This window comes from Hibiscus syriacus, unplaced genomic scaffold, assembly GCF_006381635.1.
Source record: "Hibiscus syriacus cultivar Baekdansim isolate YM2019G1 unplaced genomic scaffold, ASM638163v2 tig00116971_pilon, whole genome shotgun sequence".
Lineage (NCBI taxonomy): Eukaryota > Viridiplantae > Streptophyta > Magnoliopsida > Malvales > Malvaceae > Hibiscus > Hibiscus syriacus.
The window spans coordinates 2778234-2849691 of NW_024063495.1; the positions used below are offsets into that span (position 1 = coordinate 2778234).

The following is a 71458-nucleotide window of genomic DNA, read 5'->3' on the forward strand; positions in this document are numbered from 1 at the left end:
ACTATTAAAAGTTACAAAATTTTCCTCTAACTATAGGAGTTGCTTTATTGAGTCCATGACTATTAAAAGTTACAAATAGTCACTTGACTATTCATTATGTTCCAAACTCGTCATTTTCTATTAAAAATTTGACGGCAATTTGAGTTGAATATTAAATTGTTGATTGAGATATGATAAAATATGATCTCATAATCTCAAACGACTATCATATCTAAATTAGCAAGTCAACATTTCAGACGACCGTTAATTTTTAATGGAAAAGGATGAGTTTGGAACATAATGAATAGTCGAGTGAAAATTTTGTAACTTTTAATAGTCAGAGGATTCAACAAAGCAATTCCCTATAGTCGAAGATCATTTTGTACATTTTAATAGTTGAGGGACTCAACAAAGTAATATCTTATAGTCAATAGACCATTTGTGTACTTTACCCTTAATATTTTTTTTAATGAAAAAGAGGCAAAAGCCTTATCGGGTTATATCAATCTCGTATAAGGGGGATCAAGTGTATCCCTGGCAACTAAAGGGGAGATAGCATCCGGAGAAACTGAGAAAGAATAAAGCATGAACTCTTGAGGGAGGGCGAGTTTGGCCAAACCGTCAGCCATCATATTTCTCTTACGGGGAACCCACTGAAATTCTGTCGTCCGATTCCGGGGAAGCTATAGCACGAACCAATGGGAACATATCACAGTCTGCACATGGGTTGTTTACTTTAGTTATTATAAAATAATATTTAATATTATATGTAATAATTATGTATTTTATCTAATTATATATATTAATAAAAAAAGATAGAATGACATTTTTATCCCTTTATTTTATCAGTTTAGTTATTTAACCGTTAATCTTTAATTGTATTCTTGTTGACCCTGAAATCTTTATTTTTTTCATCAAATTAACTCAAATATTATGAAAAAGTAACATTTATTTAATCTTTATTAAAACGTTGACATCAATTTTTTTTCTTTCATATCATCAGAATATACAACAAAATAAACAACAATTGTTTAACAAAATTGATATCAGTATTTCAGTGAGAATGAATTAGTTTTTTTCATTTCTTCTATGATGTACCCGATTGAATTGAAAATCAAAACCGTCACTAATTTTTTCCATCTTTTATGTGCAATGATGGACCTAGAGGGGTGGGTGGGATGGTCTCCCCTTAAAAAACCAATATTCGTTAATCGTAATCTCAACTGGAACGCACCATGTAGAATTTCACACCACTTAATATTGGTTGTGCCATTCATATTGTCTAGGAAATATAATGATTTCAGTCTTTATCAAACCAAGTGGAAATCATCTATTAATTTTATTAAAAGAAAATAATTTTGGTGATTTTTATAAAATAATTCATCTATGATGAGCAAAAGAATCATTTATAATCTATATTTATCTATAATATATATAAAAGTGCAAAATTAAAATATTTTGAAATGAAAAAAAGTTATTAGAAAATATTTATTTAAGGCTAAAATAAAAATATTATGTATCTATGATAAATTACACTTCTAATGGGATTTTAATTGTATAAAATGAGTTATTCAGGGGTGTCGAAACGTTTTTTTTTTCGAAGAGGGGAAAAGGGGGGTCTCGTTTCGAAAGAAATTTTGTTGATTAGGTAATAAAAAAATATGGTTCGAGGAGTCGCCACCAATATTTGATTAGGGTGTGATTGTGTAACCCCCACAGACCGATAAGGGTAGCCCTATCCGATCCGGGGTGTCACATTAGGGCCACCAGACCGACCCACTGTAAAAATAGCGGAAAATTTAAAACTTTTTATCAGAACATGCAAACTTATAAAATCATTTGTCGCTATTTAAAAATAAAACATTTTCAGACTCATATAAATCAAAATACAATTACATGCCCCCTAATCACATGTACCATACTCTGCAACAATGCCGAAAGAACTCCCTTACTGAAGTCGATAGATGCACTGGTACAATTCTTTTAACCTGAAAATGTGAGTAATAGAATGAGCTTCGAAAAGCTCAGTAATACAGAACTACCAGATGATGCTGAAGAACGTGCAGATACAAATAAACATATATTTCCTTATTGTTTCCGAACATGTATAGATTTTTATGTTGAGCAAAGATCCTACTGATATTTCAGGTGGTAACGAACAATGAGCTTTCAGTTCAGAGAAATATTTAGGATGACTGAGTTCAGGAGATCAGAATAGGTTTTCTAGTGTGTTCCCAAAAACCATGTAACTTTTCAGATCTTTTTAAAACATATATATATATATATATATATATATATATATATATACCCCCATCCCATCACAACATAATGTGTAGGTTCCCCAGAACCATACACCCAACCCAACACAACATATAAGGCCCTGAGCACAAAACCGAGGTACCTGCGGAAATTCTTCCTTCAACAATACCCCCCAATTAAAACATTTTTCCGTCATTAACGAAGATATCAGAAATCAAAACAGAATTCAGAACAGATATCAGAACAGAATCCAGATCAGAAATCAGAACAGAATTCAGGTCATTTATCAACAGAATTCAAGTCGAAATCAGATAAAATATTTATATGATTAGGGAACACACCAGAGTTTACAGATATTATTCAGAGATGCTAAATAATCTTAGCAGGCAGAGAAACACGGATTTTCAGTATACCAATAAATACGGACGTTAGAAATACTATTGGAAAAGTTCAATAACTGACAGAATCATCAGTTATTTAGGATATGATTCATCGGGATCATCTAATTCGTACACTTTCTGAAGCTCTACGAAATTTGAAGGTATTCAGAATCTTTACAATCTATAACGATTAATCCGATTATCGAACAACACCAGATGAATAGCTTCTAGAACCAATACTTACCAACTTGTCAATTCATTAACCTTTCAGGGTATTTACTCTTTAATACCAAATATTCTTATCCACAATCATCATCTGAGTCATCACTGAATAGATCTTAAGGAGACAAGCAAATATTCTAATGGTCTTTATTTATTTCCATGTTTCAACTATACCATGAAATGCTGACGTACTGATTTGTGGTTCATAATCCTTAGGATGATACATCACATAAGTTCATCCGAGTTTCCAAACTTATTCCAATCTCTTACTTAATCCTCAGTCATTGAGGTTACTTAGTTCATTTAACATTCAAGTCCAATCCAGTTACTTCGGGATTTTCCAGAATATTTAAACGTTCCTGAATTTCAGATACATGTTGCACTTCCATTCCATTCAATTCGGTCTTCGTGGTTGATTTGTCGAACAAACGTCCATTCTTAGTACTGAATACGATCTAGATCTTAGCTGAACTGAATACTTCCAAAATTTGTCATCGAGCCAAACTTGAGAAGACGAACACATATTCCAGTAATATCTATGCCATTCAGGTATTGACATAGCTTTAGGGTTGATCTACTCACTTAAATTATTTTTCATTACCTTTAAAGGTAGTCCAATACCTATGCTTACTTGGATTCCTTAATTAATCCAAGACATTTACTAAATTTAGGCCATAAGGGTATTTTGGTAATTTGATGTTCATTTTATTCCATTCATTTCAGAGCTCGAGGATATTCAATCATTCCTGAGCTTGGTGATATTCTGGGTCATTTCCATTACAGGGGTATTTTGATCATTTAGATATATACAATATTTCAATCTTTTCCTTCCATCCGATCTTATTATTTAATTCAATCTTATCATTTACTTCAGTCCTTTCGAACAATTCTGACAGCAGAATACCCCGATAAATTACTCTTCAGTATTTACTCATTATTCGAATATTTTCAGGTCAAGTCTTCTCAGACTTTACAAACGGAATATCAGGAATTTTCCTGCACTAAGTCGGGATCTTAACAATTAAATCCGTACTTAATCGAGTTAAGTACGAATCCTCTAAGTATTTTCTCATTCAGAGTCTCAGACTATTCTACCTCTTAAGGGCATTTCTGTAATTTCTTAACCAGATAAGTTCGATATTAGCTCTTAACGAAAATAATATAATTTAGAGATCCTATGATTAATTGTTTTATTGAACACTCTCTGATCTTGAAATAATTCCCTTAACACCTTCTAGTATCTTGTATAAACCCTCTTGGGGTTAAAAACCGGTTATCCATAATTTCTAAGTATAACTATCATTTCTTATGCACATCAATATATTTATCGTATCAATATGTCTTTTCAGATTTATTAGTCCACTTCCAGGGACAATTCTTATCATTTTCCAATATAAGGGTAATTTCGTATTTTTACCATACCGAAGTATTCTCATATTTCCCATCCAAGTACCTTTAACATTTAATCCTTTGATGATATAAAATAATTTACAAATCCATGTCTGATTTCTTTATCACTATTCACAAAATTGTAATTTAATTTTAACAATCTTTCAATCTCATATATTAGTCATTCGATCCGTATTCAGTTACAGAATTTCTACCACATTCATATCGAGTGAATAAATTATTCAACTCCACAAAAGTGACCACATTATCTTATTCATGCATTTACCAATATCAACATGTTCCATAAAGCATAAAGAGGTAGTAAAGTATTACCTCGATTTTCGTGCAATACTGATCGACCATAAAATTCCATTCGAACGCCTTTGATCTTCAATTCAACTTCCAATAATACCTCAGATACATATCAACATAAATTATATCAGAAACGGAGCTTAATTGCGATAAACGGATCGAATCGGGTGATAAATCAGTGAAAGACGTCTTACCGGGATCGAATTTGGTGAAACGGACTTCGGATTCGGATTCAGGACGTCGAAAGCATAAAATATGACTTTTCAAAAATTTGGAATTTTCGGTCAAAATCAAAGTCAACGGGTTTGACTGACAATTTCGAGGCCTTCGGGGTTCGAATTTCGAAAAACGGACAGCGGAATCGGATTTGGAACATCGAAATGTCAGGATAGGTATACTCGATCGAAGTCAAAGGTCGTTTAATGCCCGATCAAAGCCGGTCAAAGTTTTGGTCAACAGTGGTCAACTCCGGTCAACGGTCAACGGGTCAACGGTCAACGGGTCGGGTCGGTTCAACGGGTCGGGTAAACGGGTCGGGTCGGGTCAACGGATCGGGTCGGGTTGTGACCGGTCAAACCGGTCAAAACAGTTCCAAAACCGGTCAAACCGGTCACTTTTCCCTTCCCCACGCGCAGTGGCGGCGCGTGGGGGCGCGTGAACAGTGATAAAATCCCGGAAAAACTTCTAAAAATTATTTTGAGCGATTTCGAGATACTTACAAAGCTCGGTTCACAATTTTGAACGGCGGAGTGCTCGATTTCAACAAATCGGAAGTTTGACCGTTCACCTCCCAACGCGCCACCCCGCCGGAGAAAAAGGAGACACCGGTGGACTCGGAATGGCACAAGGAACACGATGGTGCGGGAGGTGTCGTAAACGGATGACCCGATCGTCGTGAATCGATGAAAAACCAACTAAAATCGAGTTATTACCGACGATACTTCCGACTGAAATTCACGACGAACGGCGATGATTCACGACGAAAGGTTTAAGGGGTTTTGTTTCTCGGTTGACAACGAACACGATGGTTGTTTCGGCTTGTCGTTTGGAGGTCGGACAGCGAGTAGATCGGAGTTGGAAGTATGGAGAACGGGAGAGGAAAACTGGAAAATTTTCCAGAAACATACGAGAGTCTGGGGGTTTATAGCATCTCATAATTAAAAATGGCTAAACCAAGAGTTTAGCCACTGAACTTCCTGCACTTCTTAAAACGGTCTGTCAACTTTGAAATCTTACAATTTAATCCCTTATTTCTTTCAAAATACCAAATTAAATCCACCAATTTATATTTTCTTAAATTTAGCCCCTAAATTGGGGTGTTACAGATTGGGCATCCAAAAATGTATTTTTCATTTTAATAAAATATTAATTTTAATTAAAACGACAAACTTGCAGTCTGTGTTACCAAAATTTGAGTTCGAGAGTCGGTTACGTGTGGGGAATGATTAGACCCCCACAATGCCCTAAATTGATACCTAGTCGATTAATTAATTGTTTTTGCAATAAAATTTACAAGTTCGAGTCTAATTTAACTTAAGATCCCCTAAAATATCATTCTTTGAATTTTGGATGAAACATAATATATTAATTATTTTCTATTGAGAAGAATCGATCTCTCATACCTTGAAGCAATCGATTCTTATTCCAATCAAAATAAAAAAATATTAAAATTCCATTCTAAAGTTTATTACCAATTTCAAAATAATAACACCCAAAAATAATTTGAAGAGTGAAAACGATAATATCTAATTATTTCCAATCGAGAATAAATGACCTCTTGTGCATTAAAACATTCATTTATTAACCTAATTAAAATAAAGAGATATTACTATTTCGTCTTAAAGTTACAAGTGATTCGAATGAAAACAATAATATCTAATGATTTCCAATCGAGAATAATGACCTCTCGTACCTTAAAGCAGTCATTTATCAATCGGACGAAACGAAAATATTATTATTCTTAATGTCGATTCGAATGTTATGTTTTGAAAATCATCTGGAATCAAATGCAAAAATAAAACAAATAAAAGCATAACAAACAAGTAATTAATTATTTACTTACCGATATTTTAATGAGAATAAGGATGTTTAATTATTTAAATATCTCGAGACGAGACCTTAGATTCGATCTAACAATCTTTTGTCGATGAATTTAATTAAAATAGCATTGTTTTTTTCTCAATTCCCGAATTTTAAAAATGAAATCGATTTAATTCTTGTCACTAAATGAGATAGTTTTCCTTTAAAATATCGAAAGTAAATTTCTTATACGTTAAGACAATCACTTTATGACAATATTAAAATGATTGAATATTACCTTAGTCAATTTATTTCATATCAAGTCAAGTGATGCTCATGAGGTATCATACAAAATAAATTAGGATAAAAATGAATTCATATGCAAACAACATGCAAAAATTACAATAAAAATGAAAGTAGGACTAAAACATAAATAATCAAACTATCATGTCAAAATTAGAACAAAATAAAGAAGACAAAGGACTAAAATGAACATGTTCAATATTAAGTGTTAAAATTGCAAGGAATAAAAAATAAATAAACATGGGGATAAATTAAAATAAATTAAATTACATGGCCGAATTAAATAAAAAAAAACATACTTGAGGTTTGAAATATACACATGCAAAAACTTCAGGGACTATTTCCTAAATATTCCAAAATTTACCCTATAATATACATATTCGAACAATAAATGTAAACTCACTAAATCAATCCCTAAATATTTTTGAAAAATTTAAACAACCACTACACATGACCAACATGCAAAAACACGCTAAACATACAGAGACTATACTGAAAACAACCCTAAAAATATAACATGCAAAAAGATGGGTTAATTACACAACAGTCCCTACAGGTGACTAACATGCAAACACGACTAAATTAGAAGGCTAAACAATAATTTAACCAAATATTATATAGTAAAAATAAATGGGTAAATTATGAAATTGATCCCTATAGGTGACCATTTTTCAAAACACGCCGAACGTTGAGGGACCTAAGAGAAATTTTACCCAAAATTTGATTTATATATACTTATTCTATTTTTTTCATTTGAACCAAAAACAAGAAAAAAAGGAGAGAGATAAAGTCTCATCTCTCTCTCCTAAATTCGGTCGACCTACTACCGGTCGCCATGCATACCCTCCGGTCGCCCATCGGCCACCGCACACGGTTCCATAAACCTCAAATCAACCAAAACATCAAAAAAAACCAACTACCTCCTTAGACCACTACTAGGCTGAAAACCTCCTAAAACTCCCTAAAGGCCTCTCAAAACACTCGATCGTTTAGTTTCCACTAACTCCGTCGACGACGAACCGGACCCGGTTGACCCCTACTAGGGTAGATCTAACCCCTTTATTCTCTGTTTTTTCATGCAAAGCTTCGGTTTTTATTTATTTTATTCGAACTAAACGAGAATAAAAAGGAAAAAAAGAAACAAAATATACCTCAAAATTTTGGATATTATTGTTTTTTTCTTTGGAAAATCAAAAAGGGCTCATTTTTTGCATGTCTTGTTCGGGTTTATATAACCCCAAATTACTTAGGTATTAGTCCAATATTTTCTGACATTGCTTGATATTTTGGTGATGGAGTGATGGCTGTTGCAGGGGATGAGATGCTGACAGTGTTCGGTTGGTGGTATAGAAGTGAGGCAACAGCATGGTGTTAACAGTTGGCAGAATACAGGTTTGGGCCGGATTTGTTGGACCGGGTATGGGTACTTGAATTGAGTCGGTTCCTTGCTGGGCCTTCGAGTCTGGATCTGATGGGCTTTGGTTTTAGGTCAGATGACCCTTTGTAATTGTGGTCCGATTGGGCCTGTTGTATTGGATTTGCAAAAAAATGTAATAATAATATAATAATATAATAATAATAATAATAATAATAATATAATAATAATAATAATATAATAATAATAATAATAATTAAACTTTGGGACAAAAAACGAGTGTCGACAGCTGTCCCTCTTTGCTCATTCTTGTGTCAACAAGAATAGGGCAAAGACGAAGAGACAATGCATTTTTCGTCCGGTCAACTTCATGGTTTGAAATATGATAAGGGATCTGTTTCACTGTCACTTAGGGAATATCAGATCTGGGGATGTTGATCCATTCCGCTGACATTGAGGGAAGATTGAATCGGGGCAGACTTGTTCCGCTGTCACTCAGGGAATATCAAATCTTGAAAGAAAGATATATGTTCCTCTTCTTCTGAAGGGAATATCATATTGAGGGGAGTTGATCAATTCCGTTGTCACTCAAGGAAGATTGAATCGGGGTAGACTTGTTCCGCTGTCAATCAGGGAGTATCAAATCTTGAAAGAGATGGATTTGTTCCTCTTCTTCTGAAGGGAATATCATATCTGAGGGAGTTGATCCATTCCACTGTCACTCAGGGAAGATTGAATAGGGGCAGACTTGTTCCGTTGTCACTCAGGGAATATCAAATCTAGAAAAAGAGAGATATGTTCTACTTCTTCTGAAGGGAATATCATATCTGGAGGAGTTGATCCATTTTGTTGTCACTCAGGGAAGATTGAATCGGGACATACTTGTTCCGCTGTCACTCAAGGAATATCAAATCTAGAAAGAGAGGGATTTTTTCTGTTTCTTCTGAAGGGAATATCAGAGCTGGGGGGTTTATCCATTCCGCTGTCACTCAGGGAAGATTGAATCGGGGCATACTTGTTCCACTGTCACTCAGGGAATATTAAATCTTGAAAGAGAATGATATGTTCCGCTTCTTCTGAAGGGAATATCATATCTGGGGGAGTTGATCCATTTTGCTGTCACTCAGGGAAGATTAAATCGGGGTAGACTTGTTTCACTATTACTCAGGGAATATCAAATTCGCAAATTAAACATTACCAATTGTTAGTATATGTTCGAAAATTTGAAAGATCATACTTGAAGATTTGTATTTCAATATAATCTTCAAAAATCAATTTTTCTTGTGCAAATTTTTCTCGCAGCTATCGAATAAAAGAGTCTGCCTCCCTAAATATAATTCTCTTCATTTTGAGTTTTGAATTCTAGCTCCCACTTATTGGGATTTGGATATCATGAATATTCTCTTTTCATCGGAAGATCTGTAAAAACCATATGTTTATGTGTGAAATGCGAATGCAATGAATGTAATACATTTCTTTTATGCAAATGATGTTCTCGTGTATGCATAAATGTTGATTCAGTTTTCCTTTGACTTCAAAATGGAGAACCAAGTTTTCTTCCTCTTGATTACTTCTCTCTAGGGTTTACTCAAATATCGGTGTAGCAGCTTGCAACTTTTGGAGATCTGACCAATCATCTTGTGATCTTTTTTCTTCTTTACCTGTCATCTACATTAAAGTCTTAGAAGAAATGACTTACTTCTTGCTACAGTCAGTAATATGATCTTAATGCCCCTTTATGTACTTGGCTCAAATGTGCTATCACAATTGTTCTTCGGGACTCTACCCTTAGTTGATGCTTGACTGATTTTCTTTACAAGGTAATCTCTGCTCATATTCAAGGTTCACCCCTGATACTTCAAAATTTGAGACTCATTCTCAATGTCTTATTGGTCTGAATATTGTTATCTCAACATGATCTGGGTTTCTGGTCATGCCCCAAAGTGGGTATTTTCATGGCTCCTCCCTACTTGGGTGCCGAAATTCATCATTGACTTATCACATTCTTGCATTTTTGCTATACGCTGGTATATATGCCCTTTTCAAACAAGGCGATCATTTTTTGCTTTGATGGATCACTGCTTTAAAGACTTTTCGCATTTGAGACTGTCCTGTTTGAAAATGTTTTTCTCCTTTATTTTATTTTAAAAATCAAAGAATGAAAGAATTTTTTAAAGAATTACCCCTTAATTCAGGCTCACAATCAAATCACAAACATAAGTTCACAGAATATCAAAGAATCAACTTCTCTTTAATCTTTAATATTTTAAAGTTATAGCTATTTGACAAGCATCAAAATTGATGGGTTGGCTTTCTTATTTTCTAATGTTTCAGCCATTGAGACGTCTTCATTTTTTTATATGCCCATGTGCACCTTATTACATGTCTTTCTTTCTTAGCTTGGTATATTAAGTGGATACAGACAAAATGAGGCAACAAGCATATTCAATTGCTAGACTTTTTGGAACACTTTCATTTCAGTTCTCTGAAATCTTGTATTTGTTCAAGATTTGTAGACTCCTCTAACAAAGGCAATATATCAGTCTAAAAATGAAATTCCCGAGTGCTCGTGTGAAATTGACTATAACAGGTGTTCCTTAACTTCCTTAGTATATCTTTACCGGAACTCTTTATTTAGTAAATTTAATTTAATTTGCCATTGTTTGGCTAGCTGAATTCAACTTTATTGTATATATATATTATAATCGCCTTTAATGGGCTAGCTGAATCTTAATCATAAAGCCAGGGCGTTTAACCAATTGTTCTAGAGGGACAATTCAAGCTTTATTGTATACATATATAATTACATCCTTGGTATATAGATTCAATTTCTTAAGCTTGTCAATAAGAACTTGTTATAGTCCAGGTGTTGTTCAAAGTCAGAAAATCTCCTCCTTAGAGTTCAATTTCCAAGCAACTGACCTAAACTAGATTTACCTACTCGACTATTCCATCTGTGAAGATCATGATCATCATTGAACGTCATCAACAAAATTAGAAACCAATCAGCTTTGCAATCTCATGTGCAAGATGCCTCATTTTGTCCACATCCTTACATACCTGAATGAAAAGACTTGAATTATCTCTTCATGCAGAGAGAATGTTAGCTTGGTCCCTGCAAGAAAATGGTATGGTGTTCGAGTGTATCTTATGGGGTAAGGTTAAGGGACCTTGTTTTACCAGGTTTCAATCTTGTCACTTTGTCAAAGATTATAACTCTAATCATTTAAAAAAATTAATTCAGTTGATATTCAAAGAATTTCAAGATTGCAAATTTGATTCAATGCTCACCATCTTCAAAGTACCATAAATTCATTCAAGTATCCTTACAAAAAGAAAGATGAGAAAGTACAAAAAAAAAACAAGTTCAAACAAGATGCTACAAATGGAAAATGCGATTACGGTGGAGCACGACCTTCACTTGTTCAACCAGAATGCCCTATTTCTCCTAGAATGGTGGATGCCCAGTTGGATTAGGGTCTTTACCCTCATTTACCCCCATTTCTCGAACATTTCTCTTGTCAGGACTCCCTTGTCAACGAGCCTTTCTATCTCTTCCAACAATGGTATGCACTTGTCAGTGTGATGGCCCAATGCCCCTAGATGAAAATCGCAAGCACTATTTGGGTCATATCCATAAGCATATGGGCTAGTCTTCACCCTTAAATGCCTTGAAGTGAGGTACTAACTCTTGATTAAATGGGATAACAAGTTGGAAATGGGCATTTGAAAAACCTTGAGGGTCTTATTTTCCCAAGACATCTTTTACGGCCAGTATCGGATTACCTCTCTTTTAACTTCTTTATCGTCATTTCCTACTTTTATCTCTTTTTTTGGTGTCAGAGAGGTCTCGAGAGTTGGATCTTAAAGACCTTGTGATTGATCATTGAGGTGTTCATTTTGACAGTTTAACTTAAGCGAGGTATGTAAGGCATAAATAAAAGATCCAACTCTCGAGACCTCTCTGACACCAAAAAAAGAGATAAAAGTAGGAAATAATGATAAAGAAGTTAAAGAAGAGGTAATCCGATACTGGCCGTAAAAGATGTCTTGGGAAAATAAGACCCTCAAGGTTTTTCAAGTGCCCATTTCCAACTTGTTATCCCCTTTAATCAAGAGTTAGTACCTCACTTCAAGGCCTTTAAGGGTGAAGACTAGCCCATCTTCAAAGCATAACAACCCTTCCATGATGAGGTTTTGAACTTTTAATCTCAGGATCGTACAACTTTCCGTAGAGTGGCTAAACTCTCCAGAATGATAGCCGCATGAATTTTTGACATCTTGCCAATCTGGACGTAAATAAGTATTAGGCCTTGGAGGAATGGGCGTTAGGAGGCCACTTTCAAAGAGAAAGGGGAACAAGTTTGAATATAAGCTTGGAATCATAATGAGAGGTATATATATTTTTCTTTATGTTCTTGTTAGCATTCTTTAGTGGCATTTGAACTTCCTCTACGCCTCTTCTTTGAGTCAGGTTCAACTTTCATGTTAGAAGTTTCATCCTCAACTTTTGCTTTTAACAGTATGATCTCTGTCGCATTTTCTAGAATCATACCCAATTTTTGGAGTTAACTTGGATTACCATATTCCCTTACAGGTTCTTGATCCTTTATTGTCACTACATTGGCTGCACTACCAACATTCGGATTCTTACTCGAAATCTTCATTTTTTCTTGCATAATAGGGTCCTCTAACGATTTCTCCCCATATAGTATTATAATCATCATGCTCATCAACTTGAATATTTGTTCCCTGGATTCAACTTGGATATTTCTTGTTTCATCAATCATTTCTTGTTGGGTCTTTACGAGTTGCTCATGGATTCTTTCGATCCTACTAACACGTCCTATTATTTCATTTATTACTTTCGATCTTTCCAAAAACATGCCCCGAGAACTTTAATTGGCTCTCAGAAACTCTGCCACAATATCATTTTATTAATAATGGTATTTTGTTAATGAATGTGAAAAATATGACTATTAATGAATAACATGCAATGCGAAAAGGTAAATACAATGTGGATGCAATGCAAGGTGTTGATTCTAGAACGACTCCTTAGAACAACTTTTTATATTTGAAACGAAGCTCGGTTACAAGGCTTAAACATATCACAGATAAATCTGAGCTATCTCTCCTAATTGTTGTATGTGCCCTTGTAAATCTAAAATCCTCTGAGCTTCTTCAGTCTCGGGCTCCGATCCTTCTCTTATAGCATCAGCTTCATGTGATAGGTTAACAAAGCACTGAGCCACTCCTTGAGCATGTTGAAGGAGCTAGTGATTAGGTCATTTTGATGGTCATTGATGTGTGTGTACCCAATCAGATATGACCCATTCTGTAAACTGCCTACATTTGTTAGTTGGGACTGCTCGGACCATCTCAGAACATCTACATTATTTTCTACCTCTTTTTAAAACATTCGTTCCATATTACTAACCTTCTATATGGACATCGGCCAAGGATCAACACCATGGAATGAATAATGCAATGCAAAATGGTAAAAAAATAAGATAAAATGACAAGAGAAAATTGGTCAGTAATCATAAATGAATTAATCAAATATAATTTATCGATAAAACTTACCCCACATGCTGACTACCCAATCATGCTTTAGTAGATCCTACCCAAACAAGATTTCTACCCACATATTTTATTTATAGAAAATCTTAACCTCATGTCATCTAGTTCACATGCTTATTCGAAAAATTAAACCTAACCGCATGATCTCTAGTTCACATACATTTATTCGGAATTAAAACTACGCTACAAAAATTAAAAGGCTCAAATAGGCTTTTCCTTGTATACTCTCCTCACGGGATTCTTTTGATATGGGTAAGGCTCTATCTGAGTTCTAAGTTTACTACATGCTGGGTTCGTTTCTAAAGTAAGAGGTCCTCGAATTATCCTTGCTGATGCCCAATTGGGCTACCGAACCCTCAAACATAGCCCATCACAGGCTTTCGGATCGAGTTCAATTCGAGGGGACACACTTCCTTATGTCCATACAGAGGTGAAAACCATAACGAGGACCATAAGGCGTGAGCCCCATGAGCGATTCACTATCCCGTACGGAAGCGAAAACCACACGAGGGAATAACTTCTCACTCCTACTTAAATAGGACGAAGCAGGGTTTGTGCTCATGTTATGCAAATGTAGCTGTGCAGTGTGTGAGGAAAAGCGAAAAAAACAAACAACACCAAATAGAAAACTCAAAACCTTGAACAATTATTTACTCTGAAAATGTTAACAAACATATCAGTACAATTATTTAGTGGTTAATTAAATTATAAGTGAAAATTATTCAAAACACGTAAGGGATCAACAATCAAATTAGAGTGAACTTGTAATTTTCATTTGCAAAGACAAGTAATTAGTCGACTAATGGCATGACTCTCTAAAAAAATGTCCTCAGCGGATTCGCCAAGCTGCCGAAATGGTTTTTTTTTTGAAGATGGGAAAAGAGGGTTTCGTTTCGAAAAAATTGATGATCAGTTAATAAAAAAATATGGTTCGAGGAGTCATCACCAATATTTGATTAGGGTGTGATTGGATACCCAAAAATGTATTTTTCATTTTAATAAAATATTACTTTTAATTAAAACGAAAAACTTGCGGTTTGCATTACCAAAATTTGAGTTCGGGAGTCGGTTACGTGTGGGGAATGATTAGCACCCCACATCGCCCTAAATCGGTACCTAGTCGATTAATTAATTGTCTTTACAATAAAATTTACAAGTTCGAGTCTAATTTAATTTAAGATCCCCTAAAATAACATTCTTTGAATTTTTGGATGAAACATAATAATATTTACTTATTTCCTATAGAGAATAATCAATCTCTCATACCTTGAAGCAATCGATTCTTATTCCAATCGAAATAAAGAAATATCAAAATTTCATTCTAAAGTTCATTACCAATTTCAAAATAATAGCACCCAAAAATAATTTTAAGAGTAAAAACGATAATATCTAATTATTTCCAATCGAGAATAAATAACCTCTTGTGCATTAAAACAATCATTTATTACCCCAATTGAAATAAATAGATTACTATTTCGTCTTCAAATTACACAGCGATTCGAATGAAAACGATAATATCTAATGATTTCCAATCGAGAATAAATGACCTCTCGTACCTTAAAGCAGTCATTTATCAATCGGACCGAAACGAAAAGATATTACTATTCTTAATGTCGATTCAAATGTTATTGTTTTGAAAATCTATCGGAAAACACATGAAAAAAAATAAAACAAATAAAAAGCATAACAAACAAGTAATTAATTATTTACTTTACCGATATTTAATGAGAATAAGAATGTTCAATTATTTAAATATCTCGATACGAGATCTTAGATTCGATTTAACAGTCTTTTCTCGATGAATTTAATTAAAAGAACATTTTTTTCTCAATTCCTGAATTTTAAAATGAAATCGATTTAATTCGTGTCATTAAATGAGATAGACTTTCATTTAAAATTATCGAAAGTAACTTTCTTATACGTTAAGACAATCACTTTACGACAATATTAAAATGATTGAATATTACCCTTAGTCAATTTATTTCATATCGAGTCAAGTGATGCTCATGAGGTATCTTACAAAATAAATTAGGATAAAAATGAATTCATATGCAAACAATATGCACAAATTACAATAAAAATAAAGTAAAACTAAAACATAAATGATCAAACTATCATATCAAAATTAGAACAAAATAAAGTAGACAAAGGACTAAAATGAATATTTCAATATTAAGTGTTAAAATTACAAGGAATAAAAATAAATAAAACATGGGACTAAATTAAATAAATTAAAATTACATGGCTGAATTAAAATAAATAAAAAACATACTTGAGGTTTGAAATATACACATGTAGAAACTTCAGGGATTATTTCCTAAATATTCTAATTTTATCTTAAAATATACATATTCGAACAATAAATGTAAAATCACTAAATTAGTCCCTAAATATTTTTGAAAAAATTAAACAGCCACTACACATGACCAACATGCAAAAACACGTTAAACATACATAGACTATATGGAAAATAACCCTAAAAAATATGTAACATGCATAAAGATGGGTAAATTACACAACAGTCGCTACAGGTGACTAACATGCAAAAACATGACTAAATTAGGAGGCTAAACAATAATTTAACCAAATGTTATATAGTAAAAATAGAAATGGGTAAATTATGAAATTGATCCCTACAGGTGACCATTTTGCAAAAACACGCCAAAAGTGAGGGACCTAAGAGAAATTTTACCCAAAATTTTATCTATATATACTACTTATTCTCTTTGTTTTTCATTTGAACCAAAAACAAGAAAAAAAGGAGAGAGATAAAGTCTCATCTCTCTCTCGCGTAAATTCGGTCTACCACGCTTCGATCGTCGCACACGACGGTTAAAAACCTCAAATCAACCCAAAACACCAAAAAAAAAAAACTAGATCTACCTCCCTAGACCACTCTATGCGAAACCCCCCTAAAAACTCCCTAATGGACTCTCAAAACAACTCGATCGTTTGGTTTCCACTAACTCTGGCGACGACTAACTAGCCCCGGTTCGACCCTCTACTAAGGTAATAAATCTATCCCCTTTATTCTCTATTTTTCATGCAAATTTTTGGTTTTTATTTATTTTATTTTATTTTTCATTCGAACTAAATAGAGAATAAAAAGGAAAAGAGAAACAAAATATACCTCAAATTATCGGATATTATTGCTTTTTTCTCTGGAAAATAAAAAAGGGAGCTAATTTTTTCATGTATTTTTCGGGTTTATATAATCCCATATTTATAGTAGGTATTAGTTCATAATATTTTCTAACATTGCTTGGTATTTTGGTGATGGGGTGATGGATGTTGTAGGGGATGAGATGCTGGCAGTGTTCGGTTGGTGGTTTAGAGGTGAGGCAGCAGCATGGTGTTGGCAGTATTAGCAGAATCCGGGTTTGGGTCGGATTGCTTATTGGACCGGGTACAGGTTACTTGAATTGGGTCGGTTCCTTGCTGGGCCTTTGAGTCTTGATCTTGATGGGCTCCGGGTTTGGGTCAGATGACCCTTTGTAATTGGGGCCCCGATTGGGCCTGTTGTATTTGGATCTGCAAAATAAAATGGAATAATAATAATAATAATTAAACTTTAGGACGAAAAACGAGTGTCGACAAGGGGTGAAGCCATAAATCTTTTTGTTGGTGGCGAGATTAAAAGTGTAAATTGTTGGGGACCAAGATAAAAAATAAACCTTATGCTAAAACGACTAAACTTAATAAATTATATTCAAGAGGGGCTTAAAGTGAATTTTGCACAAAACTTAATAATTATAGGATAAACTACATGTTTAGTACCTAAACTATAACTTTTGTTCTGCTTTAGTACCTAAACTATATTTTTTCCAAAATTATATCTAATGTTTAGTTTTTATTTCAGTTTGGTGCCTGGCTACCATTAAAAATTTAACGACACCGATGATGAGGAATTTATATCACAAGAAGCGTGAAATATCAAAAAGGAAAAATAATTCCACATCATCGATGCCACTAAGTTTTTAACGTAGGATATCAAACTAAAACTTAAACTAAACGTTACTAAAACTTAAACTAAACGTTAGATATGATTTAAAAAAATAAAGTTTAAGTACTAAATTAAATAAAAGCAATAATTTAAGTACTAAATATATAATTTAACCTTTAGTATATCAGAATACATCTCGATAATAAAACACTGAGTGGGACAAGTACAACAGACAACTAATTGGTTTTGTAGCATTATACTACACCTTTAGTTACTAAATCCTAATCACGTTTCAACTATTGTCACTGGAATATAGAAAGTTGCAATTATAGACTAAACTTTTTTAATGACTTTTCAGTCACTCGACCATTTAATCTTTAACATTGTGATGATTACCTTCAAATAAAACCCTAATCTCTCCCGACTGTCACTCATTGTTATTAATCGTTGACGACAAAACTGGCACCAAAATGTTCCAATTTCTTTTTATTGAGTTGATTTTTCTCAAAATCTAAAAAAATCAAGTCAAAGTTTTAACCTTCTCTTGGTCTAATCGCTTTCAATGATCATATGATGAGATTATTTTCGAGATATATTATTCTTCTCTTGGAACAGATGCTTCTCGCCATTGGATTTTTCAAGATGATACTACAAATCCCTCAAATTTGACAAAGATCCCAACTTCAAAAACCATTAAATTTAACGTGAAACGTCAAAAAATTATAATTTTGAAGAAGGTGATGAATAGAATAAAAACATATTACATTAAATAAAATGAATAAGAATTATTGTTGGCTTCCACATTAGCAAAGACATGCAAATACCCATAAATATTGGTTAATATATATCCAAATAATCTTATATATTATTGTCATTCATACTTAAACATTGTACCAGCAACAACACGCATCGCATACCGATAACAATGGAGCACACAGTACTATTACAGGCACCAAATTCTTACAACAATGCACACAGCTAAACCAAACAAGAACACAACAGGTCCATTATTCAAATATACGTATAACAATACAAGCCCATCTTCCTTCGACACGGTTGCAATCTTCACCGGCGACCCAGCAAAACCCCTGCAAGGCATCCGCAAGGCTTACAGCAACCCATTATGTCGAACATACACCAACCGCCTTTAGGGATGCAGTTGCGAGGTCGGTTAACATCCAAAACCATGGCCAAATAGTTGCTGGGGTTCTTCGCTTCACCAACGACTAATGACATAACATCGTTACGAGTAGCGAATGTCGTCGTCGGAGGCACCGTGGCTTGAAGAACCAATGCCACGGTGCCGACGAGAAGAGCGATCTTCTTGCAGGACTCCATTTTGTAGTAGCAAGTTAAATTGATCACTTGTTACTGTTCTGTGTGTCTGGAATGTTTGTAGGTGGTGTGTCTCTTTATATAGTGTTTAGTGGTACTCAATGAATTGAGAAACCAATTTAATAATAATAATTTGAGTGTTGAAATAGTTTGTGTGGTGGGACAATAGTTCGTCACGATGAAAATTGGGATCCTTGATCATGGTTAGGGATGAGTATGAGACCCAAATCTGATAGGTTCCGACTTGACTCGATCGGATCGAATTTTTTAAAAAATAATTTTTAAATCAGTCGTTATTTGTGTATCCATAGTTTGGAAGTGGACATGAATGAGTTAAAACTCGATTATGGGTACCTTTGAAGAAGAAAGGGTAAGTTAGGTTCAAATGGTGGATAAAAATATTTCGAGTTACAATATCTTTTTAGACAAGTATCGAGTAGAGTTATTATTGAAGAGAAAAAATGTAAATATAAAAAAACTCGAATTTATATGTAATTAAAAATATTTATGTTGTTCTATCTTATATGGATTTAGATTTTGATATTTCGAAAAAATATAATTTTTTTATTTAATAAAATATCAGAGCAATATATAGAAGATAATAGAAAGTTTATATCCTTAGCCCAAAAACATATGGTGGAGTCTTTGAAAAATAAAAGACGACCAAATAAAAAGAAATAAGGGGATTATCGATTATGGAATTGTAAATGGCTGGTACGGTGAAATTTAAGACTGTTGATTATTTGATTTTTATCGAATTAACTAAGGAACCAAAATTTAATTCAGTTAATGATTAATTAATGTTAGATCATTTAATGTTAAATTGATTCGAAACCAATTATTTAACTAAAATTATTAAATGTTATTTATACATATATTTTTAAGTTAAACCATTAATAATTAGGACCTAACTATTTTTAACCATATTAGATCTATTAAACTTTTACTATTCAATCAAATTTTAACCAAATGAAAAAAATACATATATTACATTTAAATTTATCTAACCAAAAAAATAATTTTTTTGGTTAATTCAATTGACAACCAAATTAACATAAATTTAATAGGTTTGATTAATTAATTTAAGAGAAAATTGATTCAATTAACAGTTCAACAAAAAAATCAGTTAATTCAATTTTGGTTGATTCAGTTGGTCGATGATCAAAATAATTGTTTGAACACTTCTATTCTTGATCTATTTTTCTTTTAATTTCTTAGATTATTTTTTATTTTCTTTAATATTTTATTAGATTTTGATTGTCGAGAAAATAAAATAAATATTTTCTTCATTATTGTGAGAAAGGGGCCATCAATGGCAAGGTGAGCATGAGCAAGAGATGAGCAGGAAGCTATGTAAAGCTTTAGAAATGAATGAATATTGAATCTATTAACATATGCAGAATACTGATAACAGAAAGTGTATTATTTGCAATACATCAGCTGGCATTATATACACACTTGCACAGCTAACAAAGCTGTAACTGCTCAGCAGTTCTAACCGCCTTAACAACTTGAAACTAACAGCCTAACAGATTACTAACACTGTCAACTGCCTCACGCATTCATTCATACTCTCATCACACTTAACATACACTAATAGTCTAATATTCTCTCTGTTTTCTCAACCTTCTTGATGAAAAAAGATGAACACTTGAATCGAAAGTGCGACGCCTTCTTCCATTCGTCTTGAATCGAAAGTGTCGATGCTTTCTTCCGTTCGACTTGAATCGGAAGTGCCGATGCTTCATTCCGTTCGACTTGAATCGAAAGTGACGTTGCTTCTTTCCGTTCGACTTGAATCGGAAGTGTCATTGCTTCTTTCCGTTCGACTTGAATCGAAAGTGTCGTTGCTTCCTTCCGTTCGACTTGAATTAGAAGTGCCGATGAAATCAAAAACGTCTGATGGACTTAGATTCGTCGGATGAGATCACGGAGGAACTCCAAATATCATCTTCTTTGAAATTAATACTCTCTTCCTTAACAGGGACATCATTATATCTGTAAGCTGTCATGTTATTATGACCATCAGTCATGGACTCTACATAAGAATCCCGATAAAGATGGTTAAACGGATTTTGTAAGTATATTATATCAACATCTGATAGAAGGACGCTATAACCCAGTTGCAAAAACTCCCTTAAGATGTGGAACTTCAACCCAGAGACAGCATGATTGCCTCTTGTTCTCCCAACGGCATCAATACCTGCATCCGGATCCCTCTTGTACACTGGGACATCATTTGATTTGCAGAATTCTTCAATATTGTCATCTAAAGCTATAACTAGGTAATTCGGTATACCAACTCTCTTGATGCTAGAAACTTGAACCTCCAACATCTCTTTCACATTTGAATTTGCAAGCACAACTATAATCTCTTTCTGAACAGCAACTTTCTCCAAGATCACAGTCAATCTTGGGTTCACAGATTCATCAGGGACAACAATCGGGTTAGTCCGCAAAGCTTTGACAGTACCACAAGGTCCAGCTTTTTGCTGCTCACCCAAAACCAGAAACTGCTTTTGGGCATTATCTTTTCCTTGTTCGGCCAGTTGTAGCTTCTCCTTCATATTCCTGACATGTTTCTTTAATTCGGAATTCTTCTCTAATAGTGATACGATTTCAGACTTCAGCACCTTACTCCTCTCCGAGGATTCACACGACGAAGAACCAATATGGAAACTTGATTTGCCAATTTGATGGTTTTGAACGGAGGTAGTGGGATTGATGAGGCCGTGAGGGAAAAAGAAAGCGATGAGACAGCAAAGAAGAACTCCGATCACAATGGCTATGGTGATTCGAGATCCACGAAACGACTGCGCTTTGTCCCTGCGATGAAGTCTACAGTAGCTACAGCTTGAGAAAAAAAAACTCAATCGTCGGCGCAACAACAGAAGAGTAAACGACGCCAGGATCTTTTAGCGAATGATACCATGTGAGAAAGGGGCCATCATTGGCAAGGTGAGCATGAACAAGAGATGAGCAGGAAGCTATGTAAAGCTTTAGAAATGAATGAATATTGAATCTATTAACATATGCAGAATACTGATAACATAAAGTGTATTATTTGCAATACATCAGCTGGCATTATATACACACTTGCACATCTAACAAAGCTGTAACTGCTCAGCAGTTCTAACTGCCTTAACAACTTGAAACTAACAGCCTAACAGATTACTAACACTGTCAACTGCCTCACGCATTCATTCATACTCTCATCACACTTAACATACACTAATAGTCTAATAATTATTTTTTTTAATTCTTTTGAAACTATTATTTGATTGTAAAAAAAAGTAAATAAGTGTTTCATTGTCAAGAAATTGGTGAAAATTTTAAGTAAAATATATTTTATAAAATTTAGATTTAACAAAAAAAAACTATATAATTTAAAGAATACATTTTCATTTAACAATTAACCCTTACTATTATCATTTTGTTTATTTCCAGCTTAGAAGATGGTCAACTTTTAGTTATTGTATTTATACCTTTAAAGTTCAATAAAAGATCAACAAGTATTAGGAGAGGCATCATTTTTCCATTTACAAACTTTTGCTGAGTTTGTTGCATGTTCCATTTCATTTTCCATGCCTTCTTTTTCTTTGGTTAATCCAAAAGCAGAAGGGTCAGTTTGCTGAATCCTTTTATGGCTTGAGGAAACAAATCATTTCCTTCAAATATTAAGAGAGGCTCTCTTAATAACCTTAGCACACATTCCCTTTACTTGGAGATCTTTAACAGACGTAATGGGATAGCATCTATTGGCAATGAAAAAACAGTACGGTTCCGGTTAGATATCGTGGATTGCACCGTGGTGTTATCGAGACCAGAAGCTCGGCGTCCACCGAGTGATTCAGTAGGGTGGATGTGTACTTTTACGGTGAAGAATGCATACCCTAAGTTAATTTGATAATGAGTTTTGGGTGCAAGCTGGAGGAAACGTTATATGGAGTTGTCCACTGCCTCAACGTTTATTATCCTCAGCCCATTTACAAATTAAAAAGAAGGGTAAAGTAAACCAGATACCACCAAACTTTAAGTGTTGACTCGTTTATAGTATTATACTATCAATTTTGTCAATTTTAGCATTAATGTTTACTTTTAAGTGTAATTATGTCACTTCGCCATTGGTGACCTAACACGACGATGATATGACAGCTGCATGTCATGACGTTATTGACGTGGTTGTCTCACCAAAACGACGTTATTTTAGCATGACCGTTAGTACTAAAAAAATCCCAAAATGACATTTTATTAATAGAAAAAGCTTTCCATGAGATTCAAACCAAAGATCTTTATGAACCAAGACTATACACCCAACCACCAAGCTAACTTAAGAATTTATCCTAATCTTAACAAAATTAATATATATATATATATATTATAGAATTATTTTTTTTTAAAAAAACTATTATTTTATAATATTATTTTTCTACTATCCTTACACTAACTAGATGCTTGGACAGTGGCTTTACCTTTGGGTTTTCGACGATGGTGGCTCCAGTGCTCAGACGACATATCCGAACAGTGAGGAGATGTGCATTGGTGAGAAGACCGACATATTTCAAAATGATGAAGATCCGACAGTGAACGATGGAGATCGAAATGTGAATAAGTCGAAGAATTTCAGCATCAATTTGCCAAGTTTGGGGCTTTTTCCAATGAAACCAAGGCTGGATTTGTGCTTAGGAGGTTGAAGCGAATCTGCTGATGTATTTTGGAGTTTAAAGATCGAAAGAGGCAATCGATACGGTGGCTGACGGTGATCGACGACTAGTGATATAGTTATTGGCGAAATCTCACACCGATTTCTCGGGATAATTAGGGAAATAAATTTATTTTTGAAAATAACATTATAGATAATATTTATAAAATAATATGATTATAGAAATTATATTAAATAATTGATACCATTTATAAACTAATATATTTATAAAAAATAATAATATGAAATAATGATATTAATCCAAACTACTATTTAACATATATAATAATTTTGTTAAAATTAAAATAAGTTTTTAAGTTCACTTGGTGGTTGGGTGTTTAGTTTTGGCTCTTAAAGGTCTTTAGTTCAAATCTTGGGGAAAGCAATTTTTCCATCAGTAAAATGACGTTGTTTTGGGCTTTTTAAGCACCAAGATGGTCCCGCTAAAATGACATTGTTTTGTTGAGGCAACCACATTAGTAACATCACAGTGTGCAACAACAATGTCATCTTCTCGTTAAGTCATTAACAGCGGAGTGGCATACTTGTATTTAAAAATAAACGTTAGTGCTATAATTAAAAAAATTGAAAGATTGATGATATAAACGAATCAGCGCTTAAAGTACGATAGTAAATGATGTAATTTTCCTTAAAAAAAAGTTAGGGCAATATCTAAGATAGAAGAAAGTTTCTCCATAAAAACAATACTTGTTCGAAAATCGTTTGAAATAGAAACCAATTTCATCATTTTGGGCTTTTTGAGCACCAAAACGGTCGCGCCAAAATGACGCCGTTTTGGTGAGACAATCACATTAGTAACGTCACAGTGCGCAGTTGCAATGTCATTGTCCCGTTAAGTCACTAACAACGGAGTGGCATAATTATACTTAAAAATAAATGTTAGTGCTATAATTGAAAGTTTGATGATATAAATGAGTTAACGTTTAAAGTACGATATTACATGACGTAATTTGTCCTAAATAGAAAGGTGATAGAAGAAAGTTTATCCATAAAATAGTACTTGTTCGAAAATCGTTTGAAATAGAAACTGATTTCATAACTCTTCTTCTCACACAATCCTTTAAAACCAAAACATATGCACGATATTCAACGCATGCATGAATAAGCCCATGTATAATTATATGAACTAACCTTAGTGGTTAAGGAATAGTAATATTTTTTTAGATGTTTAGGGTTCAAGCATGATATTTATAGAAGTTTTTGAGCATTTATTGTCAAATGATTGAGTCTTTTTAACAGATACGTTAAGATTAACCATATATGGATCTCATGACAAGACAGAAGAAACATAGTTATAGTATATATAGATCAGGGACGGAACTACTTAGTGTTTGGGAGGGGTGTTTGTCCCTCTCAAAGTTTTTAGTATAATATTAAGTCCTTTTTAATTTAAATATTATTCAAATAAGATTTTTATCCCTCATAGTTTTTAGATTCAAGTACTTAATAAATTCTTATTCTTTTGATATAAAATAATTTTGCCCCCTCAACATTTAATCCTAGCTTCATCCTTGTAGTAAATTGTCATCTCACGTATTTTAATGTCTATACTTAATTTTCAAAAAAAATAATAATAGTGATGTCTAGACCTATCATTTTTATTTATTGTTAGTAGATATTTTGAAACTTTGAGGTGTATTATTCGTTGACAAAATTGGAGGTATAATAAAAAAATCACGATTTTATATTCTACTCTACAAGTCCTTTAAAAATGTATATAATATGTTTAAAACGATTAAGTGACGAATATGAAATTGATGCTCAAAGTAAGTTATATGTAAATATTGTTGAGAAAAATGTAGTGCTTAAAACAATTCCAACCCACATGAGAACAGTATAGAGTTTGGAAGGTTTTTATAAACTAAAATCAATTTAATAATTAATAAATGTGTAAGCTAAAAGGCTTTCTTTTATGTGGGGATAAATGGGTGCAAATTAATCCCATTTAGGGTTGTAGAGTTTTGTTTGACTTAGATGATGCAAAGTGTGTTAATTGATTTCTTCTATTAATTTTTGTTTATAAATAAGCATTTGTCTATTTTTTATATCTTGAACGTAAATATGATGTTTGTTTCATTAAAAAAAATTCTGGATTTTAAAAATCTAACTTAGAACCTTTGATTTCCTTTAAAATTAAACTTTAATAATAAATAATTAATATTCTTTAAAAAAAATAAGGATATTAGAATTCAAATTTACATTCAGGACAATGGTGGTGAGCAACGATCTACAATGGGGCACTTTGATCAGATTTATTTGATATTTTATCTAAACTTAAGGGTCAAATTAGTATTTTATCTAAACTTCAGAGGTTAAATTAAAACCAGTCCCTTTTACTAACATTTCATGTGATCAACTAATATCATTTAACGTTCAAGTAACCAAGACATTATAAATTGATAACGTAAGTGATCAAAACGTTAGTTTTTTAAAGTTGGTGACAAAATGAACACTTATAAAATAAAAGTGACCATTTCAATAGTTTGTCCTTTATTTTATATGTCAAGTTCTCTTCATAAATTTAAAATAAATGTTGTAGAAATAGAAAGTCAACGAATGAGATTGACTTCAATTGAAGAAACTATCTAATACGGCCTTAAATAACTTCGATGAAATGAATAAAATGGTTGGGAGTTTATTAGCTTATACAAAAAGTTTATAATATCTCACTTTTAATTAATTATTTTTAATATTTATCAATTTTAAAATTAATAAAATTATATTGTAATTGTAATTTTTATCTTTAAATTATTTTTTATATTTCATTTAAAGTTTAAATAACTTAGTCTTTCAAAATTCATTTATAACTTCATCCCGACTAATATGATGGTAAGGGTAAGAAAAACTTGATTTAATTTTAAAAATTATTTTGATTTGACTTGAATTTTATATATTTTAATAAATTCAGTTAACTCATAATTTTTTTACTTCATTCAACTCGACTTGATCAAACACTGACGTTTAATTCCTCCTACCTCTAATTCCTCTATTTTAAGTCTATTTTTTATCAAATGAGAATCACATGTACCTCTATCACTATAAAATATCTATGTAATTCAAATTCTTATTTAACAATAAATTTAATTTTTTAATTTAGTTCCTCAACTTTACATTTTATTCAATTTAGTTTTTTACTATAATATTTTTACAAATTCTTTCTTCCTATCATGCTCTTTTATACTCACATAAATACTTTGTCTCTAAGTTATATTTAAAAAAAATTAAAATTAAAAATATATTTTATAATTTTAAATAACAATTGATTTATTAAATAAAGTTGTAATGTAAAAAAGGAATATGAAGAATATATATATTTATTTTATATGAGTAGAGAAAGTCGATAAATCTATGTCTATTTTAGATAACAATTAGTTGGTTTAACGAGATGAGACATCGAATCCTTTAAACAATATTGAGAGCTCGAATCCTAGATTAAGAATGAAAAAAACAATATTAAGAGGGTCACCTTTGTAACAAGCTTCTGCAAAATTCGATCCAGAATAATTGAGTGAGGTAGAAAATTCAAGGCGTGACCAAAGAAATTTCCTATTGCCTTCCGAGAACCAGAGCCGTCGTTTTCATGTTTACTCGTCAAAGTTAGGCCCCCCAAAGACCCGTAGTCTTCACGCCCGATCGAAACAAGCATTTACTCCTGTTCTTTGATTTCTTTGCCTCTAAATCTATAAATAATTCTCAAAATCCAGCAAATCTCCATACCCAAACCACAATTCTCAGCATCAAAAAACAGAAAATGGCGATTTCCACCACAAGAACAAGCTTCATCGCTATTATCCTAGCAGGAGTTGTGGCCGGAATGGCAATGGCTCAGTGTGGCAACACTTGCTCGCCGGACCAGTGTTGCAGTCGGTTCGGGTTTTGCGGGACAGGTCCGGATTTCTGTGGAGTGAATTGCCGAGGTGGTCCTTGTGTTAACAACGGCGTCTCGATCGCCGACATCGTTACGCCGGACTTCTTCAACGGGATCTTGAATCAGGCGGCTTCGACTTGCGTAGGAAGGAATTTCTACTCGAGAGGAGTCTTCCTCGATGCTGTCGGTTCTTTCACTCAGTTCGCAAGGGTTGGCTCGGTCGAGGATTCTAGGCGAGAAATCGCGGCTTTCTTTGCTCATGCTAGCCACGAAACTGGACGTAAGTATCTCTTTCACCAGCTAAAGTCATGTCACTTTATTTATTAGAGTCTCTGACTTAGTCTACGTCTCTAGTCAACTATAGCATGCAGTACGCATAAAATTCGTATATAAAAAAAATTATAGACTCACGTAATTTATCATAAAAAAAAAAATTAAAGTCTTATTATTAGATTTATCTAGATTAATCATAATAACTTTATAATTAGCACATATATTAAAGTCCACTATACATACCTTTCAATATAATCGAGAAAGAGATGGATCTTATCCACCTTTCTATTGTCTTCCTCATAATCAATCATCTTCTTCTTCCAAACACCAACAAATATAGACGAAATCAGTTATAACGAGACACCCCAATAAATTTTGAGATTTTTGTAATAAATTTAATGTAAAATTTTAAAAAGTAATATACTTTTAAAAGAATATTGAGATGCTTAAAAATAAATTAACGCGATTATTTATTTTAACCGATTATTTATTGAGATGTTTACAGGTTTCTGCTACATAGAAGAAGAGGGTGGGGCCTCGAAGGACTACTGCGACGAGACAAAAACCCAGTATCCATGCAACCCTAGCAAAGGTTACTATGGACGTGGACCACTACAACTAACCTGGAATTATAACTACGGACAAGCTGGTTCCGATATCGGATTCGACGGCTTAGGCACACCGGAAACCGTGGCCAATGACCCTCTTATCTCGTTCAAGGCCGCCGTATGGTACTGGATGAACAATGTGGCATCCGTAATGAACCAAGGGTTCGGGGCAACTATTCGAGCCATTAATGGTGACCTCGAATGCGACGGTAAAGATACCGCTAAGGTCGAGTCTCGAGTTAACTTATTCACCGAGTATTGTAGCCAACTTGGTGTTGCTCCCGGTGATAATCTCAGATGCTAGAGTTTTAATCAATTTATGTACTGAAATTTGCAGCTTTAATTTTCATGCAATAACGTTTTAGAAATGCTATCATTTTCTTGCTACAGGGGAAAATGATCAGATCGATTTGGTGTTGTTTCTTAAAGGAGAATAAATGGAATAGTAACGAAAGTATGGATTAATAATATACTTCAACAGCTACAATTGAAGAATTTAATTTCTCTCTTATTTGATTTCATTGTTGTACTTCTCTTTAATATCGTCATAAAGTCATGTTTTTGTTATCATTCTTTTAAATCTCTGAAATTTCATAAATCTTGTGAAATTTTGTATTTTTCGAATAACTACAAAACATTTGATAGATTCACGTGATTTGCACTCTATTTTATGATAGTTAGATATATTTAGCATACTAAGGGGTTGTTTGTTAAAACTGAATGGTTTAGCATACTAAGGCTCTGTATGATATAGTTCTGAATAGAAAATTTGTTTGATAATACATCTGAATGTCTGGTCTGAATGACCAAAAATGACCATATTACCCTTCTATATGATTTTGTGCCAAAATATATATTTGTTTTTACCTTGTGAATAAATACTAAAAAATATTTTACTTTTTTATGTTTATAAAAACACATTTTTTGTCAAAATTATCAACAATCATAACAAAATATAAAATCAAGTAACTTAAAAACAAATTTTTTTGACAAATTATCAACATTCATAATAAACAAATCTACTAACATGAAATGACATAAAAGAGTGGTTTATGTTTTTGATGAAACAAAATACATAATAAGCATTCTTTTGTTCTAGACAAATAATAAACACCTCCAAAAAGTATTCTTTTGTTCTAATCCAAAGAATTTCTAATTATCAAAAAGTATTTCTACTCCAAAAAGTATTTCTAATCCAATGAGTATTTCTAATCCAAAATACACATTATAAAAGACATCTCCTTGAATCATCCCAAAAGTCCAAACTTAAGCCCAACATTTTTAATCCAAAATACACATTATAAAATACACATTATATTTAGAGGACCAGAACTTCATATATCCATTGGTCTATTAATTTCTATGGTCTAATAACATATCTAGGCTATTAATTTCTAGTCTAAAAAACTGATGCTTTAGTCAATTGGTTACTACACAAGAATAAAATTAGTTATTAAGGAGCAGACAAATTTATTCACTGAACCTAAAATTCCAGGATTATACCAATTTTTCTCCACTATTTTGCAATGGAACTTATTGCACTCACAGTATATATAAGTCCTTTTTCCATGTAAGTTTGATGTTTTTCCCTTGGCTTACATCAATGGCATTTGGTACAAAACAATGCTTAGTAGCAAAAGAAGAAGAGAAATCCATGTGTACCTAAACACCAGTAGCAGTGAGCACTGAGCAGAAAAACGGAAGCAAAGGCCAAAGGGTAGTAGTTGTAGCAACCGACAGTTGGCAGAAATGAGCGGAAGGAGAGCAGATGAACAACATATGGTTGAAGCCGGCCGCAAGCAAACGGAAGCTCTGTCATTCAAGTTGCATGAATTAATTCCAATATGCATGATAAAAAAAACCCGACAATTCATCAAAGCTAAGCATTGATACAAATAGAGAGATCCCAAATTCATCAAACCCATTTTTAAGTATCAAAAAATAAAAACATAAATCAAAACCCTTCACTAAATTTCTGAACACAACCAAAGAAACAGTCGGGAAAAGGTAACATGTTCTTTAAGAAGGACATAAGATATAAAAATTAAAAAGGCTTCATCAAAGAAAAAATAAATTAAAGAGAACATTACCTTAGAAACGGGATTGTTGAGAACCAACGACAAGCAAAGGGATTTTCAAAACAAGAACTAAACCAAATCCCTAAAAAGAAAAGGGGGAAAAGGGTCAAACAGAGTAGCAAAGAAACATATCAAACAATGAAAAATTCAGCTCCAGCAAATTTCAGAAAGGAAGAAGAGAGAAAAACCAATAACTGAGACGATTAAAAACAAAGTCCAAAAGGAAAGCATAGTTCAGATTACCTTGAGAAGGAGTAGGAAGATTAGCTGTTGCTCATGAGCGAAAGTAAACAATAAAGAGAGAGGGAGAAAAAGGGTATTAGCGTGCGTCTGAATGATTAGGCGTGAGTTTTAAGTCTGAATCGGTCAACAACTCTAAATCATTCAGAGCGAAGAAATTATGCGAACCAAACGCGCTGAATCGGTCCGATTCAACGTTCAGATCTTAATGATTCAATTAAGAGGTAAACAAACAACCCCTAACATACAAATATTCATCATCACCTTAGGTATGATATAAACACTAAAAACTAATATATAAGTACCCATGTAAGGTGTAAAAAGAACTTTTTCTCTCTTGGACTTTTTATCTCAACGACTATTTATCGTCATCTTCAGACTTTCTACTCTCTATTTCCCTTATACCAAACAACTCTTTATTCAAATCAAATATAATAAATAAATAAAAAAGTCACTAAAACTTTCTCCATCAACAATTATATAATTTTTCACCTAAAACTGTATTTTTTAAACTAAATAATTTAAAAAATCTTTTTCAAAACACGTTTCTATTATATTTTTCAAATATAACGTTAAACTAAACCTAAAAATAATTCATAAGTGCTTATGAAAATGAATTCGCCAAACCCTACTATGAACCCAATTTAATTATTTAAAACTTTTAAGAACTTGATTTCAACTTTAACCCACTAATTAGACATTTATTAATTGGTTTAATTAACCCTACATCCACTAGGCAAATTGCAAAACATTTTATAAATAAGCAAGTATTTTTTGAACTAGTTATATTATAAAGATACAAAATCATAAGAAATAAAATATTTAAAATAGGTACAAACTAAGCGACCTCAATGATTAAGAAATTTGTTGTTATCCATTGAGGTTCATGGTTCGAGCACTGTGCATGCTAGGGGTATGATCCTTCATTATCAAAGAATTGAGAGTCTTTATGCAAATATTATCTTGTATTCGCTCCATATTTATAGAGAATAAAAGAGATATATTGACTCTTGTTTTGAATCTCGTAGTGCATAAATTCTTTTTAAATTTATTTTTATTTCAAGTTTTATCGTGTGTAAATTTAATTTCTATAAATATTTCAAACACTCATATTATGTTTCATCGAAGGAGAATAAATTGTCACGTATCATTGGAATCACTCGATGAGTTTTTACGTGGATTTTGTTTATTTTTTATTATAATGTTTGATTCCGTATAAGTAAAAATAATAAAAATAATTTTCTTATAATTGCAAAGCCCATATTAAATAATAATAATACCTCTGGTATATTAAGAATAAATTCAAAATATATGTGTGTGAGACAGAAATGAGAATATTATTTTTGGCATATTAATTTTGAAGAGTTGAATTTGACGTTGATAAAAGTTATGTATGACTTAAAAAAGTCAGAAGTTAGGATCACTTTAATTTCTTGCATCCAATAATTCAAAAGAAAATATTAATTTGCAAATAATTTTGGACCAGAAGAAATAATTTTGAAAATATGGTTTGAATAATTCAAAGGAACTTTCTTTTAATTTTTAGTGCTTTATTTTCAACTATTTGAATTTAATAATTTTGATTAAGTTTTTGAGGGTTTAGGGTTTAAGGTTTAGGGTTTAGAATAATCCTAATTTTATGTAGAGGGAGGAAAATGGAAGACTCTAAGAAAAGAATATGAGTGTTTCTGGTGGATATAAAACCTAGGACCAAAATTGAAATAACTTCGATGATAGTAAATTAAGATTTTATTTTATTAAATTTTAAATTTAAATAATAGTAAAGTTATATACTTACACTTATAAATGATATATTTTAATATATTCTAAAAAAATATGAACTAAAATAATAATAACCCTTTGAGATTTTAAGATTTATTGTTGACCTCAAAAACATATTCGATTTTATTTTGATTATATTATATCGTCACCAAAATAGTAATATTTAAAATTTTTCGATCATATAATATTATATTTTTTATAAAAAAGATTAAAATTTTAATCTATAAATTAATTTTAAAGAAATTATCAAATTTTAATTAAAATTAATATTTCAAAGACCAAATGAAAAAAAGTAAAGTACATAAAAATCATTAAACTATATTTAAATGTTAAATTTTTATTAAATTTTTTAAAATTATAAATATTATTAAATTTATCAAAATATTATACAAATTATTACAACATTATCATAAATATAAAATTTTGATATATCTAATGACCGCTTTTATAACAATTACATAATTTTTTTTATTTTATAATAATTTAATAAAATTTAATAATTATTTAATAATAATTTTAATAATTTTAATGTTTTAGCAAATTCGATTTATGGATTCTGATCCTCACTTGGTCATGTCATTCATATTAGCGAGAAGCAAACGCGCAGCAAGTCAAAGTCTGACCAATCGCGCCGCGGCCCTAACTCCGCGTCCCAAAATGTTGACTTTCAAACGCCACCAATTTGCACTCTATAAATCTGAACCCGCCCCGCCATTCTTCTCCTTCAAACACATTCTTCACTTCCAAAAAGAAAATCTAATTTTTTTCTCCAATATGGGGAAACATTTACTAACCATTCTTCTGACGGCAATTATTGCCGCCGGAGCAACCGCGGTGAACGCTCAAGACTGCGGTTGCGAACAAGGTCTATGTTGTAGCCGGTGGGGGTTTTGCGGAACCGGCGACGATTACTGCGGCACGGGGTGCCAACAGGGCCCTTGCAATCCACCGCCAGCTTTGAACAATGTTTCGGTGGCGGATATCGTTACGCCGCGGTTCTTTAATGGGATTTTGGATGTTGCGGAAGCTAGTTGTGAAGGGAAGAATTTTTATTCGAGATCGGCATTTCTCGAAGCTCTCCGTCCTTATCCTCAGTTCGGGAGAATCGGATCCGTCGACGATTCTAGACGGGAAATCGCGGCTTTCTTCGGCCATGTCACCCACGAGACAGGACGTAAGATTCCTCACCAAGTTTTTTGTCTCATTAATGTTTACTTTGGAGACTATGTCTTGCATGGATCAATTACATTAGTAATATAATCACAAACGGATTTATAAGTTTTACGTTATACGTGTGAATTTAGAAAGTTATTTAAAAATTTTAAGAATATAAAATTATATCGTAATAGAAAATATAATAAAAATAGTTAAATTATATGATAATTTAAAAATTTTAAGGGTGATTAGGAATGGTAATTTGATCTACATTCGACAGATTTTGACCTGATCCGATCTGATAATCATATTTTTTTAAAAAATTAGTTGGTTTTGAGTTGCGTGTTGTAAAGAGTAAGGTTAGGTCGGATTTTAAATTTAAGGTGAAAAATCTCAGACCCGACTCGAGATAATAATATAATTTTCATCTATGTATTTAGGAATAACTACTACAATATTCTTCTCTCTATGTTTTTTCAACTAGGTCTCTATTTTGTAGAATAAAATTAATATATATATATTTGTGTCGGATCAAATTAAATTTAGGTTTATATCTCGAAATTCTAATCTAATGTCAGGTCGGATGAGACTTTCTTAAGTTGAGTCGGATCAAATCAAGTTCGAATGACAAAAATATAGTTAAAATGAATTTGACCGTACCCTAATGCTATTTTTAATCCATCCTAATTATAATGAACCTGACTTGATCTCATATGAAATGATAAAAAATATTAAATTTAATTTTAAAAAATTTAAAAGTTGAACCTCATTTTTTAAAATTTCAATTTTTTTTTTGTTAATTGTCCCTCCGTTTCCTAAGATTTCATCATGATTATTTCGGAACGACTCGCGTTGCACACTTAATTTTGGTGGGTCAATCTCCTTACGAGAATTTCAATATACACAAAGACTCGAACTCGAAACGTATTTAAACGATATCAAGCTGCTTATAACTTGAATAATAACAAAATCTTCTCTGTTTTCTAATGCAGATTTTTGCTACATAGAAGAGATAAACGGAGCCACAAGGGACTACTGCGATGAAACCAACAGACAGTATCCATGCAGCCCTAACAGAGGCTACTATGGCCGAGGACCAATCCAACTATCCTGGAATTTCAACTACGGCCCAGCCGGCGACAACATCGGGTTCGACGGACTAAACTCACCGGAAACTGTCGCCACCGACCCGGTTATCTCCTTCAAGACTGCCGTGTGGTACTGGGTGAACTTTGTTCAACCGGTCACGAATCAAGGGTTCGGGGCAACTATTCGTGCCATTAATGGAGCTCTGGAGTGCGATGGTGGAAACCCCACTACCGTTCAACGGAGAATTGAGTATTATACCGATTACTGTAACCAGCTCGGTGTCGATCCTGGGTCTAATCTAACCTGTTAGATTTCAAAAAATTTAAAATATATATCACTTCTGATTATGTTGAATGAAGAAGATGTAACCATATATTGTTGAATGCCCGCTGCAGAAACTTTTGACTCGTATGTTCTCCTTTTTCAAGATTGCAGTTTTATAATACAAAAGATTTTTTTTCTTTTTTCTTTATATATACATGCATGGTCTAATCTTTATGCAATTTACGAGAAAGATTTTTTCAATTTAGTTTATTTTATTTATAATATTAAGATTTGAATTTTTTACTTTATTTAAGGGAATTAATAATCTATCTCATTACATAAGCGAAAGGTAATTGCATCACATAATTCTCAAACGGTGATCTTCATTCTAAATTAATCCATAACTTTGAAATATTTTAATTCCATCCTCAAATTCTAAATTGATTTCCAAATTATGACTCTCATTCTAAATTGATCCCTAAACTTTTGAATATTCCAATAATTTTGCTCAAAATCATTCAAACATTTAGGGATGAAATTAGAATATTCAAAAGTTTAGAGATCTGAGTCATAGTTTGAGGATAAATTTAGAATGTTCAAAAGTTTAGAGATCAAGTTATAATGAGAGTTGTAATTTAGGGATGAAAATTAAAATATTTAAAAGTTTAGAGATAATTTTAAATAAAGTTTATAGTTTGAAGATGTGTAATGTAATTAACTCAATCATATTACATATAGTTGATCATTAATGGATCTTTTAATGTCTTAGGCAAAATTTACTAAAACTCAGGTGAGTATAAGGAAATGAATAAACTTACAATTGTACTCTATAAAATCTCAAATCGTCCCCGTCATTCTTCTACATCAAACACATTGTTCAGTTCCAAAAAGAAAAAGAATCTCAATATTCTTTTCTCCAATATGAGGAAACATTTACCAACCATTCTTCTGGCAGCAATTATTGCCGCCGGAGCAACAGCAGAGGGCGCTCAAAACTGCTGTTGCGAATAGCTGGTGGGAGTTTTGCAGAGCCGGCAATGATTACCGCAGCACAGGATTCCAGCAGGGTCCTTGTAATCCACCGCCGACTTTGAACAATGTATCGGTGGCTGATATTGTTACGCCACAATTCTTTAAAACGATTATGGATGTTGCAGAAGCCGGTTGTGAAGGGAAGAATTTTTATTCAATATCAAGCTCTCGGTCCTTACCCTAGGTTCGGGAGAATTGGATCAGTCGATGATTCTCAGCGAGAAATTGCAGCTTTCTTCAGCCTTGTCACGCACGAAACTGGACTTAAGATCCCTCACTTTTCGCCCCATAAATGTATACTCTGGAGATTGTCTATTGCATGCATTTATATACCGGATCAATTACAGTACGAGTATAAGCAGGTTGGGTCAAGTTGAGCTCAAGAACTATATTGGCTACTGTAACCAGCTCGGTGTGGATCCCGAGCCTAATCTAACCTGCTAGATTTCATTTTAATAATACAAATGATTTGGTTTCTGTTTTATCATACATGGTCTAGGTTTTATGCACGGTTTTATACAGATGAATACAAAAAATGAAAAGTCGGAACAACATATCTCTCAGCTGGTTAAGCATGCATGTCCACAACAATTCTAGCTGGCTCATGGCTTACATATTTGTTTTTACCTACATGCATAGCGCACAAATGATTGCAGATGAAATAAATTTATAGTGGCACAAGCAAACTAGCAACATAAATCACTGTCTAAATATAGGCATGCATTTAAATATAAAGTTTTCCTCAACAATTGAATCATTAAGCATGCAGAAATGCATATTATTATAGTTTAGCAATTGATTGTGATCAATGAGAAAGACTTATAAGATCAGGAAAGGTTCAGTTGATGATTGAAAAGTTAAACCCTTATAATCTCCTGAGATTTAGATTGACTCACCAAAACTCATAACCAGAATCGGATGCAAACTCGACAAGACAACAGCTCAATTCGACTTTATCTTTTTTTTATAAAAATGGAAGGCCTCGTTAAAAACCCCCCCTTTAGAGCTTTAGATTAAGCTCCTTAATCAGCGGAAGGAGGAAAAGAGTGCCTTAGAACTTTTATTGATACTGAAAAATTACATAAGATTTAACAATTACACTAAAATTCAGTACATAAAACTTAAACACTCCAACTGCCATAAAAATCTTCTCACTGGACCAAAAAACCCACAGTTGAACCTATACAGTCAACCTATCCCTTTCTTTGCTAAACTGTCTGCCTCTCCATTGACTGAAATTATCATAATTCAATGTGATCTGAGGTCAAAATGACCCAACCTGAGCTCACCGCACACCCTAAAGAAAGCACCATTGAAGAGAAGACATGGATCGTATTAAGAGACTCGAATCGACTTATTTTGTAGATAAGTACATTCTTCCAACTTGTAACAAGGAATAGAAATGGTTATTAAAAGAGCCTAAGTACAGAGGATGGATGCTGAATTTAGCTATCATGAGATTATCGTAATCATAATCATACTAAATACTACATAATCAAATTTCATATCCCAATTTCCATAGCTTTAGGGAACTTTAGAAGAAAAACCAAACTACAGAATGGTAATAGAATCATTATTCCTCTGTTTTACTATCATTTTTCTTCTTGTTGCCGTATATCAATCCATTCTCCTGTCATCCACACACAAAAGAAGTCGAGTATCAGCTTTAATTTTAATGTATCTTTGAAAAAAAAAATCGAAGGGGCATTAAATTAAACACCTGGGGATCAGGAATCGGTTTTCGTTTCTCTACGTAGCGATAAGGATCTGAAGCTGCAAGAGCTGCTCTTTCCTACAAAATCAGCGATAAATCTTTTGTTTTAAAACAAAAGAATGAGAAATTAAGTTTAATTTTGATGGAGGAGAAACCTCTTGTTGACTTTTGAGATCTTGAGAGGGTTTCACCCAAAGGAAATAAGCGAGAGTGCCGGCGACGATCCAAGAAGCTATATTGGGACCGCCTCGAAGACCCCCAATCGAATTTCCGATGAATGATCTAACGTTTCCGATTCCTCTGCTCCAACTGCTCCTCCCCATGGTGGCCAAATTTTGAAGGGTATTTTTCCTTTCCTCCTTTCTGTTTTCGATAGGTTGTTTAGAAAGTTGTGAAATAAAAAAGAGTAAATTACATATTTGGTACTCCACATATTCCCGTATTTCTGTTTTGCTAACCTAGTTATATTTTTAAATTATATTTAATATTACGTTTTGTTTTTATTTAACTTGGTTCCATACCTTTTTGGCCTGACCGCAAGACCACAAAACATGACTTCTACCTTTTGCTCATTTCTTACAGACTTAGTAACACTCATCCTACATCTTGATGTCTCCTTATAATATATGCATAACGTGCCCTCATTGTCCATCCACTTATCGTACCAAAAATCTGTGTATTCACCATTTCGAATGCTCCGACGAGTCTAACACAATCCTAGATGTTACCCTTTCGCACTACTTACATTTAGTCTTTAGTATTTTCACCCATAATTTGTTAGTATATGAAAGCGGATTTAAGGTAGAAAAAGAAAAAGTAAATTGAAATTTTATCTTTAAATTATTTTGGGTTTATAATTAGTATTTTATATAAATTTTAGTGATTAAAATAAAAAATTAACTCTTTTATTAATGTGCCACGTCATTAAACTAACGGTATTACTAAAACTTAATAAAATGATAATATAAATGACCAAAATTTAAGTTTTTAACATTTAGTAGATAAGAGCGTACAGATATAAAATGTAATTGACCATTCAAGTAGTTTACCATTAAAAAAACTGTAATTCAAAAGCATTCATTTGTAGTTTGTTTTAACTTCATAAAGTTTCTGATTTGAGATCGGAGCTCGACTTTTGATTTCATTTGTTCCTACCGTTTTCCACTTCTTCCAAGCTCGTGATTTCAGGTTTGCATCAAATAGGCAAATACCCAGCAACCCATTTTCATTTTGGTTATATAGTATATGTTTTTTTATTTATTATATGATGTTCATGCTAGAGTTATGATTTGGGTTGTCTAAATTCGGATTCATATTTGGATCTCTCAACGTTCTGAATCTTGGGTTTCCCATACAACAACGAAGTCTTCTCATAGGAGACTGAAATGCTAAGAATTATACTTGATTGATCGGAAATATGGAGAGATACCGAGTCAAGAATCACAATTTGGTGTCAGCCTAGATTTGTTTATTTGATTGCAATTAAAGAATGTAGCTAGAAATTGTAAATTCTTTTGCAAAGACAAATTCTTGGTATACCAATTGTAGTTTAGTTGGCATGTAATCAGCTACGAATGCATGATTTTACGTAGAGATTCGAATTTAGGAAGTTATAATAGAAATTATTTGTTTGGTGTTAACTTGGTTGGGATTGTGTTGAATTTTTGTCTTAACACCCGAAAGCTTAGAGATTTTTATGTGGATCAAAGGGGTTCTTATGTTCTATTAGTTGAACTTTTCATTCAAGTTGCAGCTTGTTTATTTCAAAAGCATGATTATGATGCACTGTTTGAACTTTAAACTTTATGTTACTCGGACTCAGGTTTTAGTCTTGAATATGGATATATGTCTGACATAGGTATGTTTAACATTTTCTATTTTTTTTCCATGTATATGAAGGTTCGTACCCTCATGTCTAGATATGTGTCGAACAGGGACACCTTTAAGGAAAAATGAAGGGTCGGTGAAATGTAGAAACTAGACATCTTCCTTTTGAGCTTATACGTACATGCATTGTTACTATTTTCTCTCTTCCTTTCTACATATATGGTTAGCTTTTATATATAAGGTGTGCTTTATGCGTTCTACATACCATATGGCATATGATTTTCTCTCTTTTGATGTCAGAATTCCATCAACTAGAGTTGATCTTGTTGTGGCACAAGGATGACAACTACAACTTGTTTTAACATCGTGAGCCGAAATGGCATTCCAATATATGAAGCTGAAGTGGGTTCTATTGCTAAAGTATGATGTTCCTTCACTTCCTTTTTAGATATGTTTTTCCTTTTATCGGATTTCTTATCTATACCTCATTTTTCTTTCACCTGTTGATTATCTAATAGTGATACTTTTGTTACGCCGATGATAGAAATGAAGCTCATCGGCTGAAGAAAGAATGATCAAAATTAATTATGCATCAGATTTGCTTAGTACTATTAGAACTTTAAATTGATAAAAACTGTTTAGTTCAACTAGGAAATATATCTTTAGATCATCATGTTGTTTTTTGTTATTAGCAATTTTTCTATATTTTGTATTTGGTTTATTTTTCTTCCTTTTTTGTATATGATCAGGTGTCGTTGGATTTCATAAGATTAAAATGTTTCTAACTTATTCCACACATGTTATGTTTATTTTAATGTCTTTTTGGACCTGTGTCAGAAGCTGTCGTTATTTGTTCCCCTCTGACTTTTAATTTCTTAAAGTTCTCGTATCTCATACCCGTATCAGACTTGGATACGTAGGTATGACCCATTGAAGAACCCTCTAAATAAATACATGAAAAAACTTAGAAAGAATTGAACATACTCGTCAGACACCTACCGATTTCTGATACTCACACCAGAGGTCAAGTAACATTGGTTGTTTCTATCTTTCTAACTAAATTGCTTGTCAGACACATACTGATATCTCACACTCACACCCGAATTCAAGTAACATTGGTTGTTTCTTTCTTTCTGACTGAATTGTTCAATGTAGAGAGATGATGCTGCTCAGCTGCAACAATTCGTATTACATGCAGCTCTGGATATTGTTCAAGATCTTGCATGGACCACTAGTGCAATGTAAGTTCTATTTTTTATGATATTTCCGTTTTAGCATATTCCAGAGAACTCTGAAAAGTATCGCTATAATTCTTTCATCTTACCAGCTCATTTCTGTTGCAGGTTCTTGAAATCGATTGACGAATTCAATGATTTGGTGGTATCGGTTTATGTTACTGCTGATCATATCCTTTATAAGTACTGCATTGACTTACATATTCATAACTCGATAGCTTTCATTTCATTTCCCTCATGTTTATATTTCGGTATCGCTGTTCCTAGTCTCGATTTTAGTATGTTTCCTTCACTTTATCATACATACACGACTTATGCTACTTCACAATGCTCGTAGTGAAGATGGAATCAAGAGCTTTTTCCAAGAGGTTCATGAGCTTTATATAAAGGTAGCCACTGTACTCTGCTTCTCTTATCAACTCGTCTTCTTGGATTCATCTGGCAGATAAATATATCGATTCCCCCCTTTTTCCTTGTGTTGGTCTTTTGGATCAGTCTAGGCTTTATGAACATCCTCATGCATGAGCTTTATTACACGTGCTGTTTTATGAACTAGATTAGTCACCGAGAATTGTGGCCGACATATATTTGAAAATGCATATATAAAGCAATCTATCCAAGGTTGGATGATGTTTTGATTATCTTAAATTTGGTAATTGCAGAGCCTTCTTAATCCACTCTACTTGCCCGGTTCCCGCATTACTTCATCGCATTTCGATACAAAAGTCCGTGCTCTTGCAAGAAAATATCTCTAGGTTTGCATTTTTCTGTTGAGGAATTTGAAACTGAGCTTTTGCAAAATGCATTTGTGTTCTTTTTTTATGTTACCGAGTCGGAGATCGATTCCGGTTTTTAACACTACCAAAAGACAACATGGCTATAGGCATAACGCATAGTATTAAGATGTTTATACTTATTTGTTAATAATTTTTGTTAGTCTTTAAGACATTCGTATATGCATACGGCATACGCATACTCGTTTGATATATATATGTTATATTTTAGTTATTTTCCACGTAGATTTTGGTGCAGTGTGAAATCTACTCATGTGTGATACTGTGGATAACAGACTGAAGGAACATGGAAAAGGTGAAAATGGTAAGCTTTTCAACGTCTAAAAGGGTATCCAATGAAGAATAATTACTATTATAAATCAATGCATGGGCTGAAAAGATCTATATTTTTTGGCTTATTGTACAAATCAGTACCTTGAGTTAGTAATTTTTCTCAAATCGGCACAAACTTTTTAGATCAAATTGATACCTAAACTTGAAAGAAGAAGAAGAAGAAGAAGAAGAAGAAATGGTTTAAATAGACGAAAGGTTTTTGTACTATTCTAAAATTTAAAATTTAGTTTCTATATCATTTTTTGGGTGAAATTGAGTCATTATATTGTTTTTTATTTTAAATATTGTTTTTTTGTTAATTTTATTCATTTTTTAATGGTTGATCCAATAGCTGTAAAAGTAAAATAAATTGTTTTTAGTTACAATTTTTTTTTTATCAATTTGAACCTTAAAAAAGTATACATGTAGATGATTGAAAATTTGCATTGTTCAATTAATGATAATTTTTATTTATTTTTAAAAATCAAGTAAAAAATATAATACGAGGATTAAATTTTAAATTTTGAATTAGTACAAAATTTCTTGTCACATTTGAATACAAACATCTTAAATTGATACATGTGTGAATATAATATGAAGGCAACATTGATGGATCAAAATGCTGATTTCATTAGGGTTATGTATCATAAATCAAATAGTTATTAAAATGTCACATTAGCATTGAATGTTTATTTGAGATTTTAGGTTAAAAGTATTAATTTAATTTTTTTAAATTTTAAATGTTAAATTAATAAATTAAATTTTTTTAAAAATTGTCAATTTCAGATGTGATTTATAAAATAAGTGTATTAATATTGGGTTTGGACTGAAAAAAAACTAAATTTAATTAAATGAATTTTAAATTAATTATTTTATTGATTAACTAAATTAAATTTAGATATCTTAATATTAAATTAAATATTTTACATGTTGAATTCAAGTTTTCATGTTATAATCAATTGAGTTTGAATTTTAAAATCAAATGTAAGAATTTAATTTATTTTTAATTAGATAATTAAAAATAATTATTTTTATTAAATTAAATATAAATTATAAAATTAATTTTCAATTGAATTTGAATTTTGATTATTATATATATTTTTTATGATTAGAGATGAATAAAAATCAATTTTTGAATAATATATTCATAATATTTAGTTTGTTCAAGTCGGGTAAAAGCAAACCCGAATCCGAAACAGAAGATTGAAAACGAAGAGAAGAGGTAAAGTTAACCAGTCGGTCCGGTCCCCACTCAGCAGCAGCGACCCCATTTCTGACTCGCTCGCTGACTCACTCACTCAGTAAAAGAAACCCTTTCCCCAAATATACTAAATAGAAATAATACTATAGAAAAATAAAGGTGGCAAACAGAAAACTCTCGTTTTGAGTATTTTCTTATTGTTTATTCCCCAGAATTATAAAAGAAAATAATAATACTAATGAAATTCGGTCTTTTTCACCCACCTATTTGACCCTCCTTTTGATTCGATAACTTTTTTCCTCTCAATTTTCACCAGAATATGTTACGTCTTCCACATCATCAGGTAACTTTTTTATTTTCTTTTGATTTGAGTGTTTGGTAGCTAAGAAAATGCTGGAAAAAGAAGGAAATTTTGGTGAGTGTGGGGTTTTTTTGGTTATTTTTTGGGGTTTTGAGCTAACTCAGAAGTAAGGAAATTTGGGTGAGTTTTGTCCCCCCCCCCCAAATTTTTTTTGAAGTGTTTTGAGCTAACTCTTTTTTTATTCCCATTTTTTGGGGAGTTTGTTTTTTGATATTGTTTTCGGGGAAATTTGTTGTTTTTCTAAGATTGATATGAGTAAATGGTTTGATTCTGTTGTTTATGCTTAACATATAGCTTACTCTTTTGTTTGCTAATCTAGGAAATTGTACGAGGAAAGAAGGGAAAATGGGTATTTCCCCCTTAGATTTAGTCTCATTTACAAAATCCTGTTAAAAAAATGGAAAAAGAAGTTGAGGTTTAGATGATCACAACATAGGTTAAACTATTGCTATCCATTTTCCTTAGATTTGCGTATCTTTGTGTTAGCTGATGTGATGGAAGAAATGAAATATTGCTTGATTAGTTGCTTGATTGAATTGATCTAGAGCTTGTGTTAAGATATGTCTAATACGAGGTCTGTCGTCTGAGAAAAAAAGAACTTGATGGTGATTTACTTCAGTTTTGGGGCTATTTTGAGTGGGGTTCTTTATTTAAGTGTTGTAGCTAAAACTTTGCTGAATGGCTTGATTGTCGATCCTGGACTTTTAAGTGTCCTTGCTCTAGTTACAGGCTTTAGAGGGAATGTTTATTACGTGGGTTAAATTATAGTAATAGTTTAGTCTTTTAAGCTTGCTCAACCTTACTTATGTTTTTATGGTGCATAAAGAGTTGGAGGTAAAATGATGCTCATTAAGTCAATATTTTTGTAACCTGGGTAATGCACGGAATGATGAGAGGAACTAGCTGTTTTTCTCACAATCACACCAAGCCTAAACTGGACAGGCCTAATCTATGATAAAATAAAAATTTAGACTTGAAACTTGTTGGTAGAGTGACAATACCGTGTGATGCAGCTGTTTTTTATAATTAAAAAAGGCTATGGATATGAAATTTTTTCAACAATGTTTAAGTATGCTTTGTTTAATTGCTATTCTCCTGCACAATTTGATGAATGTGGTGCTAATTTTGTTTCAAGGATAAAGAGTTACATTTTGTTTTACATTATTTCTTATTGGGCATTAATTTTTCTTTCCCAAACTTGCTCTAACACTTGAAGCCTATATAGGCTTTACTGCATCACTGCAATTGTTGTTAAGGAGCTACAAGAGGGATTTCAGTTGCATGATTCAATGGTGGCAAAAGGCTAGAAGAGCTATGAACTGCTTTCAGAGTGTTAGCTGTGTTAAAGGTAAGTTGTTTGAATTGACTAATTGGATCTGCTTAATTTTTAGCTTTAGACATGGCGTTGTGCTGTTAAAAAAGTGGCAGAGGTCGCCATAAGTTTGATGTTATAAAGGTTTCGAATTGGCTTTTTCTTTATTTTAAGACATGCTGGCTTTGATTTGCGGGTGATAATGTTTTATGATTTAGAGTCAATATTTCTATGCATATTAGGCAAGTTCTTTATTGTTAATTTGGACCCTGTATTTTTAAATTTGCTTGGGATGATAAATTTTTTTACTTGAACTTCACACTTATAGGGAATCTTAGGTGAGCCACTACGTAGAAAAAAATTGTTATTATATGACATCATTTTCCTCAGTTAATGGTTAGCCATCGTTATATTTGATTAGAGTTTTGGCATAGATATCTTAGTTTTGTTCTTTGTGTTTACCTTACTGGTAAAAACATACGTGGTGCTTTAAATTTAAACTTTATCCTTCATTCTAGATATTACTATTTTTTAAAATATTTACACTTACGACAGAATATGGCTTGCGTCTGGGTGCAGGTTCCCTATGCCAACAGTTATTTTTCATTTTCTGGTTATCGAGTTTACAAGATGCTGCCACATTGCAGATTTTACATGACCCTAGTCATGTTTCTTCCACATCTGAGCTAGCTAATCCACCGAGTACTGCATTATTTGAACCTATAGAAATAACCCCTGCTGTCATTCCTAGATACCCTTATCCCAACGAATCTTTACCACCCATGTATCCAAGTTTCCCCTCAACATATGAACCAAATTTAACAGGAAGGTGCCCTGTAAATTTTTCTTCTATGTCGAATATCATGGGGAAAACAGCATCTGATTGTTCTCTACCTTTGGCAGCACTTGTAGGAAATGTCATATGTTGTCCACAGCTTGGTAGTTTACTCCACATCTTCCAGGGTTACTACAGTGTTGACTCTGATCAGTTGGTCTTGCGAAATGCTGTTGCTAATGATTGTTTTTCAGATATCATTAGTATCTTAGCTAGCAGAGGCGCCAACAGTACAATACCCACAGTATGTTCTGTAAAATCATCAAACCTCACAGGTGGTTCTTGTCCGGTGAAGGATATTAACATCTTCGAGAAAACGGTGAATACGAGCAAGCTATTGGAGGCTTGCAGCACTGTTGATCCTTTAAAAGAGTGCTGCAGGCCAGTTTGCCAACCTGCAATTATGGAAGCTGCTTTACAGATTTCTGGAACACAAATGATGCTCAATGATAATAAAAATATTGTTGGGGAGACTAATCATGTCGATGCCATCGATGACTGTAAAGGGGTAGTACATTCATATCTTTCAAGGAAACTCTCGCTAGATGTGGCCAACACTGCTTTCAGAATACTATCTGCTTGCAAAGTCAACAAGGGTACAGATTCTATATATCTTTCATGATTGTTTTCAGTATTTTATACATAGTTTCTGGCTGTTTACATGTTACCCAAGTCTCTGCTGCGAACTCGCTTGGGTGTGTATCTTACCTTGGGATGGTTCAAGTTGAGATGATCTTGCATATGCATGGTGCCATCATTTGGTGAAAGAATGTAAATGGAGGCGATGGGTAGTCTGAATGGATGGTAGATTATGATATGCTGCTTTGGCTCATCATTTTTCTTAAATTACATGAGCATATGAGATTATGGCCTCCAAATACATAGAAAAAAAGTTAAAAATATCTGTGTCAGACACGTAACTGTTTATGTCATGCACGCCCAAGTACAAGTAATGTAGGATTTTTGTTTAAATTATTTGTTTCTTACATGTTTTATCATTTTCTTCTTTGATGCTGGTTCATTTCTTCTCCATGTATTTTGTTTCTACCAAATAATTTTAATATTGGGTAGAAATAATAAACATGAAAGATGAGGTCAAATTACAACTTCACTTTCCAATATTAGACCGTGGCTGTCTTGGCCAAGACATATGTAGATTTTAATATGTTCATTTAAGCTTCTCGGACTTCCATAACAGGATAAGGTCAAGTAAACGCATAGTTTTTTAATGAGCTTGAGCTTCATTGATCATTATCTCTATCTTTTTAATTCCCATTTTCAGTTCACATGGTTGCTTTCCATTTGTATTGCAAGATATCATATAATTTGTTTCAAATACGTTTTGAGTTTTATGTGTTGTCTAAAATGGGATAATTTTTTTAATATGCAGTCTGCCCTTTGGAATTGAACCAGCCGTCTGAAGTAATTAAGGAATGTCGTAATGTAGCTGCTCCAATTCCTTCCTGTTGTAGCTCATTGAATACATACATCGCAAGGATACAGAAGCAAATGTTAATTACAAACAAGCAAGCCATTGTTTGTGCAACAATGTTCGGGTCTATACTAAGAAAAGGTGGAGTTCTCACAAATGTTTATGAGCTTTGTGATGTCGACTTAAAAGATTTTAGTATCCAAGGTATTGTGTTCTGTTTGATGCTGTTCTTCTAAAACATTGCCCATTTTCCTCTGACGTTTTATCTGATATTGAGGTTTTCTTCTTTTCTTTCTGCCTGTTGAATTCTTATGGGCGGTCCTTATGACAGCTTATGGACAACAAGGTTCGTCATGTTTCCTGTTCACTTTCTACCCCTCCCACATTTGCACAATCATCGGTTAAAAATGTAAATGGTGTATGTATTATTGTGTGCGTTTTATGTATGCCGGTCTATGTATGTGGTATATGGACAAGGTTCAATGTGTGTATGCGTATTGGTTAAGTCGTTTGATGTGTTATGCATATCGGTTAAGTCATCAATGGACCACTTTTTATGTGCTTAAATTTGTACTCGAGGATCTTGTTCGTACTGTTGTCGGATGCATACTCCTATCCAACATGCATTCAAGTCCGAGTGACATAGGTCTTAATTAGTTAGATGATTATGCACTAAAACTTGAAAGAAATTAAAATGTACCATAGAGACTGAAAATTTTGGTATTTTCTACATATCTAGGATGCCTACTACGAAGCTTGCCAGCAGATGTGGTATTTGACAATTCGACTGGCTACAGCTTTACATGTGACTTGACTGACAACATCGGTGCTCCGTGGCCTTCATCATCGTCGATGTCATCCTTGTCTCTTTGTGCTCCAGGTAATTGTTTGCAGAAAAAAAGAGCTTTCATATGTTTGATTCTCTTAGAAGGGAATTGAAGTGTGGATTCAATAGAGGAGTTGTGCTTCATCTTATATTCTAATGGCTGTTGCCTGCTGCAGAAATGTCGTTGCCTGCCTTACCAACATCCGAGACGCTGAAAAATCCCGGTGAGTAACATGTCTTATTTGTATCTCCTATATTTGGTTAACTACGAAGTATACATACCTAACACCTGTATCCAATACGTATTCGGGTATGGGTATGGATAGATGACTCTCTAGAGGCTCTCCAAATAAATGGCATAACTTCGGGAAAAAAATTAAGCATACACATATCCGACACTCATAAGTCTGAGTAACATATATAGGCTCGGTTTAAATAACACATATATATATATATATATATATATATATATATATATATATATATATATATATATAAAGGGAATGATAGATTTTTTTTCTTCTGAATTTCTTGAGGAATTTGATTCTGTTGATGCAGGCTGCCATGGATGCACATTGGAAATGTTGGTACCCATTTTTTCATTTTTTGTTTTCAGTACATTTTTGTGCTAAAGAGTCTGTAGTTTGCAGGTTGAGCTGTGATTTAAAAAAAGTGTAGGACCTATGTGGTGAATAATTTTACTTACATTGTATGTTTTCATTAGGCCCTTCTTCAGCAGCCTTGTATAGTAATCTATTCTCTCTTCATTTTCATTGCTTCCGGTATAGTTCGGTTCTGTTTTTGGATAAAAGTTGTTATTGGTGTATAGTGTTTTTGATTTTTTTCATTCGAGAACTAAAACTGAATAGAATTCTCTAACTGGATTGCTTGGAATTGAGTTTCTCCAGTTTATAAAATTCTATTTTATTGATAACGGTCTGTTCGGTTGGGTTTTATTTTTCCTTTTTCTAACCAAGCTTTCCCTTGGGGGAGGGAAAAGAAAGAAAAATCAAGGGGAAAAGATGCTTTTGTAAAGTGAAGTGTAAAAAGAAAGGTACTTTCCCAAAGGAAATTATATATAGAAGGCCTATCGTTTTCATGTAAATCTGTCTATTCATGGGTCGGGTTAAGTTATATGGATTAAACCGGCTTAGCTTAACTATATATAATCAAATCAAGTATGACTACATTATGTATCTATACTTGAATTATAATAAATTTACACAGAATTAGTGGAATTTGAATGTGTCACACTTTTTGTCAATCTACTAAAATCATCAGGTGTATGACGCGTATATGTATTTACTTTTAGGGTATAATATTTTCTCTCATTACGGAGTTATTATTTGTAAATTTATATAGTCAAAGAGTCGCTTTGATGTCATTTATTACGGTATTATTATTTTCTTCCAAAGAGATATACATAATAAAAGTTTTTAAGTTTATAATTTCTCATTTTCTTTTTAATGCGAGGTTAATGTCCCCGTCTCTCTAAAGTGATATTTGTAAAATATAAATTTTTATTGATAATATATTAAATACTATTTTTATTAGAAAAAGAAAGAAATGAATTATCCAAAATTGGAATTGAAAATTCATATCAGTCGAAATTAAAATATGTTTTTATTAATATAATATGATCGAAAATAATCGGTTTAATAATTATTAATTTAATAAAAGAATTATTTATTTTATTATTTTCAAAAGGGCAAAACAGTCATTTGAACAGAGTTTATGTGAGTTCCTAGGGTCGGCTAATATAGAAACATCAAAAGCTAGCACGTGAACTATGTAACTTCAAATCAGAAAGCAACCTTTTGATTTCATGTCTCACAATTCAAATTCGGTTATGATTTGATTTCTCCTCTGTTCCTTCACTTTTACCATACCAGAATCTCTATTTGTCTCTGTCTAGAATCCTTTTCTCTCTCAAAATTTTGGTTTTTCTCTCTTTTTGGTGCTGATTCAATTTCAAGTTAGAACAACTCCCTTCAATCTAATATTCCCATATTTGAATTCTGATTTTGCTTTCGTAACCTTTGATAGCTCATTCCCTTTGTGTTTTTTAATCTGGGTGTTGTTGTTTGTTTTTATGGCGGGAACGCTTCAGCTGATGGGTAGTAACCGATTCTCTTATCTCTGATATTTGTCACAAGTCTGGGGTTTATTTTTTATTTTTTGATTCCCATTCTAATTTATGTAAAACCTAAAAAAGTGAACGGGGTTGAAAATCGGAGATTCCTTTTTGAAGCTAAATTTGATGGCGAACCCACCGGGGAACCATCAACAAGAAGCGAATCACCCGTCGCCTTCTTTCAATGGAGCACACTTGAACAACGGGAATCCTGCACCCGACACTTTGGGTTCGGGTTTGAAGCATAACCCTGGTATTTCGATGGATTGGACATTAGAAGAGCAAGCTATACTCGAAGACGGTTTAAAAACGTGAGTCCTCTTTTTGTCTTTTGTTTTTCTTCTTTTAGTTTCGTAGAATTTTGGAGTTTTGGTGGAATTCTCTTTTGTAAAACTTTGAAGTCTTTAATGTAGATTTTGAATTTTTAAATACTAGAAATGTGAATTTAGTTGTTGGGTTCTTGTTTGAATTGTTGTTTCTTAGAATTGATTGCAAATGATAAATAAGCCAATAGTCTGTCAATATTACAATGCTTAAGTTTTATAAAGGCCAGAGAAAACTTAGTAGCCGATAGGCATGGGAGCAACGTATTTATATCCATCACTGTTCCTTCACAGAATGCCATTTCCATTGATGTTTTATCTATTCCCAACTTGTTTATCATAGTTGCAATCTGAGTATTCAAATGGCTGTAAGCTAAGTTACTCGACTCGAGTTTAAGTGTCCTTATCTGACATAGTTATGGTTAGACTTTTTATATGTTTCTCATGTATTCTTAGGACCCTTGGAGGTCATATCCCATATCTATATGTTGGACAGAAGTATCGGACTTGAGTACTTCAAGAAAAATGAAAAGCCTGACCAACACAGGTTGTAAGCGAGGTGTTTTAAATGCTGTTTAGAAATCTTATGTTTGTCATTGTAGCTTTTGTGGTGCCAAGATACTGAAGGTAAAATATTGTGCTTGGAAATGGGTAGTGCTGACCTCATAGACATTATATTTCTATTAGGAGGCATTTGGATCATCTCTATTCCTTAACATTTGGGTTAACTTCTGGCTTCAATTATATTGAAACTTATTGAATCACCTGTCTTTGAAAGTTGCAACGTGGGGGTTCCATAATTGAAAGTATAACATTTTTGTGTATGTTTTGCATCTTTCTTAGTGTCTGGACATCTAATCAAGTGGCTTACATATCTAAAACATCATACTTCCTCTAACAATTTTTCTTGTATTTGGTAATCATGGTATTCGAACTTTATCTGATCTGCTCATAAGAATGTGGTTCTCTTCAACTTCCATTGTTTTCTGCATTTCTTTTCTTAATAGGACTAAATTTAGTTACAGTTAGTTAGGCCAATAGCTTTACTACACTAATTTTGACTTTTTATATATAAATACTATAAAAATCAAATTATCTCTTGTGATTTGCCATCCTTTTCAATTTTCATTCATTTTGCCTATCATGTCTCCTTTATTTTTTGCTTGCTTCTTCCATTTTGCCTTCTTTTCCTATATCGTATCCCCAATCCATTCTTTTTCAACACCCATTGTCTTCTTTGCAACACCCTTCCCAGTTCCCACAACCCACCTTGTTTTTCTTCTTGGAAATTCGCATCTTTACCCTTACCATTGGTAACCTGGAGACAGGCAAAAGTTTTTGATATTGGATCTTAAAGTTTCAAGAATGAAGTTTACTAGTTCTGCTCATGTTTAAACCCTTCATTATTTCGTTATATATTTTTGTGGATAAAACCTTTATTTAGTGTAAGCTTCCCCCCCCCCCCCCGATTAGTAGATACTGTGTGGTTTGGTGCAATATAATATGTTTTTTCTCGTCTCAAGAAATAAAGGAAACATCAGGTGACTTTATCTTGTTAAGTAATCTAAAAGTTTGGCACACTATATGTAGTGGATGATACACATGCTCTAATTGGTATCATTGTCTTATTTCTAGTTTTCCTCCTGTATCGTGCTTAATTCAGAGGTAACTGAGAGTTACCTCCCTAGCTGGTAGGCTTGTGAGGTAGAAGATTATGTATCATATCTGAATGAATTATGACAGGTTAGTATGTACCTCTCTATGGAAAGAAAATAAACGATTTCCTTATTAAGGCTTCTTTTATTCAGTATTTTATTCCTCAGAAGACTAGATAAATGATATCATGATCTTTTATTCTCTTCAATCTGGAATTTGAGGAAAAAGAACTCGAGCCTAGATCGATGAAACAGTTTATTAAGGGAAACTCGTTCCTTCCTCTAAGCCACAATAGTGTGAGAAGTTTTCTTGACTGATTTTCCTTAATCAAACATCTAACTAGATGAGGAAAAAAAATAGATTTGTCTAAAACAAAAAGAAAAGAAGCTGAAAGATCATCTATAGAAATGTTTCTTAATCATTTGGTAGGCAATTAATGAGGTGAGCAAACAAGATCAAGCAAGAAGAGCAGTTCATAAATGTAAAGAAAGAAGAATAAAAGATACTTCTTTAGATATACGTAAGGAGGTAGAGGGCAATGATCTTGGGCCTTACATTATAGAAGGGTAGTGTTGGAGTTGGTGGGCTATGGCTTCATGCTTTATTTAGTAATAAGAGAGATATATATTGCAAATATACATCTTGCAGCTTAAACAATAATTGGATTGGGTCCAAAGTGAAGCCCCCTACCCATTTTATCAGTAATAAATTCTAGATATTGTTGCTGCAAAAAACATTTATTTCTCAAGTAACGCATAAGAAGAGGTACCTCACCTTGAGTCATCTGCTGAAGTTCTTAATTGAATATCTGGAAAATGTCCATCCAGTTCGTTACACTTGTTAGGAAATGATTGCAAAGGACTGATTGGACCCTTCTTATGTGTTACTTGTTAGGAAAATATCCATCCAGTTCATTACACTTGTTAGGAAATTGAAATCGGATTCCTTATTTTTATGTGTAGTTTGTTGCACAAAAAACTTTTATTTTATGTAACGTATAAGGGGTAGCATGCATTGAGACTTCTGCTGCTGTTCATTAGAAGGGGAAGGGGATAGGGATTGTCCAAGCATTGAACCCGGTACTGGTGTCAATTGATGACTTGATAACAATTGTTTTTCCACTTTTCTTGTGGTCCAGTCAACATAAAACTCTTAATGCAGGTAGCTTGTTGCGGGAAAGAACATTTACTGTTTTTAGTAACGCATAAGAGGGGGTGTCATGCATCAAGGCATCTGCTGAAGTTCTTAATTAGGTAGTTAACAATTGCCCATCCAGTTTGTTGCACTTGTTAGGCAATGACTGCAAAGAACAGATTCTCTCTTTCAACCGTTTCTTTTGGGCACTATAAAACGCTGATATTTGGTGTCAAGAATTGCATTGGGTTTGTTGTTTATATGCATGTAGTTTCTTCTATTCCATACTCGGAGTCTCTAATTGGCTTTTTTTCTAATCTGGTAAGTCACTAGAATTGGTATGGTAGGATTTCTTTGAGTCAATTATTAGACAGAAATCGGTGAGTGATTTAATATGTTTATTGTTTAGATGTCATTGATGTTTTTCATTTTACAATATGTATTCATTATAATCTAACCATTTTCCTTTTCTGTTTATTTTCATGAATAAGTTGATTATATTCCTTAACTTCGGTTAATTATAGAATCAAAGAAACAATTTTACCAAGTTTTTCAAACAATCATGCTTGGAGGAGGTATTAACAGTGAGATGGGTATCTAAGTTTCTAGAGGGAGTAAAACAAATGGGGAGACAATAGTCCCTTTCTTCCCTTCCCTCCCCTCCCTTTCATTTTTTTTTTCATATTCTGTTGCTATTAACTAATACTGGATGATCATTTTTACTTCTGTTATTCAATTCATCTTGTATTCTGTTTCTTTAATGCCAATTAATGGAGCTACTTTACTTTCATGGAGAATTTAGTTTCTGAATTGTTTTTCTTCCCCCCTCCCCCCGGGATTTGAGTTCGTCAATTTAGTTTTCACAGTGGTGCCTTGGTATTTCTTGCAGATTTGCATTAGATCTGAGCATAACTCGTTATGCGAAGATAGCCATGAACTTGCAAAATAAGACTGTACGGGATGTGGCTTTGCGTTGCAGATGGATGAATGTAAGCTTTTTTCTCTTTTTAAACCCATCAGTATTTTTTGCCAGAACTGTAGAATGTAGACTCATATATATATAACCACATACGAAGCATATTTCGCATTAGCATGCAGCTTCAATGATACTGGCTGCAATCATTTTACTCAATTCATATATATTTTGATGGTTTCATCTTAAATCTACTTTAGAATATGAAGCATTTATGATTGGTCAAGAGGATATTTGCTCTGCTTTTACAGAGTAAAATGTTGTTTATGCATGTATTTGTGTATTGCAAGAGCACGATTTGATTTATGCTTCACGCAGAAGAAGGAAACTAGCAAGAGAAGGAAGGAAGAGCACAGTTATGCCAGGAAAAGTAAAGACAAAAAGGTATGATTTACTTTTTTTTTTCTTTGTGTGTTAAGTTGCACTAATTTGTGTTCTGATTGCTCCTAAGAGCCTTCTTAGTTACTTCTTAGACTTCATAAAATTAGACATAAACTAAAAGTAAATTATCTCTCTGTGAAACTGACCTGCAGAAGTTCTCTGTTTATCCATTTAACTCCTCTTGCAACCATGCACATCTGAAGACATGTGAGGTGGTCAAAGGAAACTCCTTGAACTCAAGAGAGTTATTGAGTAATAGTTTACTTTTTCTTAGTAGAGATGTTGGATGGGGATTGAATTTCTTCCTTCTGCTAAGCAGCTATTCCTTTGGTGGAATTTTGCTCAGTTACCTTAGGTTCATACTTCATAGGTATTGCTTATCCTTGATAACTTGTTATGGGTGCATTATTATCCGCAGTCATCCACATCTCTTCAGATGTGCCTCTTTGGTACGGTCATTTGTCTGATGATAAGTTCACCACTTTGGCTGATATTTAGACTTAATCAGAAAATTTTCTTTCAAAGTTTCCAGTTCATGATAATAATTTGTTGATATGATGAGAAATAAGGCAATATTTTTATATTAGGATCATATTTTGGGCCAATAGATACTTGACAATAACTTTTGTTTTTCTTTCAGGAAAGAGTTGTTGATCCTTCAGCAAAGTCTACACATTTTGCTGGTCAATCTAGTATTTCCCAATATCCAACCCCAATGATTTCTGTGGACTATAATGATGGCATTCCACTCGGAGGTCGGATTTTATCTTTGACAATTTTTAAGTTGCTCGTAATAGCTAAGTCTTTGTTGATTCTTACTAACAAGTTTTATACTTTATTAAAATACACCTATCAGCATGCAATTTTAATTAAATTTATCAGTTGGTTACTTTTCATCAAGATATATTTAGTATTATCTTAAAAGAAGTTTTATATACATAGTCTTGAAGTAGGGATCGAGTTTTAGTGTTTCATATTTCGTTGCTCTAATAGTTGCACTGAATATTTGGTGCTTTCTCTATATTTTTGTTTGGGATTTATTTGATCCCTGCCGGGCACATAGTTGTTCTGACCTCTTTTCTCTTTTACTTGAAAAGAAAGTTACAAGTTTTAAGGGTTTCAAACAGGTGAAGCATATTTTCTTTCCTTCTTTTACTGAGCGTTGCTTTCTTTGACATGACTTTGTTGATGCCTGTATTATGTCTTGTCGTCAACTTACTAAACTAAACAATTCTAGATAAGGAAAGAAAGGGAAAAAAGTGAAAGAGAAGATTTTTGCCAAATGCAAGCAACATAAAAAGTTGCCTGCAATTATTTATCAAATGCCTTTCTGTTCTTGATTATTGGTTTTGCAAATGACGAAGTTTGAATTTAGTATTTTGGTTGCCGAAGTTTTTTAAGCATGAAAACCCCTTTTTCTGTTCTGTTATTGTTGGAAATTTAATCTAAAAACTTCATTAATGTCGTTTGACAGCCATCGGCGGGGTGGCAGGAGAACTTCTGGAGCAGAACGCTCAAGCCTTGAATCAAATATCTGAAAATCTTGCGTCTTTTAAGGTAAGTGGTCATGCTATGAGTAGATCAAATTTACTATGTTAATCCCACTCTTCATTTTTCTTGAAGTACTTGTGTTTACACCAATGTCCGATGCATATTCAGACGTGAATTTGGGTTTGGGACCTCCTAAAGATCTGTTAGATACATACAAAAACTGAGAAAATTTTGAACATACCCAAGTCCAAGTAGTATAGCTTCAGTTTTCTGTCTATTAGTATAAAAAATATTCGAAGTCTCTCGTCTTCTAATATCTGTCATTACCAGGATGGAAATGTTTTAAGTTAGTATATATTACGAGCATAGTTGCAATATGGAAAACGTAAAAGCGAATAGAGTTTCTGTGTGTTGGTGTGGATGAACCCAAATTTCCGTGTTGTTCAGCCTTGTCGGGTCTCTAATGGAACTTGTCTCCTTTACTCATTTCCAGATACAGGAAAATATCGGCCTCCTCTACCAAACTCGGGACAACCTTCTCAAGCTCATGAATGAGTAAGTTCCGGTTTTCATTAAACATCCCTTTCTATATTGATTGAAATCTTAATTCGTTTGTCATAAATGAAGGATTGAGTTCTTTACAACTACCCTTGTTCATCATTGTGCTCGATGTGCATCCGAACACCGGTATCGGGAGGGTCCTTACATGCTTCTATTGATTTCCATTTGCAGGATGAATGATGTGCCAGATATAATGAAGCAGATGCCGCAACTACCTGTGAAACTGAATCTTGATCTTGCCAACACCATCCTTCCTCCTCCGCCCCCTTCCATGTAGCCGTGATCCTCCTTCCATCCCATCAAACTCATCTATTTAGTTTCCCCTTTAATACAGTGCGTCGTGCGGCTCTGCTGAACGGGAAAATAACTACCCGTCGATGGGATCGTCGCTTTTAAGAAATTTGGAAGGCTGTGTTATGTTTTTATTTTGCTTCTGAACCCTCAGTAGTTTGTTTCTTGGTTTCATGCGGTAGGTGACTTACCTAAGGATTGTATAGGGGTGGTTTGTGCATAAAGCAAGACTTGAAATATAAATTTTAATTCTTTGCTTAGTTTTTAGATCTCTCCATTACCTCTGTTGGTTTATATATTCTAAAGCCAAAACCAAACTAAATGAAATTGGAATTGTTATTTAAATATAATATGACTGAAAGATAAAGTTGTTAAAAATGTAAAATAAAACTAAAACAAAATCAGAAAATATTCAATAAAATATAAAAGAATTAACAATATAAAAATTAAAATTTTAAAGAAAAAATTGAACAACTAAACAAATCTTTACTATTACCATGAATTTTCAATAGAACAAAATTCTTGCATTAGAGCAGTTACGTTTTATGAGATTTCTTAGATGGTTGAGTTATGAGATCAAACCGGGGAAAATTCTTGGGGTAAGGCATTGAGGGAAATTTTGTTCCCGGCATCATCATATTATTCTTTTCGAATAGGGTATTGACGTTGGAAGACGTCGGAAATAGTTGCCGTCTTCAAGAAAATGGTTGAAGTACACGGTGTCTTCAAGCTCCGGTCGAACCACAATGGCTAGCCTCTCACTTCGCAGCAGTCCTTTTCCCTCTCTTCTGCAACCCCTCTCTGTCTTCCTTTTCGCTGCAGTCTTCAAGTTTAAAGTAATGCCGGAGATAAAGAGTCTACTTCAATTTTCTTTTTAATATCTCACATCAACCCTTTCCCTCCTCAAAAAAAAAAAATAAATAAATAAATAAACTCAGTGACAAAAAATATCTTATAATATACGATTTTAATTAATTTTTTTTGGATTTGCCAAAATGACCAACTAAATCGCAATGCGATCGATAATTCGCAACGCGATCTCCGGTATCGCAAATCAGTTTCCAGATTTGCAACGCGATTCTGACTATCGCATTGCGATTTCCCAAATTCGCGTTGTGATTATCCTAATTCGCAATGCGAATTTGTAAATCGCAATACGAATACGTAATCGCAATTGCGAATTATGAAAATCGCAACGCGAATACGTAAATCGCAATGCGAATTAAGAAAATCGCAATGCGAATCTGACTATCGCAATGCGATTTACATAGCGTCATTCGTATTAACACGTATTTTTTTTTCAAATTCCAAACACGAATTTCTTAATATATCGGAAACTGAACCGTACACAGTAATCGCAACTCATAACCTCAAACCTAAAATCACAACACTCAGTCCCATCTCCATCTCTCACTCTCTACGGCGAAATCCGTCCCCATCTCCGAAGATTTCCGTCCTCATCGCCGGCGAAATCCCTCACAACCATTCACGGTCAGAAATCCCTCACAATCATTCATAAATGGAAAATCAACCTCCGAGTGTTAGTTTTTTTAATTATTTTTATTTTGAAATTTTTGCATTATTTTAGGTTTTTCATATTGAAATTGATGATAAGTTTACTGGTAATTTCAATAATAGATTAACCATTTCACTTAGATTTCTTATTAAATTCATTCGATTGCTGCCAATACTGCTAAACTGTTTAGTCTTTAACCCTGTGAAGTTAGTATTTGTCTTTGTTTTGTCTTTTGGTTGAAGTAATGCAGAAGAAGAATAGTTTCGAGAATGAAAATCGCAACGCGGAAATGACTATCGCAACGAGAGAATCGCAACGCGAAATGAAAATCGCAACGCAAAACCAAAATCGCATTGCGATTTTCATTTCGCGTTGCGATTCTCTCGTTGCGATTGTCATTTCGCGTTGCGATTCTCTCGTTGCGATAGTCATTTCCGCGTTGCGATTTTCATTCTCTCGTTGCGATTTTCATTTCAACCAAAAGACAAAACAGTGTTGCAAATTTTAGTTTCAAGAATAAACTACTATTTATGTTTATTGTTTTTGGTATATCTTCACAGTGTAGTTTTTGGTATATCTAACTTGGTATGTTTATTGTTTTTGTAGACATTTTTTTCGGCTTCATTGACATTAAGGAATAAAGTTAGCCTAGCCACTACAATTGCTTCGAAGCTTTCACCTGCACAAAGAAAATTGTTTGAGGAAACCTGCTTCGGGCCATGGCTGAGAGTACAGCATCCGGGTGGAGATGATAATTTGACCCATTTGTGGCTTCAGACCATGACTAGCGATCTACCCGACAGTATACAACGTGGTGAGGAAGAGATATGGTTTCATTTTCCACCGACGTATACTTGTTTTGGGCGGAAGGAGTTCTGCTTAATCACTGGTCTACGATTCGGACACGATGATGTAGGCCGGTACACTCGTCATATCACCCGCCCATCATGGTTATCCAGGGTTTTTCCTGATGAGTCAATAGAGAAGCCGAACTTACACGTCGACGACCTGAAGAAATTGTTTAATAAGAAAGATGGTTTTACTCGGATGAATGACGTCGATGTTGTCCGAGTATGCCTTCTACTACTTTTGTATGCCGGCTTTTTAGGCAGAGATGCCAGACAACCTATTCCTCAGGAGCTAATATTATTGGTAGAGGACCTAAATGCATGGAATCTATTTCCGTGGGGTTCGTATATATGGAAAGCTACCTGGACTAAGTTGTCGTCTGCCTTTGATGACCGCAAAAGTTTGCTTGGCGATGGGTCGAAATACACTTTGTCAGGCTTTGTTTGGGCCTTTAAGGTAAGAATTTCTATATAATGTTTTCAAAATTATAATTAATTATTTAACAATTACTAATGTTTGTTATTATATTGTTTGTAGATTTGGATATTCGAGGCTTTCCCCAGCATGCAGACATATGCATTAAAAACTTCAAATGATATTCCTAGGGCTATTTCCTGGAAGAGGAAACGTCTGTTGGATTGGGAAGACTTAATACCATATGCGACAATAAATAATGTAAGTTAACACAAATATTATCATATATAAACAAGTTATTAATAGTAGACGTTTAACTTTGTTTGAGTTTTTATATTTTTAGGAGGCCAACACTCCATTAATGAGACTGACACCCACGGGGGCTGAGCTTGCCACTGATTGGTGGCAAGCAAGTCAGCGTTTTCTTGATGGCACGAATGATGAGCAGCCTCCACTTCCTCCACTTCGAGAGCCATCACCTCACCCAGAGCCATCACCTGATTGACCCGACTATACACCTCTACAACGAGAGTCATCACCTATCCCGTCACATCATCGAGCCTCTTCTCCACCATCACCTCATGATAGGCGACCGGCAAAGATGCCACGACTTCTAGCTCCCTGTTCTCTACCTCCACGGGATGAGTCAAGGGAGTTACGTGATGAGGTCAATGCCTTGCGTGAGGAGATCGGTACTCTACGCGATAACGATGGTGCATGGCGTGTGGAGGTGTCTACTTTACGTGGTGAGGTTGCCGCTCTACGTGAGATGGTAGTATCGTTGCAGAATGAGGTTCATACTCTACGCAACGAGGTAAGTTTAAGATTTTCCATATTTAACTTGATGATAAATTTACTCGTAATTTCATTTAGATTAACCATTTCACTTAAATTGCTTAGTAAATTTATTCGGTTGCTGCCAATACTGCTAAACTGTTTATTAACACTGTGAAGTTAGTATTTGTCTTTTGTTTTGTCTTTTGGTTGAAGTAAATTTATTCGGTTGCTGCCAATTCTGCTAAACTGTGTATTCTTTAACACTGTGAAGTTAGTATTTGTCTTTGTTTTGTCTTTTGGTTGAAAGTAAATTTGTTCGGTTGCTGCCAATTCTGCTAAACTGTGTATTCTTTAACACTGTGAAGTTAGTATTTGTCTTTGTTTTGTCTTTTGGTTGAAAGTAAATTTGTTCGTTTGCTGCCAATTCTGCTAAACTGTGTATTCTTTAATACTCTGAAGTTAGTATTTGTCTTTGTTTTGTCTTTTAGTTGAAGTAATGCAATCCATTCAAGTTTTAATTTGCATAAGAAGAAGAAATAGTTTATTCTTGAAACTATATTTTAGTAACACTGTTTTGTCTTTTGGTTGAAATGAAAATCGCAACGCGAAACGAAAATCGCAACGAGAGAATCGTAACACGAAATGAAAATCGCAACGACAAAATCGCAACGCGAAACCAAAAATCGCAACGCGAAACTATAATCTCGTTGCGATTTTAATTTCGCATTGCGATTCTCTCGTTTCGATTTTCGTTTCGCGTTGCGATAGTCATTTTTCACGTTGCGATTTTAAGTTCCAGAAACTATTATTCTTCTGCAAATTGAAACTTGAATGAATTGCATTACTTCAACCAATAGACAAAGACAAATACTAAGTTGACAGTGTTGCAAGTTTGAAACATATTTGCCTTTGTTATCTGATGCATTTTGTGAACTATGATAGAATAATGACTTGGGTGAATTCAATGCAAGTTTGAAACATATTTGTCTTTATTTTCACTATTTAAATATCATGTCTGTTTATTTATTGATTTTTGTATTTAATTATTTAGCGGCCCGATAAGGTGGATGCTTTACGTCGGGTTTTTCTTGCACGACAGAGTTCACGCATCAGACGGCGTGCACGTGCTATTAAGTCTCTATACACCCCAATAGTGCGAAGACACCGCAAGAAGAAGCCCGACTCGCCTGTCATCCCTCAAAAGTCCACTCCTATCGTTGAAGAGGCCCCTATCATTCCTCGAGAGTCCTCTCCCACTGTTCAAGAGGCCACTGTCATCGTTGAAGAGGTCCCTCCCACCATTCAAGAGCCCGATTCACATGGCGTCATATGTAAGATTCTTGAGAAACCCTCTGACGTGCCGGACATGATGGATTCAAGTTGACTCTCGTATGAGTTACTGGCCAGTACCATACCGGTATCTGAAGTGGAGAGGAGACAACTACCGGACACAATTCTGGATAACACCCTTTGGGCTAAGACCGCAGTTGATTTTTATCTACATGAGCGGAGCCAGGGGTGTTTCACTGACATATGTAAGCTCAACGATGATATCTATTTGTTGCTTGATCGGTCTTGGTGGGGCGTATTATTAGGGGTCGAAGACAATGGCTATTTCGATAGAGGGGTAAGTCTTATATTTTTCTTATATTTCAATTTGATTATTTTTTTTAAATTTATGTAAGTTACTAATATATGTCTTTTTTTGTAAAACAGCATATCGATGTGTGGGTGTCACGTCTTCTAATAATTAGGAAACTTAAGGAAAATAAAAGAAATACACGATATACAATTATGCCGACGTCTTTTAACGCCGTTCACTTGAAGAATCAACGAGATGAATCATTTGCGTTGGGCAATGGACAAGCTAAACTTTATCCTGCATGGTGGGAGGTCGATAAGGTTAGTATTTATTTTAGATTGAGTTTAAAGGTATTCATAAATAAGTGCGCAAATGAATGAATTATTACTTATGATTGCAGGTGTTTATCCCTGTTTTGAAACGTAAACATTGGCTTCTCGTCGAGCTTCAGCTCCCAACCCTTAAGGCAATAGTATATGACAGCATGATAAATTACATATCATTGGCTGATTTAAGAGATATTATTAAGGGATAGAGCTCTCATTTGGAAAAATTCTTGGATGCGATAAATTATTGGACTCGTTCTGGAAACAAGAAGCCAAAGAAGCTCAATATTACAGTTAGCAGAGACGAGACCGCACCACAACAAACGAAAGGACCCAGAGGGGATTGTGGTCCTCTCGTATGCTTGGCGTTGGAGCATTTGATCACAGGAAGTATAAAGTATCTACCTCCCACCGATAGAGATAGAGCTGCAGTAGGCTTGTGGTTTCGGCATTATATGGCTAGATCGATATATACGAGACGCTGCCTACCTGCATCCGCGTTATAAAAATGTCCATAAACAATTGGTAAGTTTATAGGCTTGTGGTTTGAAAATGTTTGGTTAAGTACCTAGAATTCAATAATTTGCTGTTTGTAGGTTTTAGATGAGTAGAAAGTGTTGTTTGAGCAAATGTTTGGTTTCTGCAGGTTAATCTCAGAAGTGAGCTGCGTGAAAATGATGTGTGGTTGCAAAAGTTGATTCAATAGTAGATGAGGAAATAAGAATTATTGCTTATTTTTTGATTGTTTAATTGATTTGTAAAAGATGATTTGTAAAATTGATTTGTTTAATTGATGTGAACATAATTCTTATTTGTGTTTGTTTAATTGATTGAAATGTAATGGTTGATTTTGTTGATTTCAATCTGCATTATGTTGAAGGCAAAAATGATTATCGCAATGCGAAATGAAAATCGCAACGCGAAACTAAAATGATTATTGCATTTTGTTGATTTCAATCTGCATTATGTTGATTTCATTTCGCATTGCGATTCTCTCGTTGCGATTTTCATTTCGCATTGCGATTCTCTCGTTGCGATTTTCATTTCGCATTGCGATAGTCATTTTCGCGTTGCGATAGACATTAAGATGATTGCGAACGTCATTTTCGTGTCCCGATAGTCAAATGAATGCCTAAAAAGTGATAACAATTGAACAGATCATAGTAATTTTCAAACTCAAGTTACTAATACATGCCTAACTGAAAATGTTAAAAGTTCACACATAAATCCACATAATACAACGTTTGTATTTAAAAATCACCTAAGTTAACAGTCCCAAAATGTGAAGCCGGTTGTGATTGGGATTTTAAAGATGATTGCGATTTTGATTGCCTTTTGCTTGACACCATATGAGCTTTGGATTTTGATGAGGATCCATATTTTGGTAGAGGAAAAGATGATTGTGATGGCACTGGTGATCCACATGTCAACCTTGTATGACCACTTTCCTTGCACCGACTACATGTCGATCTCTTCTTCTCTTCACCCTTAGACGGTATACGATCGTGACTTTTTGGTCGGCCAGGTAGCCTTCTGTCCATGGCTGGTGGCAAAACTGTTTGTAAGTCATCTAGTATGTCCCACTCAGAAGGATGTGGAATAGGGTAGACAATCTCGCCATAAGTCTGTCGATATACTTCTGTAGTGTAGCAATCCATAGCGTATGCGCTTGAATCATCTTGGTTTAGATGAAGAGAAACTTTTATAACATGGCCACACGGATAACCAGATGTTTGCCATTTCATACAACTACACGTCTTTGCATTTAGATCGACAAGCCCATTTAAGTTATTATCCAGTACTTCAAACAAAGTGTTTGAACATGGTTCAACTCTCCATGACGTTGACTTCACAACACGTTTCGTTATCTTTTTTTCTGTCCATGGTGTAACACGATGTTCCAATGTTCCTGTAAATTTAAATAAATAATACATAGTAAAATATATGATAAGTTACGAATTTAAATAAATAATACATGCATGGTTTCTTTTCTTGTAGTACCACTATTGAATAGAGGTTCGAAAAAAACTCTATTAACATAGTAATGGGTAATTTTCGGGAATGACGACTTAGAGCGTTGATTGATTCTGCACTGTTAGACGTCATGAAACCATATCTTGCTCCAAGTTCATGTACTCTTGACCATCTTTCAAACCTGACATCTTCTAGTGTTTGAGCACACTGAGGCAAAACACGTCTTAAACACTTTATATGCTTATTAAAATCCACTTCCCGATAAGCTTTTACAGCCTTCCAGTATGTCCATTTGTGATTTTTTATACCAACAGACCTTGATTTTAGATTTCTATACAAATGAACACCACAAAGTCCATGAAAAGGATCTGGGAAACACCTTCTAACAGCGTTGTCAATTGAGTTTGCCCTATCGGATATGATTGTCAGATTGCTAATAGGACCTATGCAATCCTTAAGATGCCTCATAAACCATGTCCATGAATCAGAGGTTTCAGATTTTCAAACCCCGTAAGCTATTGGCAGTATCCCATTGTTAGCATCCATGGCTACTGCTAATAAGTTTACTCCAAGGTATCGACCTTTTAAATGTGCTCCGTCAACTATAATAACTGGGTGCATGCAATTAATAAACGAACGAATCTACAAAATCATATACACAAGAAATATAATCATTTAAATGTGAAATGCATGTAACTAACAAAAATGAGTCAACAAAATTATATTGATTTACTAACCGCAGCACCAATGGCGATAAACAACAACTCAAAGCGTCCATCTCTATCTGTTTTGATATGAGTTACCGACCCAGGATTTTTTAGCTTTAAATTGTGACAATAAGCCGGCAGTTGGGCAAACGAGAACCGAGCATTCATGTCAGTCATAATTTCATGTCCCCGATATACCCTACCATTCAAAAACATTAACTCAGCCAGAAAACCACCCAACACATTTTTGTTTGCCTGTCTATGGTGAGGAAAAACTTGGGTTCTTGAACATGTATGTTTATCAATAAAAGTCCTAACTTGAAACATTTCGCAATCTTTTATCCTCTTTGCAATCATACGCCACATACAGTTTTTGTCAATCATACACCTTGTTTCGAAACGATCTTTGCTTGATTTGTTAACTTTTAGTTGATAGCCATCTTCCACACATTTCGTATACAAAGCTATCTTCAAGTCTTCATTTGTATCAAAACAATAATCTTTCTTGATACTAATAATTTTTGTGTGACAATCAACTGCTATCTTTACCAACTCTTCTTCCGGTATCTGAAGTAATTCTGGCATATTCCAGTTATACTCCCGTGGCATTTTTTTCGGGGACTTTTCTTTGGGGATTTCTTCTTATTCTTTTTCTTCTTCAGTGTTATATGAATTACAGAATGGATGTTCAACATGTTCATTTACAGTCGTAACTTCCTCCTCATTATCATCAACAACATCTTCCTCGGCAACGGCTGTTTCATCATCAAAATTCGGGTATGACCAATATCAAAATCATTACACGCATGGTCTGTTTCTTCTTTTGAAAAATCATCAAAATCCGAGTATTGACCAAGATCAAAGTCCGGGTATTAACCAAGATCAAATTTCGAATACTGACTAGTACTCACAATTTTTTTTATTGGCTCATCATCGTCTAACTGGTCAATACGAAAACCGAAATTTGGTGTTGAAAGTTGATTGAGATTTGGATTAGGGAAAGGTTGTGGGTTTTGAGATTGTGTTTAGTATTAAAAATGTGGTGAAACAATATTTGCTTGGTGATGAAATTGTGGTGGAACCATTAAATTTTGAGCACCATAAACTGGGGTTGAAAAACTTAGTTGATTACTACCCGCAACTGACCCAACTTCACTACTTCTAGGTTCAACAACATACAATGTAACATCATCACTTGAAACACTAATGTAAGCAATGAATCGTTCAACATCTTCATTGTCGGTTAACAAATAAACTTTACCATTTCTCTGATAAGATAGCCTAAAATCAACTTAGGGGCTCTAAATTCAATTTATTTGCAACACATAACATTAGAGTTTCATAAGTTAACTTTTTTAATGACAGTTTTAATTGAAGATTCATGGGTAAAGGCATATATTGTAAAACACCATGAACATTCTCCCATGACCCTCCAAAACACAAATCTATCCAAACATGATCAACATTAGATGATTTCATTATTGTAAATTAATTTACTAAACAAACGAGCTGCGAAACTAAAACTTGTTGCCGGATGGGGAAGGATGTCGTTGGATATAGGAACGGATGTCGTCGGAGAGAGTGATAGATGAAGATGGAATGAGTTGCGATTTAGGGATTTAGGTTATGAGTTGCTGCTGCTGCGTATTTATATATACCCAAAACATTTGTGTTGCGAAATTAAAACCTGTTGCGAATTCAGAAATCGAGTTGTGAATTTAAAATTCAGTATTGCGATAGTGAGAATCTCGTTGCGATTAGGAAAATCGCAATGCGAACACGTAAATCGCAATGCGATTACGTAAATCGCAATGCGAATTAGAAAAATCGCAATGCGATTTCGTAAATCGCATTGCGATTTACGTATTCGCATTGCGATTTACGTAATCGCATTGCGATTTACGTAATCGCATTGTGATTTTCCTAATTCGCATTGCGATTTACGTATTCGCATTGCGAATTAGGAAAATTGCAACACGAATTTGAGAAATCGCAATGCGATAGTTAGAATCGCGTTGCGAATCTGGAAACTGATTTGCGATACCGGAGATCGCGTTGCGAATTATCGATCGCATTGCGATTTAGTTGGTCATTTTGGCAAATCCAAAAAAAATTGGTTAAAATCATATATTATAAGGCATTTTTGATCACTGAGGTTATTTTCTCAAAAAAAAAAAAAGCTTCATCTAGACAAAATTACCGATTAAGCCGGTAGCAAAACAATGCTTATGACTCTAAATTTAGAGATTAAAATTTAATTCTTTTAGAAGTAATCGATATCAGTATGGTTTATGAGTATTGTTTAGGTGTTGATATATCCATCTGTATCGACTATAACAGGGAATCTCATAAGATATAGACTTTAACACAAGATTGATTTCATCGAGAATGTATTCAAGGAATATCAATATAATCAAGCTGGTAACAACAAAGACCGATCGGATAAAGAATTTCAAATTTTTAATTTTTCTACAAATCTTTTAATATTTATATTCTTCAACTTCTTGAAATGTTTTTTTTTTAATTTTTACTGATTTCATTACTTGTTATTTTATAAAATTTAAAAAATTTTTTAGAATCGGGTTACCATACAATAATAAACACTATAAAAACCAAGGCTAAAAGGGGCAATTCCCCTCTAGGGTTTTGTTGCGAGCATATTTATATAATTGAATATCACAGAATCTAGGGTTTAGAGCGGGCTCTGCTGTCTGGATTTCAAGTAGCTTCAATCGAAAATGGTTAAAACCCATTTCTATCTTCAATTTTCTCTTAAGATTTCCGAAACTAATTTTGATTTGATGTTCATTTTCCTCTTTTTTACGTTTATGTCTTCAGTAGCATTCTTTACTTTAGATATACTTTAGATAGACAATGGGTTACTTCTATTTTATGTATTATTCATTTGATGGGTTTTTTCGTGTTTAGCAACATTTGTTTGGTTTGCTTAATATTGGTTCAATCTGTGAAATATTTAGTATCATTAGTTTATCATTGATTTTTAGTTCAGTTGGAATGCAGGTGCTTAATGCGATTATTAAGATGTTTGTGTGTTAAAAGTCTCCATTGTTTCAAGATTCTGAATGTGATAGGTAGATTTTTGTATTGGAAAACTTCATTAACTATTGCTCAAGTTGGGATAAATGATGTTTGTATGCCACTTATCTCATCATATTGTTATTCTTAAAGAATGTGTTAATTTTTCTGATCTTTTAGTATCAATTGTGTTTTTGACACTCTTCTTTGAGTTGTTTATTTGCTTGTCCCAAATGTAATTTGAATACAGTCTTTTTTTCCTGATACATAATATATATTCATTTTTTTTCTTTAGACTTTCATGTATTTACAGTCATATTTATATCCATGTGTTTGGATATGATACTTTTAGAAAACAAAGGGTCGGTCTAATGTAGGTGTCACCCGTCTGCGTTTATGGTTATGATCTCTGATTTACATGTTATGATGCACAGCCTAAGCAAATTCATGAGATCAAAGACTTCCTTCTCAATGCCAGAAGGAAAGATGCACGTTCGTGAAGATCAAGAAGAGCAGAGATGTAGTTAAGTTCAAGGTCCGTTGCTCCAAGTACTTGTACACACTTTGTGTCCGATGCCGAGAAGGCTGACAAGTTGAAGCAGTCCCTTCCTCCAGGTAAATTGTTATGCATTAATAGAGTAGCCTCTTCTCTTTTTTGAATGAACCAGCGTGTTATAGAATTGTAGATATGATACTTTTAGAAACCAAAGGGTCGGTCTAATGTAGGTGTCACCCGTCTGCGTTTATGGTTATGATCTCTGATTTACATGTTATGATGCACAGCCTAAGCAAATTCATGAGATCAAAGACTTCCTTCTCACTGCCAGAAGGAAAGATGCACGTTCGGTGAAGATCAAGAAGAGCAGAGATGTAGTTAAGTTCAAGGTCCGTTGCTCCAAGTACTTGTACACAGTTTGTGTGTCCGATGCCGAGAAGGCTGACAAGTTGAAGCAGTCCCTTCCTCCAGGTAAATTGTTATGCATTAATAGAGTAGCCTCTTTCTTTGTTTTGAATGAACCAGCGTGTTATAGAATTGTAGATATGATACTTTTAGAAAACAAAGGGTCAGTCTAATGTAGGTGTCACCCGTCTGCGTTTATGGTTATGATCTCTGATTTACATGTTATGATGCACAGCCTAAGCAAATTCATGAGATCAAAGACTTCCTTCTCACTGCCAGAAGGAAAGATGCACGTTCGGTGAAGATCAAGAAGAGCAGAGATGTAGTTAAGTTCAAGGTCCGTTGCTCCAAGTACTTGTACACACTTTGTGTGTCCGATGCCTAGATGGCTGACAAGTTGAAGCAGTCCCTTCCTCCAGGTAAATTGTTATGCATTAATAGAGTAGCCTCTTTCTTTGTTTTGAATGAACCAGCGTGTTATAGAATTGTAGATATGATACTTTTAGAAAACAAAGTCGGTCTAATGTAGGTGTCACCCGTCTGCGTTTATGGTTATGATCTCTGATTTACATGTTATGATGCACAGCCTAAGCATATTCATGAGATCAAAGACTTCCTTCTCACTGCCAGAAGGAAAGATGCACGTTTGGTGAAGATCAAGAAGAGCAGAGATGTAGTTAAGTTCAAGGTCCGTTGCTCCAAGTACTTGTACACACTTTGTGTGTCCGATGCCGAGAAGGCTGACAAGTTGAAGCAGTCCCTTCCTCTAGGTAAATTGTTATGCATTAATAGAGTAGCCTCTTTCTTTGTTTTGAATGAACCAGCGTGTTATAGAATTGTAGATATGATACTTTTAGAAAACAAAGGGTCGGTCTAATGTAGGTGTCACCCGTCTGGATTTATGGTTATGATCTCTGATTTACATGTTATGATGCACAGCCTAAGCAAATTCATGAGATCAAAGACTTCCTTCTCACTGCCAGAAGAAAAGATGCACGTTCGGTGAAGATCAAGAAGAGCAGAGATGTAGTTAAGTTCAAGGTCCGTTTCTCCAAGTACTTGTACACACTTTGTGTGTCCGATGCAGAGAAGGCTGACAAGTTGAAGCAGTCCCTTTCTCCAGGTAAATTGTTATGCATTAATAGAGTAGCCTCTTCTCTTTGTTTTGAATGAACCAGCGTGTTATAGAATTGTAGATATGATACTTTTAGAAAACAAAGGGTCGGTCTAATGTAGGAGTCACCCTCTGCGTTTATGGTTATGATCTCTGATTTACATGCTATGATGCACAGCCTAAGCAAATTCATGAGATCAAAGACTTCCTTCTCACTGCCAGAAGGAAAGATGCACGTTCGGTGAAGATCAAGAAGAGCAGAGATGTAGTTAAGTTCAAGGTCCGTTGCTCCATGTAATTGTACACAGTTTGTGTGTCCGATGCCGAGAAGGCTGACAAGTTGAAGCAGTCCCTTCCTCCAGGTAAATTGTTATGTGTCGAGAATATCTAAATTAAATATTAGATAGGATCAGTTTTAATTAGATAGAATCAGTTTTTATTCTATTAGTTATTAGATAGGATCATTTTTAATTAGATAGAATCAGTTTTTTATTCTATTAGTTATTAGATAGGATCATTTTTAATTAGATAGAATCATTTTTATTATGTTGCTAATTTTATGCATCTTTTTATGTAAAGTTGTTACATTGTAAACTCTATTTAAGTCAGCCATATTCAGCAGAAATAAACACGATTTATTCTGAACAAGTTTTTTTTTCTTTATGGTGTCAGAGCCAAAATGGCCAAATTCTACGATGATACCTCTGGTATCGACTCTATGAGTTCTACTCGCTCACCTTCAATCACCCTAAACACTGAATCCTTCCAAAACATATCCATCACTTCTCACAAGTTGAATGGAAATAATTTCTTACAGTGGTCACAATCTGTGAAACTGTTTATTCGTGGCCGTGGAAAATTCGGCTATCTCTCAGGTATCACTACGAAACCTGCCGAAGAAGAAGAATCTGAAAGATGGGAGGCAGAAAACTCGATGATTATGTCTTGGCTCATAAATTCCATGGATCCGAGTGTAGGGAGAACTTATCTCTTCCTACCTACTGCTCATGACATTTGGAATGCTGTGAACGAGACCTATTCTGATCTCGGGAATGCAGGACAATGGTTTGAACTAAAAACTCGATTATGGAGGCTAAAACAAGGAGAAAAAACTGTCACTCAATACTACACTGAACTCAAGACCTTGTGGCAAGAGGTTGACATGTTCAGCGACTATGAATGGAGTTGTGCTAAGGACAGGGCTCTATTCCAGAAGATGGTGGAAAAAGAACGCGTCTTCGAATTCCTTGTCGGCCTTAAC

At 33.8% G+C, this 71458-nt stretch overlaps 7 protein-coding genes and 1 long non-coding RNA gene across 14 annotated transcripts; 6 read left to right on the forward strand and 2 right to left on the reverse strand.

The window, feature by feature from the left end:
• Positions 1-20985: 20985 nt before the first annotated feature.
• Positions 20986-22296, reverse strand: LOC120192123 (arabinosyltransferase RRA3-like). The gene is made up of 3 exons (XM_039194958.1): positions 22276-22296; positions 22026-22138; positions 20986-21922 (listed from the first exon to the last, which is right to left on the reverse strand). Exons 1-3 carry the CDS (start codon positions 22294-22296, stop codon positions 20986-20988), a joined length of 1071 nt encoding a protein of 356 aa, XP_039050889.1.
• A 5231-nt stretch (positions 22297-27527) lies between these two features.
• LOC120191690 (endochitinase EP3-like) lies at positions 27528-28922 on the forward strand. The gene is made up of 2 exons (XM_039194603.1): positions 27528-27967; positions 28466-28922. Exons 1-2 carry the CDS (start codon positions 27571-27573, stop codon positions 28870-28872), a joined length of 804 nt encoding a protein of 267 aa, XP_039050534.1. The 5' UTR covers positions 27528-27570; the 3' UTR covers positions 28873-28922.
• Positions 28923-33398: 4476 nt separating this feature from the next.
• LOC120191712 (endochitinase EP3-like) lies at positions 33399-35280 on the forward strand. Its single transcript, XM_039194629.1, has 2 exons — positions 33399-33842; positions 34816-35280. Exons 1-2 carry the CDS (start codon positions 33443-33445, stop codon positions 35220-35222), a joined length of 807 nt encoding a protein of 268 aa, XP_039050560.1. The 5' UTR covers positions 33399-33442; the 3' UTR covers positions 35223-35280.
• A 748-nt stretch (positions 35281-36028) lies between these two features.
• On the reverse strand, positions 36029-38329 carry LOC120191714. 4 transcript variants are annotated; one of them, XM_039194633.1, is made up of 4 exons: positions 38078-38329; positions 37929-38000; positions 37764-37838; positions 36029-36520 (listed from the first exon to the last, which is right to left on the reverse strand). In XM_039194633.1, exons 1-3 carry the CDS (start codon positions 38243-38245, stop codon positions 37782-37784), a joined length of 297 nt encoding a protein of 98 aa, XP_039050564.1. In that variant the 5' UTR covers positions 38246-38329; the 3' UTR covers positions 36029-36520; positions 37764-37781. The 4 variants fall into 4 exon arrangements, with proteins under 4 accessions (XP_039050564.1, XP_039050563.1, XP_039050562.1 ...); XM_039194632.1 differs by lacking the exon at positions 36029-36520 and adding an exon at positions 36550-36835; XM_039194631.1 differs by lacking the exon at positions 36029-36520 and adding an exon at positions 37340-37505.
• A 680-nt stretch (positions 38330-39009) lies between these two features.
• Positions 39010-41180, forward strand: LOC120192124 (probable trafficking protein particle complex subunit 2; the record flags this gene model as incomplete). Its single annotated transcript, XM_039194959.1, has 4 exons — positions 39010-39110; positions 40050-40169; positions 40905-40990; positions 41093-41180. Coding segments are annotated over exons 2-4 (255 nt in total), but the record flags the coding sequence as incomplete, so codon positions are not given.
• A 2359-nt stretch (positions 41181-43539) lies between these two features.
• Positions 43540-48768, forward strand: LOC120191702 (uncharacterized GPI-anchored protein At1g61900-like). 4 transcript variants are annotated; one of them, XM_039194619.1, is made up of 8 exons: positions 43540-43634; positions 44909-45000; positions 45544-46395; positions 47190-47435; positions 47563-47577; positions 47971-48111; positions 48234-48281; positions 48616-48768. In XM_039194619.1, exons 2-8 carry the CDS (start codon positions 44934-44936, stop codon positions 48687-48689), a joined length of 1443 nt encoding a protein of 480 aa, XP_039050550.1. In that variant the 5' UTR covers positions 43540-43634; positions 44909-44933; the 3' UTR covers positions 48690-48768. The 4 variants fall into 4 exon arrangements, with proteins under 4 accessions (XP_039050550.1, XP_039050548.1, XP_039050547.1 ...); XM_039194617.1 differs by having other exon boundaries at positions 43547-43634; positions 44878-45000; positions 48616-48767; XM_039194616.1 differs by lacking the exon at positions 43540-43634 and adding an exon at positions 43675-43772 and having other exon boundaries at positions 44878-45000; positions 48616-48767.
• A 1162-nt stretch (positions 48769-49930) lies between these two features.
• Positions 49931-57213, forward strand: LOC120191938. The gene is made up of 7 exons (XM_039194800.1): positions 49931-50502; positions 54194-54293; positions 54596-54661; positions 55299-55413; positions 56133-56215; positions 56643-56704; positions 56882-57213. Exons 1-7 carry the CDS (start codon positions 50318-50320, stop codon positions 56985-56987), a joined length of 717 nt encoding a protein of 238 aa, XP_039050731.1. The 5' UTR covers positions 49931-50317; the 3' UTR covers positions 56988-57213.
• Positions 57214-67828: 10615 nt separating this feature from the next.
• On the forward strand, positions 67829-70418 carry LOC120192163. Its single transcript, XR_005522756.1, has 6 exons — positions 67829-67887; positions 68966-69149; positions 69319-69502; positions 69670-69853; positions 70023-70206; positions 70376-70418. It is a non-coding gene; the product is annotated as an uncharacterized LOC120192163 (long non-coding RNA).
• Positions 70419-71458: the final 1040 nt, after the last annotated feature.

Excerpts from the sequence above, each read along its gene's own strand:
- LOC120191938 (XM_039194800.1), top strand. The coding sequence starts at position 50,318 with ATGGCGAACCCACCGGGGAACCATCAACAAGAAGCGAATCACCCGTCG. Across the intron at positions 55,414-56,132 it reads TGATGGCATTCCACTCGGAG|CCATCGGCGGGGTGGCAGGA; the intron begins GTCGGATTTTAT and ends GTCGTTTGACAG. Across the intron at positions 56,705-56,881 it reads CTTCTCAAGCTCATGAATGA|GATGAATGATGTGCCAGATA; the intron begins GTAAGTTCCGGT and ends TTCCATTTGCAG.
- LOC120191690 (XM_039194603.1), top strand. The coding sequence starts at position 27,571 with ATGGCGATTTCCACCACAAGAACAAGCTTCATCGCTATTATCCTAGCA. Across the intron at positions 27,968-28,465 it reads TGCTAGCCACGAAACTGGAC|GTTTCTGCTACATAGAAGAA; the intron begins GTAAGTATCTCT and ends AGATGTTTACAG.
- LOC120191712 (XM_039194629.1), top strand. The coding sequence starts at position 33,443 with ATGGGGAAACATTTACTAACCATTCTTCTGACGGCAATTATTGCCGCC. Across the intron at positions 33,843-34,815 it reads TGTCACCCACGAGACAGGAC|ATTTTTGCTACATAGAAGAG; the intron begins GTAAGATTCCTC and ends TTTCTAATGCAG.
- LOC120192123 (XM_039194958.1), bottom strand. The coding sequence starts at position 22,296 with ATGCGTGAGGCAGTTGACAGT. Across the intron at positions 22,139-22,275 it reads TGCGTGAGGCAGTTGACAGT|TATTCTGCATATGTTAATAG; the intron begins GTTAGTAATCTG and ends TTATGTTATCAG. Across the intron at positions 21,923-22,025 it reads GATGGCCCCTTTCTCACATG|GGACAAAGCGCAGTCGTTTC; the intron begins GTATCATTCGCT and ends ACTTCATCGCAG.
- LOC120191702 (XM_039194619.1), top strand. The coding sequence starts at position 44,934 with ATGATTCAATGGTGGCAAAAGGCTAGAAGAGCTATGAACTGCTTTCAG. Across the intron at positions 46,396-47,189 it reads TGCTTGCAAAGTCAACAAGG|TCTGCCCTTTGGAATTGAAC; the intron begins GTACAGATTCTA and ends TTTAATATGCAG. Across the intron at positions 48,282-48,615 it reads CGAGACGCTGAAAAATCCCG|GCTGCCATGGATGCACATTG; the intron begins GTGAGTAACATG and ends CTGTTGATGCAG.
- LOC120191714 (XM_039194633.1), bottom strand. The coding sequence starts at position 38,245 with ATGGGGAGGAGCAGTTGGAGCAGAGGAATCGGAAACGTTAGATCATTC. Across the intron at positions 38,001-38,077 it reads ATCTCAAAAGTCAACAAGAG|GAAAGAGCAGCTCTTGCAGC; the intron begins GTTTCTCCTCCA and ends CTGATTTTGTAG. Across the intron at positions 37,839-37,928 it reads AACCGATTCCTGATCCCCAG|GAGAATGGATTGATATACGG; the intron begins GTGTTTAATTTA and ends TGTGGATGACAG.